The 71780-nt window shown below is 33.7% G+C and overlaps 7 protein-coding genes and 1 pseudogene across 9 annotated transcripts in view; all 8 read left to right on the top strand.

Annotated features, from left to right (window-relative positions):
- LOC129902274 (probable E3 ubiquitin-protein ligase RHG1A) overlaps positions 1-1990 on the top strand; it is a 5900-nt gene extending 3910 nt beyond the window's left edge. For 2 of the 3 annotated variants that reach the window (XM_055977426.1, XM_055977427.1), the window contains exons 4-7: positions 354-407; positions 1124-1222; positions 1300-1443; positions 1553-1990. In XM_055977426.1, coding sequence (XP_055833401.1) covers positions 354-407; positions 1124-1222; positions 1300-1443; positions 1553-1696 — 441 coding nt within the window. In that variant the 3' untranslated portion in view covers positions 1697-1990. The remainder of the gene's footprint in view (positions 1-353; positions 408-1123; positions 1223-1299; positions 1444-1552) is intronic. The other variant, XM_055977429.1, reaches the window with a different exon arrangement.
- A 2604-nt stretch (positions 1991-4594) lies between these two features.
- On the top strand, positions 4595-14493 carry LOC129902434 (probable serine/threonine-protein kinase At1g01540). The gene is made up of 13 exons (XM_055977667.1): positions 4595-5096; positions 5249-5341; positions 5430-5495; positions 5582-5647; positions 8637-8930; positions 9002-9081; positions 11310-11966; positions 12402-12506; positions 12625-12747; positions 12851-13021; positions 13118-13247; positions 13348-13557; positions 14068-14493. The coding sequence occupies exons 1-13, from the start codon at positions 4758-4760 to the stop codon at positions 14251-14253; spliced, it is 2520 nt and encodes an 839-aa protein (XP_055833642.1). The 5' UTR covers positions 4595-4757; the 3' UTR covers positions 14254-14493.
- A 9137-nt stretch (positions 14494-23630) lies between these two features.
- On the top strand, positions 23631-25964 carry LOC129903858 (subtilisin-like protease SBT3). Its single transcript, XM_055979373.1, has one exon. It carries the CDS (start codon positions 23634-23636, stop codon positions 25896-25898), a length of 2265 nt encoding a protein of 754 aa, XP_055835348.1. The 5' UTR covers positions 23631-23633; the 3' UTR covers positions 25899-25964.
- Positions 25965-30630: 4666 nt separating this feature from the next.
- LOC129903880 (subtilisin-like protease SBT3) lies at positions 30631-33277 on the top strand. Its single transcript, XM_055979392.1, has 2 exons — positions 30631-32537; positions 32633-33277. The coding sequence occupies exons 1-2, from the start codon at positions 30818-30820 to the stop codon at positions 33184-33186; spliced, it is 2274 nt and encodes a 757-aa protein (XP_055835367.1). The 5' UTR covers positions 30631-30817; the 3' UTR covers positions 33187-33277.
- Positions 33278-38162: 4885 nt separating this feature from the next.
- On the top strand, positions 38163-40198 carry LOC129903275 (uncharacterized). Its single transcript, XM_055978784.1, has 3 exons — positions 38163-38860; positions 38972-39157; positions 39606-40198. The coding sequence occupies exons 1-3, from the start codon at positions 38366-38368 to the stop codon at positions 39885-39887; spliced, it is 963 nt and encodes a 320-aa protein (XP_055834759.1). The 5' UTR covers positions 38163-38365; the 3' UTR covers positions 39888-40198.
- A 2272-nt stretch (positions 40199-42470) lies between these two features.
- Positions 42471-45089, top strand: LOC129903481 (probable BOI-related E3 ubiquitin-protein ligase 2). Its single transcript, XM_055979046.1, has 4 exons — positions 42471-42638; positions 42736-42839; positions 42951-43255; positions 44258-45089. Exons 1-4 carry the CDS (start codon positions 42559-42561, stop codon positions 44783-44785), a joined length of 1017 nt encoding a protein of 338 aa, XP_055835021.1. The 5' UTR covers positions 42471-42558; the 3' UTR covers positions 44786-45089.
- A 1595-nt stretch (positions 45090-46684) lies between these two features.
- On the top strand, positions 46685-46779 carry LOC129904819 (U6 spliceosomal RNA; annotated as a pseudogene).
- Positions 46780-69002: 22223 nt separating this feature from the next.
- LOC129903035 (heat stress transcription factor B-4) lies at positions 69003-70362 on the top strand. The gene is made up of 2 exons (XM_055978508.1): positions 69003-69317; positions 69405-70362. Exons 1-2 carry the CDS (start codon positions 69069-69071, stop codon positions 70272-70274), a joined length of 1119 nt encoding a protein of 372 aa, XP_055834483.1. The 5' UTR covers positions 69003-69068; the 3' UTR covers positions 70275-70362.
- Positions 70363-71780: the final 1418 nt, after the last annotated feature.

The raw sequence follows: 71780 nt of genomic DNA, 5'->3' as shown, positions 1-71780 counted from the left end.
TGCATAATATACCCCTGTTCTATTGCTTCTTCCATAATAAGTTACTGCACACTCGGCCTTTGTCAGCATAAAACCTTTTGTGTTCTGTCTTTATCTTCTCGTGCGTAAAGAGCCAAAGTATTCTATTGTGGTAAATGTACTTGTAAGCTAAGGGTCATTTCCCGAACAAAGTACCCTTTTTTAGTATCATTCAATTTTGGACATGCAAAATACTCTAAAAAGGGAAAGAGCAACTTAATGTCTATTTGCCTTTTGGTATGTTTTTGTTTGTGTCAGCTTGAGTTCAAAAATTTGTTGTAAATGCCCCTTCCATTCGTTCTCAATTACTCACAGTTATTTTCTTTTTCTTTCAGCAGATTCGCAATGTATTGGATGCAATGCGCAGGGGAGAGAGCTTAAGATTTGAGGTTAGAATTCTTGAAGCCATTTGGATACGTTGATTAGTTTATAAGGTGTTGAGAATAGATATCTTAAATGTTCAATTGTCTAGGTTCATGTGTCTTTAGTTATACTAGGTACATGATCTTTTATATTATCTAGGTATATGACTTTATGCTATTGTGGTTGAGTTCATAGTATGTGTATGAAACCATTTATTAGGTATGACTCGAAATATCTTTGGACATCTATAAATATCCCTTTTGTGCTCTTGGAGTGGACTTTCAATATATTAGTAGTGTGCTTAATTTCTATATCCCTCTTCCATCCTCTTTGTGCCTTGCAATAATATGAAGGAAGCCCTCCTTATATTCCTATATACGGTTCCTTGAAGTTATTTGAAATAGATTTTTGATTTTATCAGCCTCTAATTTGCCTTTGCACTGGTGGATATGTTTCTTCAGATTTCCTTAAATAACCTAGTGTGGAAGCATTGATACAAAGTCATGAGCATTGTTGCAAATTGATAGAATTTCTTTGGTTTTCCCCAATTACCTTGTGAGGCGGGGGGTGGCTAGCAATGTTGGTACAAATTTTGTATATTGGGAGTTCGGAGCATGATTGGACTAGTAATCTATTTTCCTGATGGGACATGAAGAGGATAGGAATGATAACCTACAGTATTTAAAATTGATTAGCATATAAGATCACATATTCTGAAATTAAAAGCTTCCTTGTATTCCAGGATGTTATGATCCTTGATCAGTCAGGGTTCTTTGGGATGGTGGATATTCAGGATCGCCATCGCGATATGCGTCTTGATGTTGATAACATGTCATATGAGGTTAGTACGGGGAACATAACTACATTTTCACATCTATGGAAGGACATACTAAATTGTCTGTGTGCGTTATTTTACAGGAATTACTGGCACTTGAGGAGCGCATCGGGAACGTCTGCACTGGGCTGACTGAAGAAACCATTTTGAATCATCTGAAGCAACGGAAGCATGTATGCATTAGAACAGAAGAAGCCACGGATGCTGAGCCATGCTGTATTTGTCAGGTACAAAACTTAATACTATTATACTACCAGTCAATCACCACATGCTGGAATTTTAGTTCACCTTATTCTTAAGAGTGAGGAGTCTTAATTTGCTTATTACAATTTGCAGGAAGAATACAAGGATGGTGAGGATCTTGGAAAACTGGAATGTGGCCATGATTTCCATACAGACTGCGTTAAGCAATGGCTCATGCAGAAGAATTTGTGCCCAATTTGCAAAACAACAGGGCTGAATACTTCAGGAAAGCATTGATCCTTATTCTCTTAGTATGTAAAGCAAGTTGGATGTACCCGTTGGGCCATGGAAGGTTGACACACAAAGCATGTGTACGCTTTTGGTCCATGAGTTCATTTTGAGAAAGATCTATGTATTTTTCTCATTAATTTTAATGTGATCTCCTCTTGGAGGAGTTATTTTAGAGATAGAAGAAGCACTAGTTGCAATTAGGGTCATTAGGCAAGAGTTACATTATTTGGTTATTTGGAAATTTACATTCTGACTTTCCAATTTATTGATACTTTTGAATATTTTTGGTTCATTTTCCCATCTCCTCTTCCTATTTCCTAAACGCATTAAGCGTACACCTCGACAATCGGAAACAATCTCTCTATCCCACAAAGGTAGATGTAAAGTTGTTTGCACATCCTTTATAGATCCAAATTGTGGGATTATACCGGAAAGTACATCTAATCCTTCTTAGATGTAAGGTTGTAAGGTTGTTTGCGTATATTCTATCCTTCATAGATCCAAATTGTGGGATTATATTGGAAGGTACACTTAATCCTTCTTAGATTTTACTTGTGGGATTATACTGGATATGTTGTTGTTACCTAGCACTTGTGGGATTATACCGGAAGGTACATCTAATCCTTTCTAGATTTTACTTGTGTAGATCCTTTTTAGATTTTACTTGTGGAATTGTACTGAATATGTCGTTGTTACCTAACACTTCACTATCAAAATGTAATGTCCCTTTCCAATTACTAGATCGATCTATATTTGTGTATTTTTGTCAATTGACTCTTCGAAGAAAGGATTTTTTTTGGCTAAGGGGTGTCAATTGACTCTTATCTTGATAAAAGGGTAACTCTGCCATTGTATGTGGCTTGTGCGATAAACATTACTGTGGTGTAGTAGTTATTGCTTTATTAGCTTTGACAAATACTCGAGCTCATTTCATCTTTAAGACAGATATACAGTAGTTTCACAGTATATTTTTAGATTTGCACTACTAATGACTCCCTCCTGACTAGCATGTGGCAAGAAAGAGTGGACAAAGGGAGTAGCAAATATGGATTCCTCAAAGCACTACTAAGTAGTAATTAAGTTATTTTAAAGTCACGAATCACTTAAAAGGTAAGATTGTTGGCGCAATTGCGCATCTCAGAGCAGAGTAGTTGGGCCAGTTGAGAGAAAAAAAAGATCAGAGAGACGTAATGTATTCTTTTGTTCCCATTACATAATTGATGATACTAATTTAATAAGATTTGTGAGTGGTAACAAAAGCATACAATTGGTAGCCAATTTCATTTTTAGTATAGATATTGAAATTATATAAAGGGTAGATAGATGGCTAGCAAAAACAAGCATTTAACTATATGGCCACTTGTTTGAAATCAAACCAAAAACTAAAGATAGATTAATTGGTGATAAAGAATGGTGACAACACCCCTCTTTTTTCTGCTTATTATGAACAATAACACTCAACTATATGTCAACAGCCCAAATCATAATTATACCTACATAGATCTAGACTATAGAACCATTGCACCTAGTCCCCACCAACTTCATTTAATTACCGCAATAACAATAACATATTTAATATAGTCTTACAAGTTGGAGTTTGGGGAGGGTGGACATAACCTTATTCCTACCCTGTGAAGATAGAAAACTTGTTTCCTCAAATAAAACATATCAAAATCAAATATCGAAAGAAAATACAGCAGTGAAAACAACATGGTAAAAACAAAAGGAGAGAGAACAATATGGATAACGAATAATACAGTAATCGAAATAAAACCAACCATATCTCGCGGACAAAAAAACTCAAATATTAAATATAATAAAATAAAAATAAAAGAAGATGAAGGGAAGTCTAGGAAGTCACTTATTTGAGCTTGGAAATAGTCTTTTATAGAAATATAGAATAAAATTATATACAATAAATTTTTATAGTCCGACTCTTCCTCGAATTTCACACATATCAAAAACTTAGTATCTCAAGTCATCGAAATAAAAAGAAGGAAGGCCACCGACCTCGGGAATAGAAATCGCTTGTTAAATAAATTAATTTTTTGAGTTATTATGGCATCCAAATGGATAAGGTTATCAAGAAGAAAGGCGGACTGATTCATTCACTAAAATACATATTCAATTCAATGTTGGGTTGCTGACTAAAATCCAAAGAGATCATCATTCTGCCAGAAAATCTACATGGATCTTTTGCAAGTTTTCTCCAACTACTTCCTAACACAATCTTGATAACTAAAAAAATTAATTTTATATGCACAAAGAAGAGTGGACTCACTATTTGCTAAGGCCTTAGATTCCCCCCCCCCCCCCCCCCCAAAATATTATTTAGCATATTTTCTCTATTTCAATCAACATGAGAAGTATGTGTATGAATTAGTTACGTAAGAAATGATAGGTAACGGGTGAAATTAGTCGATTTATATCAAAAGTTTTAAATTTGAGTTGTGAAAATAAAAAATGTTTTAGTAGGGATACTTTACTCCCTTAATAGACATACGTAACATGAATTCAAATTAGTTACATCGATATATTTTGAATGTTACTCTTTTTGACATTCTTTTCTTTTTAATCATGTCAGAAAGGGTTGAAAACGAATAGGATAATTTTAATAGGCATTTAATAAATTTATAAGATTTCATGCTCTTTTTTCTTTTTTTTCTCTATTTCTCATCATCTTCTTGATGGTCCAAACTCCACATTAAACATAAAAAGAAAGAAAGAAAAATAAAATAAAAGTGGACTTAAGTGGAACAAATGAAACTATTGGGTTTTGTGTTGCCCACTCTCATAGTCGAAGGAGGTGATATGTAATTCAGTAATCTATTAGGACGCTAAACGTATTATCCTTCTCAAATCAGGTGATAAATTCACATTAAGGCATTTTTCAAAACAAAACAAATCACGCAATTAAGGCGGGAGAAGATGAACTAATCACCCATCTCTACATAAAGTTACATAGTCAAACTTTTGTGCTAACTGAAAACCCCAAAACCCAAAACAACACGCATACGATTCTTAGCATTTTCTGCAGATGATCACTTTGTGATGGTGGTTACTGTCAATGGCGGATCCGTACAGAACGAACCCTCACGCTTCTTCATCTCTCGAATCCGAAGATATGTCTTCTTTTTTTCTCAATTATCTTCAAGGTACATCGGCATCCGCTTCTGCAACTGCTGCGACTGGTTTCTATAACCGATCGGTACCGGCGCCGGTGGCTGAGTCCTCTTCTAGCCTCAATTTCTCCGATCCCGGACGATTTTATACTGCCGAGTTCAAGGAAGGCGTTGAGAATGTATTTGCTTCTGCTGGACTCGGGGATTGTGTCGGCATGAATTCAGCTAATAGGAGAGAGTTTTTGGAAGATGACAAGGTTGATAACTTCGGTTTCAGTAGCGAGGTGAGATTTTTTTGTTTAATCTGTACAAATATAACTTGCTAGTTCTGAAAATTTCACTCTCCACTTCGCTGGGTTTCATTTTCCTTTTTATAGTCAAATGATTCATGTAGAATTTGCAAATTTCATTTACTCTGATTTTACAATCTGTTCAGGAATGTGATGGACTTGACATGCCATCTGATCCGACTCATCCACGTTCTTCAAAGAGGAGTAGATCTGCTGAAGTTCATAATTTGTCCGAGAAGGTTGGCTTCAATTTTGAATCTTAAATTTGCTGGTTTGCATCCTAAAAGTACATCTACCTATTATACGTGATCAATTTTTGTGTGACAGAGGAGGAGGAGTAGGATCAATGAGAAACTGAAAGCATTACAGAACCTAATTCCAAATTCTAACAAAGTATTCTTCAACATCTCAGCCTTTGAGCATTATTTTATGTATTGGTTTTACTTTGCTATCATATTTGAGCTTTATTTATTTGACAGACTGACAAGGCATCTATGCTTGATGAAGCCATTGAATATCTGAAGCAACTTCAACTGCAAGTTCAGGTTTAACTTCTAGCTATTCCTCTTTGACTATTTCTAGTTGTTCGTAGTCTACTAGATGTTATGTTAATGTTTTCAAACACTTTAAAAGAATAGGATTATGACCGTGATGCTTAACAGGAGTACGTAATAAGGTGTATCGTGTATGCATAATGTGAAGACAAATTAGTAACATATTCTAATTCTTATGACCGAGCACAAAGTCACGGAATAAATACACTTATTTTCCAGTGAACATGTTCATTGGAAATTGAAAGCAATACACCATCTTTCTCCTCTCTAAATCTGTCTATTGCATGCTCAATTTCAATAAAAGTGTTAGTTGCTTGATTTCAATCACATTTTTTGGTGTTTGTTGGTTGAAAAACGTCTTTTTTGTCAGTGATATTACTGTAAATGCATGCCATAAACCTGAAGGAAGAATGTTAATTTCAATACAGGGATTCATATGTGCTTTACTGATTTCTTTGAGAATTATTGAACCCTCGTTTGAACTATGTGAATCGTCTCATTCAAACATTTGTGTTTGTAAAAAGAGAACATTTTTCTTTATATTTTGTCTTCTATCTTCACCCCCACATGTGCACACTAGATTACTATTACCCCCTCTTTCCAACTGAATGGCACCTTTTTATATTTGAGAACTTTTAATTTTAAATTTCCGATTTCTCTTTAAGCACAAAAATATCATCATATGTTTAAGATCATAAGATCCAACTTTGATATGTAGCATTTTTTTGTTTTTTCCTTAAATTTCGTGTCCACAATGCCATATAAAGCGAAATGGAGGGAGTATTATGTTTTATAAGTCTAGCAAATGATTTTTTTTTATGAGGGATAGAAGTGAGACGAGGTCGGGACCTCTAACTGGTCCCATACGATGTAAATTTGAATGTAGCAAGTAGCAATTCATGTAAAAGTTTAAACTATTAGAGAATGAACAGCTATATTTATTTGAAGTTTGTCTTCTACATGAGTTAAAAGCAAACGGCATACATAATACTTTGATAAATTTTGTATTCTATCCACTTTTGGAGAATTTTGTGTTTTAGGTGTGATTAGTCTGTTACCATTGAAAGTCTTCCACAACGTCACGACTTTGCTCTTGCTAGTATCATTGTCCTCTCTCCGCCTGGTTAAATAAAAGAACATGGGCAGTGGAGCTTTGGAATATCAAATCAAAAATTAAGAAGGAAAATATAAAGAAAGAAAGAACAGATTAATCTCAAATTGCATTTCTCACAGCTGGATGCTATCACTGCTGCATGGGAGAGAATTCAAAATACTAGTCTCAACTCTTTAGATTAGTCAAAAACAGGTGCAGAAAGTTTATGTAGGTATCTTCCACAAAATGGAATGGAATGGAAAAGGTTGATGTGTGTATTTCTGTGGTATTGTAGCACACTGTTGAGACAAGTATGGCACACACAACTTTGACATTTGATGTTACAGGCCTCATCGTTTTCGGTTTTTATTTAACTTTTGACACCCCATAAGAAGCTAAATGAAATGAAGTGCCTTTGGTTTGGAACCTTTCTTTAAATCCTTGGAGCTCTAATTTGAGCTAGTAGGTAATTCTAAAGAGGTGCACAACTTATTGCTACTAGTCTCTACTACGTTATGGAGAATTAGTGGGGATAAGCTAAGAGAAAGTATGTATTGGTCTGGCATGAACTTTAATTATGTTTCTTACTTTTGGGAGTATCGTGACCTTTAGGTTAGTGGAAAAGGGATTGAATTGAGAAGTGTAAATGAAGAAGATAAACCTATCTTATATTCAAGAATTGTTTCGTACACAGTTTGAGGTGTGTTGAGCACCCCTCTAAGTTCACTAGTTTCTTATTGCTCCTTTAGCTTCAATAGATTCATACTTAACTGTTTTTTACTAAAGCTCATGCTATTAGTCATTTCTCTATCTTACATTGAGCATTGGTTTGGCTTCAAGCTTGACATTTTTATTATGTAACAACAAATTTTGCACTTGAAAAAATAATGAAAGGTAGAAAATATTGCGACAAGTGTAGTATTTTAATTCAACTGTAGTGAATCTCCGTGATTCCTCTGATTATTTTCTTTAGAAATAAATTCCAAGGGCTTCTTGTTATGAAACTGGTACCTCTTATGGGTTATGATGACCCCTATTTATAAAAGTGGGGATTCCATATGTAGAACATTCACAAATGAAAGTAAGATATGACATATAAAAGAAATGGAGAAGATGATGTGGATTGTGCAAAGTGATATGCTCTATCCTTGAAATCTAACCAAGGTTTTCGGTGATTGTCTGATTTGTAGAGTCATTTGGTGAATTTATTTTATAGTCTTATCTGTAATTTGGTTTCTTTCAGTTTACCCTTATAATATGTAGTACTAAAATTTTTGCTGATTAGATGATTTCAGGTAGGAAACCTCCTGAAATCTGGAGGTTCCCTGGCATACTCTTTGCTAATCTGATTAGCTGTTCCTCTTATGATTTATTTATGAAAATGGTAATCTTTTGGTATAGTCATCAAATCCCTTAACGTTTTCGATCACTCAGTAGACAAGGGCACTTGCAATGCACGTCAGTAGTTTGCATATATGAGGCGCTTGAAATTGAGAAGTGCAAAAATCTTATAATTACTTTTGATTTCATATTGGTATCATCTGTAGTTGCTGAGTATAGGAAAATAGCTCAATAGCTCACTTGATATAATGGGTCAAACAACATACCAAAATTTAATCTAGCTAATAAAAAGTACTGTAGTTCCTAAAAATAATACTCCTCACTGTGCCATCCATCTCAAAGATCTAATGTTTAATCTTTCTCTTTCTGGGGCTGTTGATGTTTGATGTCGAGGACATGTAGTCATAAGTTTTGACTAGTATCAAGTGACTTTCTGAGGTTTAAGCACATGCAGATTATGATGAAGTCACTACTATATCTGTCACTGTCTTCTTTAAAACTGCATAATAGAAACTTTCCGTTTGTCTCCTCTCTTTGGATTTTCAGATGCTTACCTTGAGGAACGGATTGAGTTTATACCCGGGATACGTTCCTGGGTCTTCGCAGTCGGTGCAACTTCCATCTGGTAATGAATTTGATGGGAGAAGTTTTATGCTGAGTGCAAATGGAGGAGCTACACTTCCTATGAATCGAGAAATGCAGCAGACTGCATTTGAAATTTCCCATCAGAATCCGTCAGGCAAACCAACAATAACCTCACATAATACAGAAAACGCTGTAGCTTTAGAAACTTCAATTCAGAATCATTATGGACTTCTTAACCATTTAGCATCATCTAAGGTAAGCTGCTTGTAGTATTTCATTGAGATCTCGTAAAGTTGAACGCTAAAGCAATTCTCTTACCTATTCAGGACATGTGCCGAGACAATACGCTATCAAGATTGCATTTAGATATGAGTTGCTCTGGAAACAATTCATCATCAGGAGTGTCGTCTTAACCAAAATTTCAAAGGATCAAATACTCAAGGAGTTGGTGTAGATGGAATTAACTGTTGATACAATGAAACTCCAATTGTTTGTACATCTCATAAGTTAAATATTTGCCTCATGGTCCTGAGATACACTGATCCTTGATTGTTATGCTCAACGAGCACGAACGGAACTGTGCTTTTGTAACTGTTGAAACTTTTACTTGACAAAATAACTAGTGTTGAAAAAATAACCGTTCGAACTTTTCAGATACTTGTAGCACCGTTTGGCCACAAGTTCTCAAATATTCTTGATAAGTTATTTTTAGAATAAATTTTGGTGAAATTGCTTAGCTCCAAGTTTTTCTAAGTTTTGGTGAAAGTTCAAAAAATATTATTTTGTATTTGTAAATTCTAAAAATTATTAAAAATACTCATAAGTTTGTGTTATCATTTTATAATGAACACGTTCTGTTAAAAAAAATTATAACATAATTGATAACAATCAACAACAATAAAATAACATTATATATAATAGATTAATCGTTTCATTTAACATTTACTTGATGATCAAGAATTAAGGGGGTCGGTGAATATTTTTATAGATAAGTTTTATTTAAGAGGGATTAATGATATTGTTTGATCACATTAATGGAGTAAATTGGTAGATAAATATTAAGTTGTAATTAATAAATGATTGGTGTTTTTATAAAATATAAAAAATTGGGTTATTTTTTAAATTTCCAAGTTCTATTTTTATTTTTTAGAACTTGGGAACTTGGGGATTTTTCCAAAAATATTTGCCAAATAATGGCAATTTGTATGGACAAACACATGTTTTCAAATTTTTTTCAAAAACTACTTGGGTCAAACGCTATCGTACTGTATGACGTTTCGAGTTCTACCATTGTTGTACTTGAAAATGAAAAATATACTTGTCTTAAATAGATGTCGTTTCTGGGTAATTTCAGAATTTCAAATGAAAAATGATTTGACGTTAAAATACACCTTCAAATCATTATTTTGAAATTATTGTAATTTGATTTAGTAATTCTGTTGGCTTAATCTGTTTTATTTATGTTACCATAAATAGTGCAAGTACTAGTGGTGATAATTATTGCAGTTGTAAAATCTAGTGGGGTTTGCTTTGGGTTAGTTTCTAAAACATATGTGAGAAAACTGTGCTATGTACTTTGCAAATTACTATGTGGTTCCATTCTCTTCTATAATTATGATAAATGTATTTTGAATCGGGCATATTTATTTGTCTTCAATATATTACTATAAACAGAGTGTATACTAAACTGTAGTGCCTGAACTAGGTATACTAAGGTCTATTTCCCTTTTTTGAACTTTTCACTTAATGGAATCCGCAACAAATTTTTTAATTTTTTCCCAATATAAGCAGTAGATGTAGCATCTTCTACTATAAATAAGGAGTAATAAGAAAAGAAATCAAAGTAAATAAAGGTCCACTAACAATAACGAATATAAAGATGAAGTCATAAGTTGAACTAGATCACCAACTCCACAACATTCTTTTTTTAATAATTTCTTAACCCTTGATTAACAAAAAAGAAACTAAAAGTGACACAACTATTATCAAAGGGGAAAATTGAGAAGAAAAAAAGTGGTATCAAGCTCAATTAAAATAAAGCTAAAGTATCCATCAACAATCTTTAAATGAAATTCTTAATATCTAACCATACAATCCAACAAAAAAAAGCATACAAAAAGAAATGAGATAAAAAATAGTCTTTTCGTCTCCAAAAATTAAAAAAAAAATCATTCTAAGATAAAAGTTATAAAATCTAATATATACTCTATCTTCTTAATGAATATAATTATTGGTAAGATAATAGTTATTTTGAAACCGGCAAAAATCAATCAATAAACAAATGCCACCAACTATACCATTTACTATATGGTTACATCCATAAATAGTTACATACATGTATTGAATACACGTTTCTTATGAATGCAACAATAAAGTAATCTAATCAATAATCCAAAGGGGGCAATTTTCTCCATTTCTACATGTCCCATCATTACAGCTCCTCCCCCTCCACCTCCACCTCCAAATGGTCCCAGAAGAAATCCCTCTCAGCTTAGCTCCAAAGATGACTCGTACTGTAACAAGCTACTGTCTCTACCATCAACAGAAGAGTCCATAGTCCCCGCCAAAGTGCCACATGCAGTATTCCATTACCATATAATACTCTTGTCTTTCTCCTACAACGGTTCTTTGTTAATCAGTTAACCCCCAAGTCTTCCCGGAGCAGGAGACTATGTCTGGGTTTCTAACCGATGAACTCTCAAAAAGAACTTCAATTTTTGGTTTACGTTTATGGGTCGTTTTGGGTATTTGTGTAGGAGCTGGAATTGTGCTTGTTCTGTTTCTTATCTCACTATGGTTCACTTCCAAACGTAACAGTAGTAAAAACACCCTTTCAGTTTCAGCTAAGAAAAACCCCAATATACCTAAAGTATCCAAGGAAATTCAGGAAATCCGAATCGATCCAATTCGGACTCTGCTGGAAAACCCGAAATTACTACCTGCTCCAGCTCCGGTTCCGGAACCTGATTCTTTCGAGGAGAAAACCCAGAATTCTGGTGATCATCAGAGAGTCCACGTTGAGATCGGAAAGGGTCATAATATTGCCTATCCGGGTCGGGTCGGGTCCAATCATGGTAGTGAGGAAGTACGTTCTAGTGAGCAGGCTATCATTGCTGTGCCTGAGGTTTCGCATTTGGGTTGGGGTCATTGGTATACACTGAGAGAGCTTGAAATTTCCACAAATTATTTTGCTGAGGAAAATGTGATTGGTGAAGGTGGATATGGAATTGTTTACCGTGGAGTTATGGAAGATAACAGTAGAGTTGCTGTTAAGAATTTGCTCAATAACAGGTGCACTATTCAAAGTTCTTTCCTTTTCTGTGAATTGGTTATAAATAGATAACATAATGTTTCAATTATGTTTATAATTATTGCATGTGTCTTGAAATGTAATTAATGTAAAATATGCTTTTTAAAGTTATATGACCTAGTTCATGTGTTAAATGAGGTACCTTTGGGGTTTCTGGGGCTTAATTACTTGCATAATAGCTGGAGTTTACAACAACATACCTAATGTAATTGCACAAGTGGGGTCTGGGTTTAACTCTTACCTGACCTTGTAGAGGTAAAGAGGTTGTTTCTGATAGACGTTTGGCTTGAAAAACATAGCAAAGCAGTTCGAAAAAGGGAATACAGAAATGAAAGTAGTAATTATAGGATTAGTTTATGGTAAAAGCTGTAATTTTTGTTCTGTCTTCAGGCTTTTATATGTAGTTTTCTTTTCAGGGGACAAGCAGAGAGGGAGTTTAAGGTTGAAGTTGAAGCAATTGGTCGGGTTCGGCACAAGAATTTGGTGAGATTACTCGGTTATTGTGCTGAGGGAGCTCACAGGTAATTCAATTTCAGTTGTCTGCAGCTTAATTTAGTCAGTTAAAGCATTATTCTGGTGATTCTGCTTTTGAGCTTGAGTTGGGATGAATTACTCAGTACGGTCGATATGCTATTTCAGGATGCTTGTGTATGAGTATGTGGACAATGGGAACTTGGAACAGTGGCTCCATGGAGATGTAGGGCCTTGCAGCCCTCTTACATGGGAAATTAGAATGGATATCATTCTCGGAACAGCTAAAGGGTATACAACAGCTAATTCTTTTTGTTAACCTTTTTGTTTTGAGCGGTAATTGTTTTTGTACTTTGTGTTAAAGGGAGTAACTAAAGCTTGATGAATCTTACAGGTTAACCTATCTTCATGAGGGCCTTGAACCCAAGGTTGTTCATCGTGACATCAAATCAAGCAATATTTTGCTTGATAAGCAGTGGAATCCAAAAGTGTCAGACTTTGGCTTGGCAAAGCTTTTGGGTGCTGAGAAGAGCTACATTACTACTCGGGTTATGGGAACATTTGGGTTAGTGCTTGACATTTCAAACCCACTATCGTTGTTTTGTTGCTAATATTGAGTTGCTCTTGGAAAATAAATTGCTGATGACCCCTTTTTTATCAGTTACGTTGCTCCGGAATATGCTAGCACTGGCATGTTGAATGAGAGAAGTGATGTGTATAGTTTTGGAATTCTTATTATGGAAATCATTACCGGAAGGAATCCGGTCGATTACAGCCGTCCTCCTGGAGAGGTTTGTCTCATATTATCAATGTTAGTTCCGTGTTTCAGGAAAGCTCTTTAATATTTGTTCCAGTTTTGTTCTGACTCTGCTTGGTCGATCCAACTCACAGGTAACTCTGGTTGATTGGCTTAAATTAATGGTTTCAAATCGGAATGCCGAGGGCGTTTTGGATCCCAAGATACCTGAGAAGCCTTCTTCAAGAGCCCTGAAACGTGTTCTTTTGGTAGCATTGCGCTGTGTTGACCCCAATGCTCAGAAGAGGCCAAAGATGGGACAAGTAATACACATGCTTGAAGCTGATGACTTTCCCTTTCGTGATGTAAGCTCTAGTTTTCCTTCAGGCCCTTAAATTTAACGTCACATCATTAGTCACGAGATTCAACAGCTATGAATGCATTTGGGGTAATCGAATGATTTGAACTGAATCTAAGACTTAATTTGGATGTAATTGCGCTGTTAAATAAGATGTAGTCATTACAAGTATCTACTTTTCTAAATGATCACTCAATGCATGATACAACATGACGATATTTTCTGTTGGAATTATGTTTGTTACACCAGAAATTAAATCACATTAATGAACCTCCTTATGTACCCTAGTACCAACTACCAAGCACATGTACTTCTTTGAATATGTTTTAATATGCCGGAGATCTGATCAAAGTTGTGATGTCTATTTTATTACATCATGGACAAACATTGTTATATTTTTGCATAGTGCTTGTGTTTAATAGTACGCGGATCATCTCATCAGTTTCCGATCAATACCCAATACCCTTACTTGATATATCATTTTCACTTCATCTGAATAACTGTGGAATTGATACAGGAGCGACGTGCTTCAAGGGAACATGGTGGTCGTTTATATCGCGATGGCGCGAAAGAGAGGGTAATGGAAAAGCGTATAATTGAATCGGGTGACAGCAGTGGATATGAAAGTAGTGTGCAAACCAATTGGTCTTTGGTCAAGAAACAAGATACCGATGATGAGCATTACCAGCACCAAGGTAGTTAAAAGGTCAATTCCATCCCCGTTGTTTCGTCTGTCATTCATTTTGGAGATAGCACATGTAAATATCATTCACTTTAACTTCTGCCTTTTCAGTTAATTCAGCAGTCATGCTAGGTTTTGTAGCATAGCCCTTGTTATTACTATATGTAATTGCCTTCAGTTTTGCTTTGAACATAGCTGTTTTTACGAGTGAATCGACATGATTGTACTGCATTTACCATACTCGAGTTTAACTTTTGTGCACTGACAATGTCCTTTTATTACTACTTCAGATTAAAATTACCTACTAACTGTTACCGTAATCCTAATGTGGTAACATAAAAAGTGCAGTAAATAACCTGCCTTGTATGATTTTACCGGGAGTAGAAAAGAAAAAGGTAAATTTTCTTCGGGACAGATACAAGATGGAGTCATTTTCTTGGGAACAGATAATGTCACCGACAAAAAGCTACATTCAATAATAAGAGGATTATTGAACAATTAACAACTAAAATTAGTCGTACATAAAATGTACGATCAAAACAATCTATGAAGTTGTTTTTTCCTTAATTAGACAGGTTAACACAAATGTTCTTTTTGGTGATTTGGGTTCTGGTCTGTCGTGGCGGAATTAGTATTTTTTTAGGAAATATTAAACATATAAGAGTATATATATATATATATATATATATATATATATATATATATATATATATATATATATATATAATTAATTAATTTATGTATGCAATATAATTTTTCGACTATGAGTATTAATTGATTTCCCTTTGAACAAATGGTGGCTCTCCGACAAGTAGTGTCGTTATGGTGTCCTTTGTATTTGGCAGCTACTAGAGATTATGATCTTTTTGACGGCTGGAAATTTATGATTTTAGACCCACCAATTTAATTATGTTTTCTGGTTTTGTCATAATGTAGAAAATAGTCGTTATGGGTTTTTAGGTTATTTAAGGTGGTAATTTGTTTTCAACAACTTTAATTTGGTGCAACACATGGCCAACATTAACGCCTCCAACCAAACAGTGTTGTCTTGACTTTCTCGACAGTTGTGTGTGTAAAAATGTGAAAAGAAAAATTCTCCTCTTCTGTTTGGTTTTGTCAAAGAGAAAAGAAAATGGAGTAAAATGATTTCTACATGTTTCACAATATTATAAAGAATAAATTAACAATATTATAAAGAATAAATTAAGTGTGGTAGGATACTTTCACTGAGAAAGTAATACATTCAAACTATGCTATTTCATAAAAACTGATATTTGAAGAGAAATTGTACTTCTTCATTTGCCTAAAAAAAGAACAAACAAAATGTGTTTTTGAGTATGAAATTCAAACTATATGAAAAATAAATTTGTTAATTGTAGGTGTATAAATTTACATATTTGAAACTAAATTAACATTAATATAGGTAATAACTTTTTGAAAAATAAAAAGAATGTTAAAAGTTTTTTTTTTTTTTTTGAGATGAGATAAAGGAGAACATTTTTTTTTTGTTCCATCTCTCTTTCTTGATGAAACAACCACATGCAAACTGAATCATTTTCTGCTTTGTTCCTTCTTTTCAGTTTTGCTTCTTTCCTAAAGAAAGGTCCAAATTGTTACACGGAAGAGAAGCTATCTAGAGTTGGTGCCTAGTCGTATCATGGATTGCCAGAGTATGAATTAAGGAGCTTACCAAAGGCCATAAACAAAAATAATTTTTTGCTGAGGGATTTTTAGACTACTAATTTAGTGGTCTTCCGGTATATGATTAAGTGCATTTAACCTTCAATTAAATGAAACGTGTGTTGTTATAATTAGACTATTTTGAGAATAATATTACCCTTAAATTGTTATATTCCGTACTTTTGTACATTGGAACGTTTTTAAGCTCTTCTAAAGCGGCTGCGTGATTCATGTTATCCATGACGTTATCAAATGATCCTATGGAAGGGAGGATGTAACGCCTCATATTTTGCATAGACTAGTTCTATGTGAGTGGTGATGGTTTGAAATAGGTTTGGAAGGATTTGAAAAGGGTTTGAGGCCAAATAATTTGTCATAGTAATCGACCTACTTGCTTAAGCTACTGGTTTGGATGTCTTACATAATTAAGCTACTTAATTACACGTCTAGCTTAAGTAGCAAGGATCACACAGGTTCTTAAGGTAAGACTAATTGCTAACCTACTAAAAGAACAAGTAGGTGATGCACCTACTTGGAATATGTGGGCTGCATTTTAAATGAAAAGGGCAAGTAGTTGATGCAACTACTTACAAACTTGCAGCAGGAACTAAGTGGGGATTAGTGATTAATTATGATTAATTAACTTCATTAGATCACTAAGTGGGCCCCACCAAGACATTGTTGTGTGGATGATAATGGGACACATGTCAACAATGGACACATGTCATAAGGGTGGACATGTGTCCAACCCCTAGGCAGCCTATATATACCCAATTTGATGACTTAGAAGCTCATTTCTTTCATCTTCAACCATTGAAAATATAGAGAAAAAGAAAGAGAGTCCAAGTCATGGCAACTCACGGCCATGGCTGAGAAAATCAAGCTCCCAAATTTCGATTCCCACATTAATTTTCTAAGGTATTTTTCGATCAATTGGAGGTGATTAACAACGTGAAATCATTGGAGCAGCAAGAAGGCCTAACGTGTAATCCACAAGTTTCAGCCAACTTAAGAAGCCAATTTGTTACGGTAAGAGTTAATCGTTTTCTATATGTTTTAGGATAAATTTGGATGTATTGTGAATATATAAAAGTGAATTAGATGTATGAGATTATGTATGTTGACGTTGGAATGTTGTTGAAATCGTAGGGGCTGTTTTAATTGAAGTTAACGAGCTGATTTTATTTAATATTTTAGTTGTTGTTGTCATGGATTATATGGTGAGGATGAAGGGATTAAATTGGTAAAGTTGAAGTTGTAATTGTTTATGGGCTGTTGTAGAACTTGGTGTAATGTTAACAAAGTTTTCTTGTATTTGAATGAGTGATGTTGTTGCCGTGTGGTTGCTATTATATGTCATTAAATTAGATGAAAAGATTGTATGAAATAACGTGTAAGAATCGAAGGTGGTTTGCTTGGCATGTTCATAAGTGTTCATGAGAGTATCGGGCATCTCCTTACGTCGTTAGTTGAAGGTTGTTTTGATATGTTGTTGTTGTTCTTGTTGACTTTGGAAGATTAATGATAGTTAAAGTTATGCGTTATATTGTATGTTGGTTGGGCTGTTGTAGGATTGTCTCGATGAAACGTTAAGACTATGGATCATTAAAGATAACTTGAATATGTGGTAGTCGTATGTGAATTGTTATCGAATGTTGTGAATGTGGGGCTGTTTAGAATGTTGTGCGGGTTGTTCGAAATATTCTCAAGTCTTGTCTTGAATAGCCTCGCTATAGTACTTCAACATGCAGTTATTGATGTTGGTTTAATTATTATATAGTTGTTTGAATATAAGGAAAACGTCGTCTAATTATCTAGAAAGGAATTGCTAACGTTGGAACACATTTGAATCTCTCTGTAGTTTAACCATAGTTCTTGATATTTTAATATAGGTTAGGACGTATTCGGGCAGCGTATACGTGTTGTGTTGCAAATAAACGTTAAAGGTATGTAAAGCTATCCCTTCTTTGTTTTGGCATGTCTTAAATATAAGTGATATATGACATGAGCTTTGGGGTAATTCCATTCATAGGTTCCGAGTATAATTCATGATTCTTATTCACTTCTTGATGTTAAAACTCTTAAAGTAGCTGAGCTACTACCCTTGAATCTTCTATACGTTGGACAGTCGTTGGTATGTGAAAGTCCCTATTCTTAAAAACTCTATAATGATTAGTCTCCTAAACTTTCATAAGCTATTTCACATTATCTTGATGCGTGTCTATGATCCCTGAGGCTTTATTTGATATAGTTCATATTGACATTCAAAAAGTATGAAAGATGATTATCGCACTGATACTCGAGTATTAATTAGCCTACTTGTCTATTGAGTCTTAAATGATGATTTAAATGCATATGGTTACTCACTACTCTGCTCGTGCATACTGTTATTACCTCTTTCATCGAGTCTTGGGCCGGGTATGTTATCATGCATAGTTTTACTATATCATTCACCGAGTCCCATAATGGGTCGGGTACGGTATACATGTACACAACTTTATTCATCGAGTCCCTTATTAGAGGGTCGGATATGGTATATGTATATGATAATGGCACCGAATCCTTTACTAGATGGCCGGGTATGGTATATGTATATGATGATATGATTATGGCACAGAGTTTCATAATGGGTCGGATACGGTATATGATAATGATATGCATGACTTTGTTTTGTAAGGCACAAGTACAGTGATTTCTTGATTAGTATACTTGCCTCCTGGAATCTCTACTTCAGTTATGATCTTTCTTATTGTATTTTATACTTTACATACCCCGTACATATCTCGTACTGACCCCCTTCTTTCGAGGGGGTTGCGTTTCATGCCCGCAGGTACAGATACTCGTTTTGGGGATCCGCCAGCTTAGGATTTCCATTCAGCTATTTTGGAATGCTCCATTGTATCGGAGACTAGACTTTTGATACAGATCTTTTTGATGTACATATTGGTTTATCCAGGGATACGGCGGGGCCCTGTCCCGTTATATGCTACTGTTAATACTTTTAGAGATTTGTAGACATATGTGTGGATTGTGTATATGTGTTCAGTTGTGTCTATATGACTTATATTTTGGGACGTTCCCATTCGTAGTGTCAGCCTTATCGGCTTGCATACGTACCTATTTTGGGATGTTGTATACGTTGGACAGTCGTTGGTATGTGAAAGTCCCTATTCTTAAAAACTCTATAATGATTAGTCTCCTGAACTTTCATAAGCTATTTCACATTATCTTGATGCGTGTCTATGATCCCTGAGGCTTTATTTGATATAGTTCATATTGACATTCATATTGACATTCATATTTTGGGATGTTGTATGTAGTGACAGCCTTGACGGCTTGTGTACTATGATGTTTTAATTTGATTGTGATTCCTCAGGAGACAGGTTACCCTAATACATGTACATAATGCTTGAGATAACGTCCTGTTTTTACAAAGCCTTCATATTGTGTTTGGTTTTAATTTGACGATGTCTAACAGATATGTTACATTCCGTATTTTTGCATTTTGGATTATTCGTAAGCTAACGATTATAAATTCAAGGACTTTTAATTTTGAATTTTAAAATGACATGATTCGTTGTAGATGCCAAGTTATATGAATAATTTATGTGTAGTAAAATACATCTCAAGAAGGACCCTTAAGCCAAATCAAAATAGAAGCCATCAAATATGTTTTTCTTAAAGTCACGTTTCGGGTAAGCTGACTTCGGGAGGCCATAACCTCTTTATAATTTGAGAATTTGGGAAAACTCTCAACATGAAAGTTGTAGATAATTGAAATATCTTTCCAACCATAGGTCTTGGGACGAAATGTGATATCGGAGTAATAAGATATAGATATTTTAAGTCTGATAGGCCAAACTAAATAGTGAATTCGGCCCAACCCAATTCTAATTCGGGTCAGGCCCAATACCTACGAAATTAGATCTGATTTTTTATAACTATTCCTTCAAACTTTAGACCAACATAATTCTGGAAATTTCCAGAGAGAGAGAGAAAGGGAGTTCTTGAGAGAAATCCCAAATCTGACCAAAATTCAAGTCCCGAAATCCGAAGCTCATGAAGAGAAAATTATTGTACGTCGTGTTGGCTTCAATTTGAGCTAGAAATCAGCCAATAAGGAGAAGATTTTATGTGGTGCTACAAATTTAAGGTAATATTAAAGTCTCCTTTTCATTGTTAACAAGTTTAGTTAGAGTTTTAACGGATTAGAACGGAGAAAATAGTGTTATAAACTAGTTTGGTGATTTGTTGAGAGTTATGGGTTAAAGGGTTGTTTTAGGTAGATTAAATAGATGGAATTATCTTAGTGATGATGTATAATAATGGTTGATATTGTTTTGATGTTGTTGATGAGTTGTTGTTCTTGAATTTGGAGGAAAAAGGTGTATGAAGATTGTGAATGTTCAAACCCGTTTTTGGAATTGAGTAGCTGGTAGTAATTTTGGAATATCTCATTGTGTAGACCTTCTATGTTAGATATTAAACATGTTTTGGAAAGCTAATACACGTACCTACAACTCTTATGTTTATGTCTTAGTCTATATCTGCTGTTATTATGTCGAAAACTGAGCATGAATCATAAGACAAATTCTGTCCAGATTCTGGATTGAAAATTCCTTCATGTATAGCTGTTTGTATTTTGATGATATCTCTTTGTAGAAAATGAATTTTGAGTTGATTTCTTTTGCATTGGAAACTTAAGACAGAGATATAAATGTTTCATGAAGGTTATAAAGTCCAATTTTGCCATTTTCATTTTCAAAATTTAGATACAACGTGAGGTACTTGACTTTCCGAATTTACTGCTTTGGTAACATGAATAATAAATCTTATTTTGTGTCAATATTTTGGATTGTTGATGTTGGTTGATGATTATATGGCTGGTTTAAAAGTGGGAAAAGTGAGCGGTATAGGGGAGGTGCTGTCCAATTTTTTTTAGAAATAACCTACTAACGATAGACTACGTTTTATTCTTGTCCATAGCTTAATCATAGTGCTTAACGTTTTAATATAGGTTGAGACAATATTAGACAACATATACGTATAAACGCTAAAGGTATGTAAAGTTAATATTTTCTTCTTTTGGCATGATCCATATGAAACGAACGAATGACGTATGCTTAAATTCCAAAGAAACTCGTATTCGTAGATATACTCGGATGGCTACTGTTCTTGATTTTCAAAATTTATATTGTTATGTCTTGACTCATGTGTATAATTCCAGCCATCCTAGTTGGTATAACTCATGTTGTGGTATAATTCATATTTTAGTATAATCCATAATTGATGTGATTCATAATGACTATTGTCTTGGTTTTCAAATGATGGACTATTTTGCTTATTCTATTAAGTCTCCGATAATGATCAAATTTTGCAAGGTTGCTAATGATACCTTATTCGTGCATATTGTTATGGTATTATTCACCGAGTCCTACGATAGGCCGGGTATGTTATCATGTATGGATTCCACTACATTATTCACCGAGTCCCTTACTAGAGGGCCGGGTACGTGATATGATAATATGATATTATGATGATATGACGATATGATTATGGCACCGAGTCCCATAATGGGCCGGGTACGGTATCAGTGTACACTACTCTATTCACCGAGTTCCTTGCTAGAGGGCCGGGTATGGTATATATATACATATGACGATATATTAATATAATTGTGACACCGAGTCCCATAACGGGCTAGGTACGATATATGATGATATGCATGTCTTCATTTTATAAGACACAGGTACAGTGATTTATTGATTATGATACTTGACTCCTGAATCTTTATTTCAGATGTGATCTCCTTTACAGTATTTTATGCTTTATATACTCAGTACATAGTTCGTACTGACCCCCTTTTGTTCGGGGGGCTGCATTTCATGCCTGCAGGTACAAATACTCATTTTGGAGAGCCGCCAACTTAGGATTCTACTCAACGAGTTTGAAGTGCTCCATTGTCTCGGAGCCCAAACTTTGGGTACTAATCCTTATAATGTATATATTTGTGTATTTTGGGGTACGACGGGGCCCTGTCCCGTCATATGCTACTGTTAATTTTCTTAGAGGTCTGTAGACATATGAGTGGGTTGTATATAGATGTTGTCCGGTGTACTAGTATGACTTATGTTTTTGGACGTTTACATTCAGAATGGAAGCCTTGTCGGCTTACATATTATGTTATCTTATTTTTGACAATTAAGACTCCCCAAGAAATAGGTGATTTTAGTATATATATAAGTAACAGTTTGAGACAACGTGCTACCCATATAAATCCTTTATCATGCTTAATTGCCGATTGACTATAGATAATATGTGTGTATACGAGGGTCCAATTTGGACACTAGTCACGGGGCTAGGTCGTGACAAGATATGTACACGAGTGTCCATCTCGGGCACTAGTCACGGCCTACGGGGTTGGATCGTGACATGAATTCGTAGAAAATAACTCTGGTATGAAATAGCATGACTAATTAAATAATGTCATGGTTAATAATTCTTTAAATTTGAAAATTTTAGAAACAGAAGGATTAAAAGTGTACATTCAATTAGTCAAAATCTAAATGTTAGACATATAGAGCCCGTTTGGATAGGCTTAAAAAAAGTAACTTTTATGTATAAAGTGCTTTTAGAACTTTAAAGTGCTGAAAGTTATTTTTATAAATAAGCAGTTGAGTGTTTGGATAAAAGTGCTTAAATGAGGAAAATTATGTGAATTTTAGGATTAAAAGAATAAAATGGATAGTTTGGGAATTTAGTTAAAATATAAGGGATATAAAAGTAATTTCTATGGTCAAAGAAAATGACTTTAAGCATTTATAAAAAAAAAAGTTAGGAATCCTAACTTTTCATTTTTGACTGACTTTAAGAACTTTCTGGCTTAAAGTTAGCATTAGGCAAACACGTCCAAAAGCTGAAAAGAGGCTTTAAGTTGGTTTTGACCAACTTAAAGCCAATCCAAACGGGCTCATAATTTTAAGGACCAAAATCAGGATTTGGTGATATTTGAGAGACTCAAAGTACAATTTTCTCTATTTTTTTTTAAACTTTGCTCTACATTAGAAATTTGATTCATCCATATTCTCCGGGTTACAATTTTAGCTAGAAATTTCCCTTGGTCAATTTTTGTATTATACATCCCAACATTCAACAAAGTCTTCTGATGTTGACCTTCTACCTGATTGCCAAAATAGTGAATTACAAAGGAATGTGACATTCTGGACGCTCCATTTTTACTAGCCTAATGTGCCTAAGGTACAAGATCTCTTCCAATGTTTCCAGACAAAAGAATAAGCATTTAAATAGCAATAAGTACAGATGGAATGAGTTCTCAATTAGCAAGGAAAAAAGACTAAAAGAGACTACCCATTACTCCATATGCTTGAAGTTTTATGGGGACATTTCAAGAACTTGTAAAGATATCTTGGAAATAACAAAATAGACCGGCCAAGAAAGTTAACAATGATTAGGTGTAGGTTCTTTTAATATAGTATATATTGATGGAGGATTATACCAATAAGATATATACCTATGCAAATATATTAAAACAAAATGGTCTAATCCTACTTAAGAATAAACCCCAAAAGTTTAAGGCCGTCCGTGGTAGTTGATTCTTTATCAAATTGGTTCTCAAAGCAGAACAATGCTCCATGGCATTAGTATAAATATGTGCACATTGGAGCAAATGAAGAAGGTAGCACAAGAAAGTAAATCCAAAAATGGGATTAGTTAAAGTGGTGCCTTTTCTTCTTATATTGTTCTTCTTAGCTAATTCAGCCTCAGCAAAAAGAACCACTTACATTATCCATATGGACAAGTCATTCATGCGCAAGGCTTTTACTAGTCATGAGCAATGGCACTCTTCAATTCTTGAAACTGTCAAGTTGAAAGACCCAACAAGTGAAAGTTCTACAAATCCGACAAGGTTTCTTTATTCATACGACAATGCATTTCATGGATTCAGTGCTGTTATGTCTGAGGATGAATTGCAAGTTCTTGAAAAGTTGCCTGGTTTTGTCTCGGCTTATGCTGATAAAATGGTCACTCTTGACACAACTCACACGTTTGAGTTTCTCGGACTGAATCCCGAGTCAGGACTGTGGCCAGCTTCTGATTATGGCGAAGACGTGATTGTTGGTGTCATTGATACTGGAGTATGGCCAGAGAGTCGAAGTTTCAAGGACGATGGAATGACTGAAATTCCTTCAAGATGGAAAGGTATATGTGAGCCTGGACAAGAATTTTATGCTTCAATGTGTAACAAGAAGTTAATTGGTGTTCGATACTTCAACAAAGGAGTTAAAGCTGCAATTCCTAATATCACAATTAGTATGAATTCAGGCAGGGATACACAAGGTCATGGCACGCATACTTCATCAACCGTTGGTGGAAATTATGTCAAGGGTGCTTCATTTTTTGGCTATGCAACTGGCACTGCAAGAGGTGTCGCGCCACGTGCTAGGCTTGCTATGTATAAGGTCATATGGGATGAAGGACGCTTCGCTTCTGATGTGCTTGCTGGTATGGATCAAGCTGTTGCTGATGGCGTTGATGTAATATCCATTTCTATGGGATTTAATAATGTTCCATTGTATGAAGACCCTATTGCCATAGCTTCATTTGGTGCCATGGAAAAAGGTGTTCTTGTTTCCGCTTCAGCAGGAAATGCAGGTGTCACTCCTGGAACACTCCACAATGGAATCCCCTGGCTCTTGACTACTGCTGCTGGCTCTGTTGATCGCGTCCTTTCTGGGAAATTGACTCTTGGAAATGGACAAGTGATCACTGGATGGTCAATGTATCCTGCTAGCGCCCTTGTCAACGAGTACCCACTAATCTACAACGAATCATTATCGAGTTGCAATTCAACTTCCATATCCAGCTTCAATTATGGAATCTTCATATGCGAAAATGGAGATTTCTTCGATCAAATAAATACCATTGCTAAATCCTCTGCCCCAGCTGCTATATATATCTCTGACAATCCGAACATTTTCGAAAGTGAACAGTTTGAATATCCTGGTGTTGTTATCAGCCCTGAAGATGGTGCAGCTGTAATCAGTTATGCTAAATCTGGTGCAAATCCTGTTGCCAGCATTAGCTTCCAACAGACATTTGTGAGATCAACACCAGCACCCGTCGTTGCATCTTACACATCACGAGGCCCTTCACCGAGCTATCAAGGAATCTTGAAGCCAGACATAATGGCACCAGGGTCATTAGTCTTAGCATCCTGGATTCCCAATGTTTATGCAGCTTCAATATATCCGGATATCAGATTGAGCAATGAATTCGCGATGATTTCAGGAACATCCATGGCTTGTCCACATTCCTCTGGCATTGCTGCACTTCTTAAAGGCGCACATCCTGAATGGAGTCCAGCAGCAATCCGATCTGCAATGATCACTGGTGCCATCAACATTGACAACACAAATTCTCCTATCAAAGATTCAGGCCTAAACTACAGTATTGCGACTCCTCTGGCTATGGGAGCAGGGCTAGTTAATCCAAACTTCGCCCTGAATCCAGGCCTTATCTATGATGCCACACCACAAGACTACGTAAACCTTTTATGCGCCATGAAATTCACTCGCAAGCAAATATTGACGATCACAAGATCATCAACCTACACTTGTCAAAATGCATCTTCTGATCTTAACTACCCATCATTCATCGCGCTATACACAAATGAAACTACACCAACACTGAGCCAGAAGTTCGTAAGGACAGTGACAAACGTTGGCGATGGTCCTGGTAACTATTCTTTAAATATGGTCGTGCCATCGAACACAAACATTAGTGTTTATCCTCCAAGATTGTCCTTCAGCAGCAAATATGAGAAGCTAAGTTATACATTGACAGTTGAATATAGCGGTAACAAAACTGGAGAAGTTGTATTCGGATCGCTAACTTGGGTGGATGTAATTGGTCTCCATGCTGTAACAAGTCCAATTGTGGTTGCACCAATGATCCATACTTGGTAATCACCAAAAAAATAGGTACATAAATAACTAGATTGAAATAACAAAATGTGAGGAATTTAAAGTTATATTTCTGAATTCATAAGTCTACTGACACGAATCTTAATTAGTAGGATTAGTAGATTTCGAATACCAGATTATAATACCAAAAAAGAAAATCCTCAATCGAAAGTTTACTTTCATTGTTCTTTGTTTCAATTTTTTGTGTTTTTTTTTAATTTACTGTTTCCATACTTGATTATATTAGCATTACTATAGTCTAGATGTATCAAAAACACTCTAGAACTTCACGAGGTAGTCCGTTGATGCCACATACACTTCTTTTTTATTTGTTAACCCATTCATATAATTGAGTTAGGTTCACATGATTCCCTATACAAGTTAGTGCCTCATTTTTTTTATTAAACATACTGCTGCCTTATATTTCCAATAATTAAATAATTCTCAGTTACGTGCTGGAAACCTTTACCTTTTCCTTTGGATTTTTTTTTTTGGGGGGGTAATGACAGTTACAACTTACAACTCCAACGGTACATCCTCCCCCCTCTCCCCCCCTCCCCCCCAAGCTATGGAAACAAAAAATAAATAACGTGTCAATTTATGTTGTCTTTAGTGATTACATAATTTCAGGTTGAAGGATTTTCTTTTAACTAATTAAAGGTTACTTATTGTTTTGGTTTTCTTTCAAATTTAGTATCTCAGTTAGTAGGAGATTCTTTCAAGTAACAGATAACTTATATTTTGGTTTATTCTATTGAATAAGAGAATTTTTACAATTTAATTTGTTTCAAATTAAGTACAACAGTAACTATTTGTCTAGTTAAACATGTGATAACATATGAATTAACATTTTTACAAGGGTATCGAAATTTCTTATATACGTGTCCTAATCGTGTAGATATTTTTTTTTTCTTCTTTCCAAAATCACAGATTGAAACGACTCGTGACTAAACAATATACCACCCTTCGTCATGCTGAAGAACCTTTTTCTTCTAAAAGTCACTTAAGAAACCAACAAAAACAAAATGAAGATCTTCTTGTTATGCTGCATTCATGAAGACTCTTGACTTTTAAGATCTTCTTTATTATCAAAAACTTTCATATTACTAGTGGGAAGAACTTTCCACAACTTTTAAGTCTTGTTGTATCAAATGGTTTTGGCATTTTGAATAGTGACTCCCGTCTTCAGTGTCAGGATTTTCACTATGGGGATGCAAAATATGAAGAAATAAACACATAAAGATGTAAAAAACGATTCAACATCTATTATATATACATAAAAAAATAATTTTAACCATGTATAACAATGTAATTTTCTGTTGAACGAGGTTCAGATGAACCCCTTCGGCCCTACTTGACTCCGCCCGTAATGACTCCTATCTTCTATTTAGTTAAAACACATGGGTGGCTCCCCACACACTTTAAAACAATTTTGTTTGGATCATAGGTAAGCAATGTTCATCATGATTAATGGAACAATATTGTTATACCCCGCACTTTTGTACATGGGAACATTTGTTTAGCTTTTCTAAAAGTTGTCATGTGATCCATGTTATCCATGACGTTACTAAATGATCCGAAAGAGGGGAGGATGTAATGCCCCATATTTTGTATAGACTAGTTCTATGTGAGTAGTAATGGTTGGAAATAGGTTTGGAAGGATTTGAAAGGAGTTGGAGGCCAAATAATGAGTCGTGGTAATCGACCTACTTGCTTAAGCTACCGGTTTGGATGTTTTACAAAATTAAGCTACTTGAGTACATGTCGAGCTTAAGTAGCAATGATCACATAGGTTCTTAAGGTGAGACTAGATTATGAACCTACCAAAAAGAGTAAGTAGGTGATACACCTACTTGGAATGAGTAGGTGATGCACCTATTGAAGTGGACCCCACCAAGACACGTGGCAACAGCTGATTGGAGCATGGAGGGGATGGACGTGTAGGAGCTGGACACATGTCACCCTTGGGGCTGGACACGTGTAGGGGCTGAAAACGTGTCACCCTTAGGAGCTGACACGTGTCTCTCTCAAGGGTGGTGTATATAGGCCTAAACTAATGACTAAGAGCTCATTTTTAGCTCATTAGTCTTCTTCCTAACTTAGAGAAAAATAGAGAGATAGAGAGACTTAGAACTTCAGCCATGGCTAGCTAAACTTGCAACCCTAATTAGTGATCCAAAACTAATCTTTACAAAGAAATCCTACCCTTAGAAAGTCTACAACAACGTGGGGTGATCTTAGGAGCAGCAACATCGAGTTAATCGAAGCCATCAACTTTCAGCCAGGTTGAGAAACCAAGTTGCTAAGGTAGGGTTTTTTCTTTTCAAATTGGAGTTAATGATGTTGTAATGCAGAGATTAATTTGTATTAAGTGGAGTTGAAGGTAAGAAAATTAGATGGTTATTATTGACGTTGTAAATAGTCAGAATTGAAGTTGTTCTAGTTGGATTAAAGTTTGATTAGTGTTGTCATTATTATGGTATTGTATTTGAAGGTAATTTTTATATGTTGAAGGGCTGGAAATATAGTTATAAATGAGTATAGGTGTTGCTGTTCACAGCAACATTGTGCTCATTTCCGTGTGGTTGTGATTTTATGAAGTAAAGATCAAAAATCGTATTTTGATGTCGTGGTTTTGGGTGGGCTATTTAGAACTTGTATTGAATAATATTGAAGTATTTTTATTGTATGTGGATGGTGGTCGTTGTTGTTGGTGTTGCTGTGCTAATTAGAGATTAATTGGAAGTTCGGATTAGGCGAGTTATATAGGAGAAATGCTGCCCAATTTTCGTCAAATTCTTAACTAATCAAAAAGTGTGAACAAAGAAATGATTCCTATAAGTGATTGGTTTTAGATTTATAAGCTGGAAAGTCAAAGTTTATTCATAATAGTGTTACTTTCATATTAAATAGGCTAAAGGGGTAACGAAGCAAGCTTGGATATGGTGGATCTGTAACAGGTATGTAAAGTTATCCCTCTTTTCTTTTGGCATGTCTTAGATATAAGTGATATATGATATAAGCATTGAGGGTAATTCCATTCATAAGCTCTGAGTATGATTCATGACTCTTATTCACTTCTTGACGGTAAAACTCTTAAAGTAGTTGAACTATTGCCCTCGAGCCTTCTATATGTTGAATAGTAAATGGATGTATAAGCTCCTATTCCTAAGGACTCTACAATGAAAAATGTCTCTGATTCCATAAGTTGTTTAGCATTATCTTGATACATGTCTATGATTCTTGAGGCTCCATTTGATATGGTCCCTAATGGCATTCAGAGGGTACCTGAGACGATTACTATCCTGATCTTCAAATGATAGTTCATTATGATTGTTCTAGTGAGTCTTAGATGATGATTTAATTTGTATATGGTTACTCACCACACTGCTCGTGCATGTTGTTATTACTTCTTTCACCGAGTCTCGAGCCGAATATGCTATCGTGCACAGCTTCACTACATCTTCATTGAGTCCCTTACTAGAGGGCTGGGGTACGGTATAATATATGTATATGATGATATGATGATGCAATGATATGGTTATGGCACCGAGTCCCATAATAAGCCGGGTACGGTATAAGTGTACACTACTATATTTACCGTGTCTCTTGCTAGAGGGCCGGGTACGGTATATATATATATATATATATATATATGATGATATAATGATATTATTGTAACACCGAGTCCCAAAACGGGTCGGGTACGGTTTATAATGATGATATGCATGCCTTCATTTCATAAGATGCATGTACAGTGATTTATTAATTATTATACTTATCTCCTGACCTCTTATTTCAGATGTAATCTCCTTTGTGGTATTTTATGCTTTATATACTTAGTACGTATTTTGTGCTGACCCCCTCTCTTTGGGGGGCTGCGTTTTATGTCCGCAGGTACAAACACACATTTCGAGGATCCGCCAACTTAGGATTTCCACTCAACTATTTTGGAGTGCTCCATTGTACCGTAGCCTAGATTTTTGGGTATTGATCTTTTTGATGTATATATTCATTTATTCAGAGGTACGGCGGGGGCCTGTCTCGCCATATGATATTGTTGACACTCTTAGAGGTCTGTAGACATATGTGTGTGGGTTGTGTGTAAGTTTTGTTCAGCTGCGTCTATACGATGTGTTGTGAATATTAATATGAAATGACAGCCTTGTCGGCTTGCGTGTCCTTTCATGATATGATTAGTGGCGACTCCTCAGGAGACAAATGATAGGGATATATTTATATGAAAACGTTATGACCCATTAGAGTTCTTATTTAAGTTATCATATTGTTCGCAATTCAACTTGACTATATCTGATAGGTATGTATATGGGTGTCCAGGTCGGACCCCAATCACGGCCTACGGGGTTGGATCGTGACAAATATCAAGGCAATTAAAGCCATATCTTGGTTCCTTTCCTTTAGTCTTTTTGCCCATGGCTATAAGATATTGGTTGTCACTATCAATATGAGAAAAGATTGATAAAAAAAGGAACGGAGAAGAGTCTAAGAGAAAAATAAGTAGATTGTAAGTTTGGTGGCTCCTCTCCCATCACTGTGCATTATGACTACTTAAAAGCATCGGCATCGATCGACATATTTAACGGTTGATTAATCAGGCCAGAAATATCTTGTTCCTATATTTAAAGATGAAAAATACAAGTCTTGAACTAAAGCAATTTTGAAAATGATAGATGGAGAATTATCAATAGACAGCTAGTATTGTATGATTGAAGAAGGGTGCAGAATTGAAATTGTAGCAAGCTTCCAATAATATATGGCAATTTGGTACATAGTGAAATTATGGACAAAGTGATGGACAATTTGGAATTAAGAGAATACGTTGGCTTCCCATACCTCTCACTCCTCTATATAAGTAAATTAGCTTATGTTCAAGAAAATATCCTTCAGTAATATTACTCAACATGGCAAATCATATTGCCTTGTGTATTTGGTTGCTTTCTATAATTCAATTGGCAAAGTCAGAAACTTATATCATTCATATGGATTTGTCAGCCATGCCAAAAGTTTTTTCTAGCCATCATAGTTGGTACTTGACAACACTTTCTTCTGTATCAGATAGCAGGACAAGTAGCAAAGACTTCTTGTCCTCTAAACTAGTTTATACTTATAGTAATGCCATCAATGGTTTCAGTGCAAGTCTTTCTCCTTCTGAAATAGAAGCTATTAAGAATTCTCCGGGCTATGTTTCTTCGATTAAGGATATGTCGGTTAAAATTGACACAACTCACACATCCCAATTCCTTGGCCTCAACTCTGAGTCTGGTGTATGGCCTACACCAGAGTCCGATTATGGAAAAGATGTCATAGTTGGATTAGTTGACACCGGGATATGGCCTGAGAGTAGAAGTTATAGTGATGTTGGGATGAATGAAGTACCATCAAGATGGAAAGGAGAATGTGAAAGTGGAACTCAGTTCAATTCCTCTTTGTGCAATAAGAAACTCATTGGCGCTCGTTACTTCAATAAAGGCCTACTTGCCAACAATCCGAATCTTACCATTTCTATGGATTCTGCTCGTGATACAGATGGACATGGGACTCACACTTCTTCCACGGCCGCTGGAAGTCGTGTAGAGGGTGCATCTTTTTTTGGCTATGCCACTGGAACAGCTACAGGCATAGCACCAAAGGCTCATGTGGCCATGTACAAGGCTCTATGGAAAGAAGGTGTATTCTTGTCTGATATTCTTGCAGCAATTGATCAAGCAATAGCAGATGGTGTAGATGTATTGTCCTTGTCATTAGGCATAGACTCGCTTCCACTACACGAAGACCCTGTTGCAATTGCCGCATTTGCTGCATTGGAGAAAGGTATATTTGTTTCCACCTCTGCAGGAAATGAAGGGCCTTATTATGAAACTTTGCACAATGGAACACCTTGGGTGCTCACTGTTGCTGCTGGCACAGTTGACCGCGAGTTTATTGGCACACTAACACTTGGAAATGGAATTTCGGTCACTGGCTTATCACTCTACCCGGGGAATTCTAGTTCAAGTGAAAGTTCAATTAGCTATGTTGATTGCCAAGATGATAAGGAACTGCAGAAAAATGCACACAAAATAGTGGTCTGTATTGACAGGAATGATTCAGTTAGCGAGGACGTCTACAATGTAAGAAATTCAAAAGTTGCTGGTGCAGTCTTCATAACTAATTCAACTGACTTGGAATTCTACCTCCAAAGTGAATTCCCAGCTGTGTTTTTGAACTTTCAAGAGGGTGATAAAGTTCTCAAGTACGTTAGGAGCGACTCTACACCTAACGCAAAGATTGAATTCCAAGTGACACGTATTGGTGCTAAACCAGCACCAAAAGTAGCTAGTTATAGCTCAAGAGGACCATCACCAAGCTGTCCTATAATTCTCAAGCCTGATCTCATGGCTCCTGGTGCCTTAATACTTGCTTCATGGCCACAACAAACACCGGTTACTGAAGTTACATCAGGAAAACTTTTTAGTAATTTCAACATTATATCAGGTACATCAATGTCATGTCCACATGCTTCTGGTGTAGCAGCACTTCTAAAAGGAGCACACCCTGAATGGAGCCCTGCAGCTATCCGATCCGCCATGATGACCACAGCCTACGTATTGGACAACACACAAAGCCCCATCCAAGACATAGGTAATGTTGAACTGTGTGACCATCTCATCTAAAAGCTCGACTCTTTTTCATAGGACAAACACATGGAAATATTGAACCATATTATGTCTCAACAGGTTTGAAGAATGCTGCTGCTTCTCCTCTAGCTATGGGAGCTGGACATATCGATCCAAACAAGGCGCTAAATCCCGGACTCATCTATGATGCAACACCACAAGATTATGTTGATCTCCTCTGTGCTTTGAACTTCACATCCAAACAAATGCAAACCATCACAAGATCCTCCTCTTCTACTTGTTCCAACCCATCATTGGACTTAAACTATCCATCTTTCATTGGCTATTTCAACCGAAACAGCAGCTATTCGGATCCTAAAAGGATTCAAGAATTCAAAAGAACAGTAACTAACTTACAAGATGGTACATCAGTATACACAGCAAAGCTCACTCCAATGGATAAATTTAAAGTTAGTGTTGTACCAAATAAGTTGGTTTTCAAAGAGAAGTATGAAAAGCAAAGCTACAAGCTAAGAATAGAAGGTCCAACAATTATGGATGATATTGTGGTTGATGGTTCATTGAGTTGGGTGGAAACTGGAGGAAAATACATAGTCATAAGTCCAATTGTTGCAACAAGTATAAGAGTGGATCCTTTGTCAGGACATAACTGATATAGTGAAATGATCTCTTAACTAATTGTCTTTTAAATGTGATATTGTAACACATAATTAATGTGAAATAAACTTATATATTCTTCACATTTGTTTTTGTGCAGTCAGTAAAAGTGACAACTTGCAGATTACTTGAGCTTCTCAATTACTCTAACTTATCAAACACCTAAGTGAATATTTGGTTAAAAGATTTGGAATTATTAATAAACATATTATGATAAGACCTCTTACTGATTAAGACTTTTTTCAAGTATATTATATAGAGTTGTCAAAACGGGCTGGTCTGATTTAGTCTTAGCCGTTTATATAATTTAACAATGTCCAACCCGGATAATGAATAATGGAATTTTTTTACGAGAAATTATATCATATTTTAATTTCTCTACGTGAATTTTAGGGAATAAAGTGCGTCCTATAAAAATTCCTATTTTCCAAACGGAAATTCTAAGACCATCTAGCTAAGCATGAGGAAATCTTAAATCATTCTATCATGCCCGTCAGTGAATTAAATATATTTGTATCTTCTGTTCGAAAAATTGTTCAAGGATATGGGCCAGCTGTGTTGACAAATTGATAGTGAACACTAGTGATCACGAGCTAGAGGATATATATAATCATGGTCCAAATTTTTTTTATGATTGTAGAAAAAATTGTACACGTTTATGGGCAGGGGACGAACATCTGGACCCACTTTAGCAAAAATTCCATTCTATATATAAGATATTTTTTAAAATTTTAATGTGTGTTTATATATATATATTTTGAATACATACAATACGAGAATTTTTTTTTAAGATTTCAAGTTAAAATTACAAGCACTATATTGTTATTTTTCATACTAATTAATGAAAATTTTAAATTCGTGACTGTTTGTGGGTCCACGGGGCCGGAAGATGAGCCAAAAATCGGTGCCCTCCCGTGACTGCATGCTCTAAAATAAGCCCATTTCTTGGATGAAGCTTCCAATATCGCCATTTGAGTAGTGTACTCTTTCTGCCAGCGTCAGTTGAGAATCTCAAGATGATAACTCACACTTCTCTTCTAAAAAATTAAACTTCTTTATATGTTCACTTCTGTTGAGGACTCAAGCCTAATCCAGATGCAGATGTCGGATTTTAACTTTATAAATTTTGGATTTTCGGATAATTTTGGTTGGATGTTGCCTTGATTTTTTTTTAGTGTAATTGGATTTTTCTTTTTCTAAAAAAAACACAAAATTTTCATATTTGGCTAGTTCTTTTTCTTGAATAAAATGAAATTATTCAGGTGGTAAGCATTCTCCAGCTTCAACTTGTGGGTTCGAGCCACTTGTGATCTAAGATAAGTTATGAAATTCTTGTGGCTATAAATTATATCATTAAGAGTAAACTGAGAACAATGAAATTAGATACGAAATTATATCAAAAATGTCTTTCTGAAATTGATTAAAAATAAAAAAATGTCTTAAAAAATTGAGACAGAAAGAGTATATATTTAGGGGCTTTTTTTTTTTAATTAGAGAGTATATATTTAGGTTTTTTTTATTATAATAAGATCGAAGTCAAAGTTATTGAACTTTATCGAACCCATTTATAAATATCAAGCCAACATCTTTGATCTCCCGCCTCAACGGAATGATGCAAATAGTATCTCTTCAGATTCGGACAATATTATATATATATTTCATTGTTTACTCTTACTAGTCAATTTCAATTTGACACATCCATAAAAAAAAAAAAAAATTGACACATTATTTCTATTAATAAATATTTAGTATTATAATTTGAAAAATAAATAAGGGCAGTTCGGTGCACTTAAGCTCCCGCTATGCGCAGGGTCCGGGGAAGGGCCCGACCACAAGGGTCTGTTGTACGCAGCCTTACCTTGCATTTCTGCCAGAGGCTGTTTCCAAGGCTTGAACCCGTGACCTCCTGATCACATGGCAGCAACTTTACCAGTTATCTCTTATTGATATATTAAAAATTATAAAATAAAAATAAAAATTTATTTTTAGAATACTGAACGATATCTCAAGTAGTGTTAGTTGAATTAAAATTCACAAACCTGTAAACTGGAACTGAAAGGGGCAGCTCTTGTCTTGTTATCTTTTCCTTAATGTAAGGGAAAAGTATTGACGAACGTTCCATTAGTGAAAGCCATCTGTATTTTGTCTATTTTGCTATTTTGGTTTCATATAGTCCGTGAGGATCTCCACACTAATATTGTGTGTCCATATACATAATCAGTGTTATGACGGAAGGATTCAAATTCAAAAATAGAAAAAATAAATAACATCAAATTTAACGTGAAAAAAATCCTTCAAATCGAAATGACAATTATGAGATTTTCGAAATCTGAATTGCTCCACTATAACAATAAGAGGGTTACAAATATTCTCTTAAATGGCTAGACAATAATTGTCAAGGAAGGAGAAGCAATAATTATACCAACAAAAGTAATAGAAAGAAAATTATCCAAAATAGAGCTACAGTTCAGGACCTAAACTGAGATGTTGTTGACCATTAAATCCTATCTTCACCGTTCAAATCAAACACTAAGACGTTAGGAACACTTAGTAAAAATTTCAAGCCGATCCAACAGTTAATTAATCAAAAACGCAATTTGAACTTTTCTAATCGGTGAGACAAAACTGTTGCGGAAAACACCCTTTTCTTCTCTCTTGTTTAAAACTCTCTCAAAAACCTCTCTTATGTGCCTAATTTCTCTCAAAGACACTACTAATAAGCAATTACATAATTCTCTCAAATCATTCTATTTATAGAGTGATACTTTTTCCTAAAGCTAAAACCAACTCCAAATATGATTATAATTTCAATCCTTTTCCAAATAGAATTAAAAACCAAATAAGGATAATTATTCCAATTTTTTTATAAATAGAATTAGGCCATGGGCCTTTGACTGAAACTTGGGCCATATCCTAACAATTAAGTGTAATGTCCCAAGTCCAATTCTCCAAGCATGTTTGGTATCACATATAAGCATTGTGTTCAATAAATTAAAAAGAAGTTATCCAATTAAAAAATGTTCAGCTCAATGGTATATGGTTGTAGAAGATGGTCACATTGACGAGGTATATGCAATATTGGTGTATAATGATCATTTAAAATTATATATATTTGAATTATGAAAGCGTAATTAATGAGTAATTGTCTTGAAGACAATACTTATCTATTGATCCAAACTTCTATACAAATTTCATGGATCAATTTGTTTACGCTGCCCAACATTGTAAGTTTATAGAGAAAACGTCCAAAATAAGACTCATAGGAAGATTTGCCACAAACAGGATTATTTCAGATAACTATTTAATTTTTTATCTTGTTTAAAGTTTTGCAAAAGTAGTTTGATGCGACATAATTTGCTCAAAATTACGGTAATGGTTTGTCCAACATAACTTTTAACAAGCACGGGGCATAACTTTGTGCAAGCTATGTCCGTTCGAATATATTTTTGAAAAAAATTATGTCACTGAAAACCAAGACAAAAATTAAGTACTAACCTTCAAAAGGGACACCTGCTGCAAGTTAATCGACTTCATAAAATGTGTACCTAGGAATTACACAAATTTTATAGTGTTAAAAGTTAATTACATAATATCTTTACTCTTTTTCAAATTATCAAAATTCCTTAAATTTGGTGAAATTCGGATACATCTCAAAAATACCCCGATACATAGCGTCTCGGTTCCGGATACATCACTCACCATCCCGATACATAACATACGTCCCGATAAAGTGATGTATCCGATCGATACATCGTGTAAAGTGATGAATTTGAGAATAGAAGGCAGTAGAGATTTTTGTATTTTTTTAAAATGATAAATATTTTTAGAAAATATGATAAAATAAGTTGTGTATTTAAATAATATTTTCAATATTTATAATGACCTTTCTAAGCCCAAATAAAAAAGGCCACGTTAAATGGATGGGCTTCTTTCTTGGATTCTAGGAGGCGGTCCAACAAGACTAGATAGGCCTTTGTTGGTTGAATCTACTGTGCCAAGTATTCGGGAAAATTTCAAAAATAGCAATAGTTTGTGGCCTAGTTACAAACATAGCAAAAAGTTTCTGAAATTCACTCTATATCAGTGATACAATAATTCCTTTTTGTATTCGTGATACAATAACCTATACAAAGCAAATTGTTGTATCACTAATCCGATTCGTTCATTCTAGTACTAGTGCCCTTTTTCATGATGATATTCCAGCAAACAAAGACCTGAAACAGACCAAGGATCATTTGGCATTGTTGCTTCATCTTCCGACACCAAATTAGAAAAAATCTATCTCTTCTCTTATACATACAGCAGATAAATTTTATCTTTGAATTCCTATCTAAAACTGGGCCACAAAAATAAAATAAAGAATGTTTTTTTCCTTTGCATCATTCCACACTTTATATAACCTGGATAATATGATCTGACTTTCATATGTTCACTAGATTGTTACTTTCCGCTAGCACATTATTTTGCCTCAATAAACTGTATGACCAGAAGCATCTTGGGTTGCCTTAGACGAGAGAAAAGTAGATAGTACAATGCATCATTCCACATGCTTTATTTCTTAATTATTACTTGTAAAAGAAAGTATACAAAAGAAATGGGTTGCCTTTTTCTCAACTCACATGGTATGAATGTTAAAATGTGGATCCCATTCCACCGAACCCCACCCACATTTTTCTTTATTAGTTTTTCCACTTGGACATTATTTCAACATTCAAAGAAAAATGTAAACACAACAAAAAGGAAAAAAAGAAAAAGATATTTCGGCATATAACAAATGTAATTTAATTATTTTAATTCAATTTAATTTCAAATATTAACTCTCAAAAAGAGTTAAAAGGTTTGTAAATTTTAATCTCCGAAGTAGAAATCTTGAATACGCGTGGTATTGCTAGAGACTAGAGTTGCCAACTCTATGGCAGCTGTATTTGATCAATGAGACTAAAAGACCTTCTAACATTTTCCATCCTCAATAATGTTTATTAGGCCTATTATTATTATCCACTTTTGTCCCGTCGGTGAGTAATAAAACATAAACAGTTTTGGTTGCGTCAATTAAACTATGTACTTGCATTTTGCATATTAAATTCTAGACACCAATTTCACTGTCTACCCTATACCAATTCTTCTTCTTTTTCTTCTTTCATCAATTCTTGGCTCAAGCAAAATAAAAAAAAAATGCACACAAAAACTGATTCAGAAGATACGAGCTTGGCTCCTTCATCGCCGGATAATAGTCGCCGGCCGGTGTATTACGTTCAGAGTCCGTCACGTGATTCTCACGATGGCGAGAAGACAACGACGTCGTTTCACTCTACTCCTGTGATCAGTCCAATGGGTTCTCCTCCTCACTCTCACTCCTCCGTCGGCCGTCACTCCCGTGATTCCTCCTCCACTCGATTCTCTGGCTCCCTCAAGCCTGGATCCCGGAAGATTTTACCCAACGACGCCGCCGCAGCCGGCAGTCGCCACCATCGCAAAGGGCAGAAGCCCTGGAAGGAATGTGATGTTATTGAAGAAGAAGGGCTTCTTGAAGATGATAGATCGAGTAAATCTCTACCCCGCCGGTGCTATGTCCTTGCTTTTGTTGTTGGTTTCTTCATCCTTTTCTCCTTCTTTGCTCTCATTCTATGGGGTGCTAGTAGACCTCAGAAACCCAAAATTACCATGAGGGTAAGTACTTTTTTATGTTTTTTTTTTTTTATCATTTTGATTCTACAAATAAGAAAATTTGTTGATTTGATGGGAGATCTGAAATGGGTATTTGTTGAATTGTGATTTCAGAGTATTAAATTTGATCGATTTGGGATTCAAGCTGGTTCTGATGCTACAGGAGTAGCAACTGATATGATCTCCATGAATGCTACTGTGAAATTCCTTTACCGTAACACTGCATCTTTTTTTGGTGTACATGTCACATCATCCCCTCTTGATCTCTCATTTTCAGAACTCACAATTGGATCCGGAGCAGTAAGCATTTTTAACTAGCTTTTATTCTAAATTTGTAACTCGATTATCGTATTGTTTTGTCACAGATTCTGTTACTATCTGAACTGTTATTTTCTTGAGCTGAGTTTCTATTATAAACCGTCTTTCTACCAGGAGTAGCCATCAGCATACGCTCTATGCTCCTCAGATACACTGGGCAGGGGTCGAGCCCGTTAGGGCCGAGGGTTCATTTGAATTCTCTTCCCATAAAATTACAATATTTATACATGGTTAAAATTGATGTTAGAACCCCTTTGGCTTCTTTGTGTGCTTTATTTCTTCATATTTTGACCCCTTTAGTGAAATGTTGGTGTCGCCACAGACAATCGGTATGTTATTGTTGTATCCTAAATCTGAGCTCTTGTGGCACCAATATGGATGATTATTTTTTTCAATTTTTATTGATATGTGAAATGGGTTGATGAAACAGATGAAGAAATTCTACCAATCAAGAAAGAGCCAAAGAGTTGTATCTGTATCAGTGATAGGAAACAAGATCCCATTATATGGAGGTGGAGCAAGTTTGAGCACCCCAGCAGGGGCAACTCCATTGCCAGTGCCACTGAAATTGAACTTCAAGCTTAGATCAAGAGCTTATGTTTTAGGCAAAGTGGTGAAGCCCAAGTTCTACAAGACAATTGATTGTTTACTTACTCTTCATCCCCAGAAGATGAACGTTGCAATTCCACTAAAGAATTGTACCTACAGTTGATGATTATTGAGCTATCTGAGTTGGTAAAGTTTTGATCTTTTTTTCTCAATCTTGATTGTCAACAAAGTGAATTGATAGCTATTGGGGCAGTTTGTGGTCTCTATCTTTTGCCTCACTACTTACCAACTCTCTCTGGAGTGGAATGTGGACAGGCTGTTACACTGGAAAATGGACAGCACAAGGATGTGACAAATATTCATTTCTCGTGTTAATTTACCTTGTTATTATAATCTGTAATAATCTATACGATATAGATTGATTTGTTTATTTATTTGGAAGTTGAATAGTACTACTTATTTTCAATATTAGTATATTAGTGTGTGATACAAGTTATGAATGAATAATGGTTTCTTGAGTTTCTGAGTTTCCACCATCAGAGTTTTTGTAAAAAAAATTGGGGTAGGGGAAGGAGATCGAATCATTACCAACTTCCAACAAGATGTAACTTGAGATAGTAAACCAACCAAGCGACTAAGTTTTCACTTGAGATAGTAAACCAACCAAGCGACTAAGTTTTCACACCATTGGAGTACTAAGTTTAGCTTGAAATCAATTTTGTAGCCACACTTTGATAGAGACAACAGTATTGACATTCAATAGTTCACTTATTTTAATTGGCATGTCACTTAATAAGGCCACAAAATCTGCAAAATGCAGATATTATCATTTATTTATGATGCTTTGTATATTCACACCATTGGAGTATAAGTTTTGCCTGAAATCAATTTTGTAGCCAAAATTTTGATAGTGACAGAGGTATTGACATTCAATAGTTCCCATCTTTAATAATGACAACACTTAAAAAGTCCATAAAATCTGCAAAATGCAGATATTATCATTTTATTTATGATGATGCTTTGTGTATATCCTCTATTTCTTTCTATCAGAAGATCTCGCAAGAAAGAAGTAAAACTGTTACATACTGATGCAAGAAAAATAGAAAAATAGAAAAATAAGGAAGAAATCTAAATTGTTCAATACTTTTGACATTCCTCTATTATCAAAATGAGTTTAATAATGTAAAACTTTTTTCACGATCAGATCATATACTTAAATCGAAACGGATAATACTAAGTGAAGAAATTTATTGTAGTAGAATTTTAAACTCGTCTGAATCATCATAAGGAATGAGACACAGTAGGAGTTGTTATATGTCTGCGCATTTAACTTCAAAAAACTTCGAAGGGTCACATGGAGAATGAAGTCCAGTGTCTGTAACGGATGAAACAGTCACGAGTATTCTTCTTCTATCTTTAAGTAGTATTACTTACTCTGTCATATTTCTCTTTTACACGTATTTTTGAGAAATTATAAATCTAAAATATACCTAAGTAAAAGAGAAAAAAGGTTGTCAACTCCATTCATTTTGCAATTCACATTTTACAAATTGGAAAAATCTCCCCTTAAATCAAGGCTTCTATTTAGCTTCAATAGAAAATGACATGTGTCTGTCAAAACAGTCGGGAAAATACATAAAATTATCTTTCAACTGGTTTCCAAAAATATCTTAAACATCTAAATTTGCAGATGACTTTGAGCGGATAAATTATTTTTACAGTTCAAATTTTAGGATACACTGTAAATGGAATTTGAGTCCGAAAAATGAACTTCAAGTCTATCCTAAAATTTGAACTGTAAAAATAAACTTCAAGAGCAATATCAATATCATGAATTTTTGAATTGTGGAACTCGAACTTTTGGATAGTGTCCTGCAATTTCAACTGCTCTTGATTGAGCTGTTTTAAAGTTAAAGTTACTTAAAAGTTAAATTTGAGAGTGAACCATCAACATTGATTGTGGTTAAACTGCTCCGTCCTTCATTAGAGCTCTCTTGAGTATGAAAAAAATACACCACCCCAAAATAAGCCTTATTGTGCGCGATCCAATACAAACATTGTACACCCAATGAAAAACCAAAACCAAAATAACATTGAGATTGAACCATTATATGTGCACTTCTTTTTTGCATGTGCAGAGAAGTAGAAGAATAAAGAGTATACCAGGTAGCCACTTGTGATGGCATTATTTAATATATAGCCGATTTTGGAAAAAACTATTTAAAGTTTAGCTACGCTATAATAAAGTAATATTTTGACAGTGTTCTTAAACTTAACTAGGATAAATTCAATCAACCGAGTCTGAGTATGCTCCGTTAGAGATCAACTTCAGATCCCAAACTTTGAATTTGAGCTGCATTCAAACCTTAGGGCAAAAGTTGAAATTAAAGATCTACGATATCGATCAACTCTAACTATTTAAAGTATTCAAAGTTTTTACATTAATTATATATGATCAAAAATATATTATACATAAATTGTACATATATAATATATTATATATTCATTGGCTATTTTTAGTGTAATCAATTGAGTATACTATTTAGGTTAATTCACCTTCATTCTTAGCTTTATGGGCCTTTCAAATCAGTCATGGCCCAGGTAATCGGGATTAGCCCAATCCACGACCCAAATCCACATAAACTCCTCCCGTGCACCCAATTTGATAATTCCTTAAATTATAGGGACGAAACAGCAAATACAGGAGAATCTTTTTTTTTCTTCTCGAACCACCTTCACATTCGCACAGTATTTAATATTGAAAACAACACCATCCACTTTTTCTCTCTCTTCTTCTTTCCCCCCTATTCCTTTCTCTCTCTAAAAACCTAGCTATGGCGCTTCCTCATCACCATCTCCAACTACACATTCAACAACAACCACATCAACAACAGCAACAGTCCAAATCTTACAGGTAAAATTTTAGGAATTTCAAGAAAATTTTCCCTTTTATTGTCTAAAAATCCTATCTTTTTTTTTTTGCTCTTCTGATGAAATTTCTGTTTTTTCAGAGGTATGTATAACAGTATGGATGGTCAGATTTCAACCCCAGTTGCTTATTTTAACGGTTCAAATCTTCCTGAACAATCTCAACACCCTCCTTATATACCTCCCTGTATTTCTTCTCTTCCTAATTTAAGCTTTTTTTTTCTTCCATTAACTTTCTAGGGTTTCTCTTTTTTATCTAATTTGTTTTATTTTCCCTGTTTCTCACTTATTTGTGCAGTTCAAGTAGTGGGGTTAGCCCCTGGTACAGCTGATGATGGAGAGTTGGATTTGCAGTGGAATTATGGGTTGGAACCAAAGAAAAAGAGGCCTAAAGAGCAAGATTTTCTAGAGAATAATAACTCTCAAATATCTTCTGTTGATCTGTTGCAGCGGCGATCGGTGTCCACTGGCTTGGGGTTGTCTCTGGATAATGGACGTCTGGCTTCGTCTGGTGACTCAGCCTTTCTTGGGCTTGTGGGTGATGATATTGAGCGAGAATTGCAGAGACAAGATGCTGAGATTGATAGATACATCAAAGTTCAGGTTTTTCCCCCATCAATCGATTAATTAATAGCTACTCAAATTAGTTAGGGTTGAATATACGATTTCGGTGTATCCATTATCAAAAAGTAGGTTCTTTTCACTACGTGAATGTGTGCGCGCGCGAGCTTCAAGCTTAATCCTTGGTTCACAGTAGATGGGCAGTTTAAGCTTCAAAAAGTAAGTTGTGTGCTTTCATAAAATGGTTCAGCTAGCATACATATGTGCCTTGGTCCTTACAGAAATTTCCCTTTTAAACCCCGAGTTTGAACTAGGCTAGTTGAGAGGAACTCTTGAAACAAGTCTAGGACAACGATATTACTTAATTGTACAGACTAATTGTTATCCAGTCAGATAACTTCCCATCTGTTCAAGCCTTGGTGGACAGACTTACCAGATATAACCTTGTACTGTTGCTGGTGGGAGGTAACATGTATCCCATGGAGTTAGTTGAGGTGCGTTAAAGCTGGTTTAGACACCATGGTTATCAAAAATAAAATGTATACCATGTTTGAGCTTGCATGGAACTATATGAGAATTAACTTCTTTGAGAGAGAGAAAACCCAATGGATTGTGTTTATTTGGGCTTTTTGCTGTGTCAATTTAATGTACTCATTTATCTTGAGATATTTAAGAAGTAACTGAAATTCATAATTGGAGCTTTTTCCCACCAAATATATACAAGTCTTGTATTCAAGTGTGTATAGTGTTTGGGTTCATTGCGATAAGTTAAATTCGAGTTTGGCAGTCATGCTCGTTTTAGGTTTAGAATTTGTGAATAATTGGTTATAAGAATGGAAGTCCTTTCATCTAATATTGTTATTTTTTGGATATTGGCATCTTAAACTCCTGCTTTAGATATTCTAACTACTAGTTAAGATCTCTTAGGAAAGAATCTATCCATATAGTTGACATAGTGGCATTTATAGTAGTTATGAGTGTTAATATTAACTTCATTATATGTGTTCTGCTTAAAGCTCTTTATGTTCTATTTCTTCTCAAAAGGGTGACCGTTTAAGGCAAGCTATTTTGGAGAAGGTTCAAGCTAATCAGATTCAGGCTATCACCTATGTTGAAGAGAAGGTTCTTCAGAAACTTCGAGAAAGAGACGCAGAGGTTGATGATATCAACAAGAAAAACATGGAGCTTGAATTGCAGATGGAACAATTGGCTTTGGAAGCCAATGCTTGGCAACAACGTGCCAAATACAATGAAAACTTGATTAACACACTTAAGGTAAATCTACAACATGTTTATGCACAGAGCAGAGATAGTAAAGAAGGTTGTGGTGACAGTGAGGTAGATGACACAGCATCATGCTGTAATGGACGGGCCACAGATCTCCACCTGCTTTGCCGGGATAGCAAGGAAATGAAGGAGTTGATGACGTGTAGGGTCTGTAGAACCAATGAAGTTTGCATGCTATTGTTACCATGTAAGCATCTCTGCCTGTGTAAAGAGTGTGAAAGTAAGCTTAGTCTTTGTCCCTTGTGTCAGTCCACTAAGTATATAGGTATGGAAGTTTACATGTAGTTGGATATTGTGTATCTAATGTACATGTCTTGGCCAACATTTATGCCCTCTGTCCTGGTCAACTGACTTGTTGTATAAACTTTTACCCCACCTAAATATTTTGGAAGACTGACTTAGAACTTCTTGGCAGTCTAATTGCCATTTAGGGTTCTTCCTTGGATGGAATGACAATTATTGTCTTGTCTGATGTTACATTTCCTTCTGAACCAGTATGTACTGATGTCTATATCATGGTAACCATTGTGTAATGACATATATTCTCTATAAGCAACATTTTGTAATGGAATATTCTCTATATAAGCAACATGGTGTGTACATTGTAGTATCTAGTTGCTGACTAGATTGCCATTCTGACATATAGCGAACAACTTCCAGTAGTGAAGACAGGCCAAAGATTATGCAGTACTTAAGAATTTAAGGGTCAGATAACCTATTTTCTTTTGTCTTGGTCATGGACTGTTAAGAAGTCCCACATCAGTAGAGGGATGGGAAATTGGTCTCCTTGTATGGATTTAGACAAACTTTCCCTCATGAGCTAGCTGTTGGGGTTGAATTAGGCTCAGATGTCATATCTTTGCATGGTATCAGGGCAAAGGCACATCTTAGTTTGTTGTTCATTGATGTTGGGCCCTATTTATTAGTGTTCACCCTCTAGTTGAGGTCAGGGCGTGCGGGGGAGTGTTAAGAAGTCCCACATCAGTAGAGGGATGGGAAATTGATCTCCTTATATGGACTTGGACAAACCTTTCTTCATGAGCTAGCTTTTGGGGTTGAGTTAAGCCCAGGTGCCATATTTTAACATGGACAATACTTAATTTAGCTCAAAGAGTTCATCAAAGGCGTCCTTGTTTAGAAGTATTGCAAACATGTGTGTGTGTATGGATTGGGTATAGAATCTGTGTTACCATCACTTCTTAGATTTTCTTACACCTTTTGAGATTAAAATGTTTGATGTGTTTGATTAATTCTTTTATGTTATGTAATCTTTATTCAACAAAGTAAGATACAGATTCATTGGTGTTCTTACACCAATGTCAATGTTTTGGATCAACTAAGGGAGTGCCTTAACAAGGATGATTAGTTACAGTTACTTAGGTAAAAGGGATGTGCTTTTATTTTTGTACTAGACTTTCATTGCATGTGGCAAAACAACTCGACTCTGCTAGATGCTTAGTTAATTGGTTGTTATATAAAAATATTTCCTGTTTCTTTTTGCAATATGTGCTAAATGAAATGATTGGTTGAAGTGGCAGCTAAGTTGTGCTTAAAGGGGAATGACCTTATCTATCAACTGTGTCATGTTTCAGAATTTAACCTTTAAGAAGGAAGCTGTGTTAGAGTAATCTGTTTGGAATACAATACTGATCGACTGATCGTGATGTTGAGTCTCTGTGAGGGCAATTTCATAACTGATTTAGCAGGTTACTGTGCATAGTAAATGGATACTACTATCTAGCAGGGCTAAATACTGCTTAAAATTTGGTCTCATCTTAGTTAATTTTGTCAACCTATCCTGAAGAAAATAACTGGTCTGACTGCCCCCAATGATTTGGTCTAATTGTAGACAGGAGAAGGTGTAGAGGGTGGGCCCATTATCAATCGAGTTTTGAGCTATGTTATTGGCCCTTGGGATTTCTTGGTTAATTATATGAAAGAAAAAAACTGGTTTAATTGCTTCCACACTTCCTGGAAGATTGTTTACTTGTTTCTTCTCTTCTATTATAGTTGCCAACCCTCTCAATTTTTTTAACATGGTCGATGGAAGGGGTAGAGCTGGAAGGTTATCTATGGTTCAGATGAACCTAGCAGTTTAGTTCAAACCCTGTACTATATTGTCGTTATTCTAGAATTTGGAACCCATAAAATTCAAATTTTGGCTTCGCCTCTGGTTGGTAGGTAGTTCCTTCGGGGACATACAATAAAATAGGAACGATATAGGGAAGATTAGCATGACCCCTGCTACAGTCACAAATTGGGAATTCATCCAAATTTACTTATTTGTGTGGGACATGCATAGTAGCAGTTGTATGCTTTGTTGATGTTACTCCATATAGTTGTTTTGGATGTGTGTTATTGGCGAAGGCAAAGCCAATTAGTACATCACCATTATCTTAGTTCACACAGATGATGTGGTTTAGCCAACATCTTAAGGACAGTAGGAGGTCAGATGGAATGAGTATCTTATTGCAGGATTAAGAATGATTTTTTCCATCTATTGAATTATGAATAGTTATAAGCAGATCTGCTTAGGGAATTAACTATGTGCAAGAGATTGACCAGTGAGTTTAACAGCTTAAACACTTCATATTGTTCGCAAAGATGTCAGGTCCTAGTCTTGAACTAAAAAAGGGAGTTGAGCTGCAGCAAGTGCTTGGCAGAATTCGCAGGAATACGCGTGCTTCTCACTCAAGAAGCCCTTCACATTATGTATGATTTTTCTTTGTAGTGCTTAAAAAGCTGAGTGTCACTGTGGTGATATATGGAAGTTCTTGAAGTAGTTGTACATTTTATGAAGTAAACACTCTGTAGAAGTTAGATTTTGAAGATGGTTTGTGGATCTGTATATGCTCTTTGACATGATAGCTTAAATTTGTTCCTCCAAGGGTAGCCTGCTGCTATAGTTTATGGAAGGAATAGTTTGGCCTTTAAAACAAATTACACATGACAATGCCAGCTCCAGCCAATAACTTTTGTAGGATTTTCAATTAGATGTGCATATTCAGAGTTGGCTGACTGGGTTGACCCTGGCAGCCAGATGTGATGGAACTTCTACCGATAGAACCTTTGAACTAAGATATTCAGAAAGGGGATTGATGCGACTACAATGTTTGATCAATTACCAGTCTATAATCTATATGTTGGTTTTAAGAAATCTGCTTGTGTAGGAATACTGACAGACGATATAGGTTTTGAAACTTCTGCTGTGACACTGATTCTGAGTCAGGTAGGTATATTTTTAATCTCTAATCCATTTGCAGTAAAAGTTACTATGTTAGGTTCCCTCTTTTTTAGCCATGAAGATTTTGGTGAAGGCGAGTTCTATCATGGGGTGACCTAGTTTTACTGCATAAATAGTAGAGTTTGTCTAGGCTGAATTTTATGCTCTCTCTGTGAATAGTTCGCTGGCTATGGGGCCAGGAGTTTATGGGCTATATCCCAAAAGGAGTCACAGTTGCTATTGCTTCCAGAAGTTGAAACTATGGAACAAGAGTAGAGTTTTGGGGCAAGTAAAGGAAAGCATAATTTGTATTGCAAGTTTACCATCCATCAAAAGAATGGATCTGTAGTGAGATAGATGGCTATGGTACATAAACACAAATTATCTAGCTATTTAAGTTCAGTCTTTAGGAGAATGGCATGATAAATGAAAAGGAATATATATAATTACAATATGTATGGTTAAAACAGAATGTTGTAGGAATATTTTGAGATTAAAAGATACCTAACAAAGTGTAAGGCAAAAATTTTATAGGTGGGTGTGGTACTGCGGATACATATGTGAATACAGTCTATCTATCTTCGAGAGTAGTGTCATAGAAATGTTAGAGGTAGGATATATGTGTGGCTTATGGCCCAGGTCAACTAGTTGGGGTTAAGGCTGAGCTATTTTATGTTTACATTATGTCTGGATATGAATATGTGAGGAGATAGCAAACCACTTATATTGGACAAATCTTAGTTTTTAGTAAAAGACAAATTTTTTGCCAGTCAGAACAAAATATATATGGAGTATTCATATCTTGGTTAGAATTAGTTTGAGATTGATTTGTAGGTTATTTGATTGATTGATTTATCGGAGTGAATAAAAATGTTTCTGTTGTAACTGGTGGATTAAAAATTAAAGGTACCTTATCCTCTTTTAGGTGCATTGATTTTTTGTCATCGGTGTCTTATGAGATAAAGATGGTTTGGGCATGTGAAGAGGAGATGTACAAATGTCCCGGGGAGGAGGTGTGAGAGCTAGGTTGGTTATGGTGGGTACGAGGAGAGGCAGTGGCAGGCCGAATAAGTAATAGAGAGAGGTGATTAGTTAAGGATATTGTGCACATTCAACTTATTGAGGACATGATCCTAGATAAGAAGGTAGGTTGAGAGGTCGAGGATTAGGATAGAAAGTTAGTAGGTATTTGAGTGTTGTCTAATTTCTTTACCATTATTATTATTATTATTACACTCTCACAATCTTATTATTTGATTTTGTTATCATCTTATATGTATGCACATATCATCCTCCCTAGCCACCACTTATATGATTACGCTAGGTATGCTGTTGTATCTTCAAGTGAGATTGCACTGGATGTTTTGTTGGTGTATCTTATGAACTATGTATATTTCATTTCCCTGTTGATTTTTTGGTGCTTCCTGATTTTATATGCTTCACTTGTTTGCCATAAACTTAGTAGGCGGGGAAGCATGTTAACTGTAGACCTGCTTAGTATATCTTAGATGCCCCTATTGGTACCTCTTGACTGCACTATGCAATTTCTAGAAGGATTTGTTTTGTTCTTCAAGTCCAGAATAAAATGACTGGACATTCGTGTTATCATTGCTGCTCCTGCATGTATTTGAGGGTAAGTCATACTAAAGACATCTTTCCTTGGATGATTGTGGATTGACTAGTTTTACGTTGGCTGCCCACATATTGCAGCTCTCCTCTTTAATTCGGGCTTGAGATCAGCAAGCCCATTTTTGAATTTTCTGGTATGATGTTAGGTTGAGATAAATTTAGATGGGGAATATGTGAAGATTGATCAAGTTGATTCCAACTTGTTACTGATTGAGTCATGAAAAATAAAACAGGAGCAGTACACGAGAGGCGGATTCATAAATAATGAGTTAAACCTTTAAAGTTCTTAAACATTCAACTCTCTGTACTTCTGAAAATATGTTCATAATCTTGATACGTGGTATAGACTTGGTGATGATCTTTCACATAACTCAATTGAATTGATTGAATGAAGGCTGCATCTGTCCCTGGCTACTTGTTTAAGTTTGGAATCATATGTGGGTATTCCCAATATCATAAACCGCAGAGGAGTAACAACAACTACATACCAGTGTGATCTCACGAGTGGGGGTTTGGTAAAGGTAAGAGTGTACTTAGCCTTTTGTAAGGTAGATAGGACTTTCTAATAGACCTTTGGCTAAGAAAAGATTTCAAAATAGGTTTGAGAATACAAAAAGATTTACTTCTAAGGTTGATAAGACTTTCTAATAGACTTTTGGCTAAGAAAAGATTTCAAAATAGGTTTGAGAATACAAAAAGATTTACTTCTAAGGTAGATAAGACTTTCTAATAGACCTTTGGCTAAGAAAAGATTTCAAAATAGGTTTGAGAATACAAAAAGAAACTAAATCGCAGAGTTCATAACTATATTTTGTTTAAGTTAGTAACATTCACTTGCTAGTGTTTACACTCTTTTTTTTTTATTATGTGAAGTATCTTAATCTTCTAACAGAAGGTTACGGATTTGAACTGTAAAAATCTATTGCAGAAATGCAGGATAAAAATTGTTGCATACAATAGATTTTTATGAATCTCACATATAGCGAAAAATTAGTGATCCGATAAGAATGTTTACCGTGAGTGATATTTTTCAAAGGTAAGAAATCGGTGGGTTTCACTGAGGAATGACAGCAAAGTAAGCTGTGAACCTTTATATTTCACTAATAATAAGTGGAGCAGACGTCAGAGAGTATGAAGTGATTAGACAGTGAAATAAATAAATGCTCTTTGGATTGCCAATTTTATAGTCCCTTTTTCTTTTTCTGCCGATTTAATCAGAGAAAAAGTTATCTTCTCTCACTGACAAGCTTATTATTACTCATTTCAGTGGCTTAGTCAAGCTTTTAATGAAATATTCCTTCCTTTATTTCATGAGGTTAAAACTTGGAGTGAAAGTAAGTGGACAGTGGATATTGTGTCATATGTTAAACAGTTGGTAAACAGAGAGAGAAATGAATAAAGGATGACATATCAATGGATATTGTGTCATATGTTAAACAGTTGGTAAACAAAGAGAGAAATGAATAAAGGATGACATATCAATAAGCGTAGAAAAAGAAACTTAGCCTAAGAATTGGGTGACTATTGTTTGAATTGTAATTTGGAGAAGCGTCATCAAAGGTGAATCAGGTGCAGGTGTCATTGCAGTTTGGTGAGCCTCACTTCCATTATACCTGAACATTGTCACGCTACGAGGCGTTATCTACGAATCGTGTTGTTTGAAAATGTGACCTAAATCAAATACTAATTTTTGGTTCAAGGTTAAATAAACACGTGAGATTGATAGTGTATAAATATCAAGAGAAAAATCATAAAAAAGTTGGGCGCGGTAGTATTATTATGTTGCATGTGATATATATGAGAGCTTTTGTAGCTTATCACTATCTCAAAAGGCGTTGGGGCGTAACGTATTATGTAAATGCATCTCGTTTCATTATAGTTATCATGCATTTGCCCAAGGGTAAGTTTCGTTTGTTCAAGCCTTCAAGGATAGTTAATTAAATCCCCTTTGTCAAAAAATTATAGAAAGTAAAGGTTCAAAAAGTCTTTTGTTTATATTTGTCGTTGAATTCCATTAAGATTAAAAAAATCAAAATTATTAGCATATTGACAATAAAATAACAACAATAACATATCCAACGTAATTCTATAATAAAGTCTGGGAAAGACAACATAGTAGAAGAGTAATAATAACAATATAAATAAAAAAAATTAGAAACTAAACAACACTCGAATATATCCTGTCCTGGGTGGGGCAGGTAAGTAGGTATGTAGTATGAGTGGTATATTAGTTGCAATAGGAAGAAAACAAGTTGCAAAAAAGAGTGAAGTAATAGAGATGATCGAACATTAGATTCTTTGTTAATGATGCTGTGGAAAGTGATGACAAAGAGGAAAGTCATGAATAATGCATCGCATCTTCCATCATAATTATGATCACAACTATATATATTACAATCTATTCTTATTATTATTGTTTCCACCTTCACCCAGCAACCGACCTCTGTCCTATCAATGTCTTTATTTCTCCTGTTCATTTTATTTAAGATTTAAATTATATATATAGTCAGTATTAAAAAAAAATATACTATCATATTATTACGTATGAATAAGATTTGATTACTCAGAGTAGATAAGTAGGACATAATTTCAGTAGTTAAATTCCCTCAATTTTTTTTCACGTATATTTATTTTTTATATTTTTAATTTCTCGATGAAAATTCTAACTTTATTGCGAAATTTATCGTGATGAAATTAAAAGCGGCCAGCTCCTTATTTTGATAAAGCTGTTTTTCTTCTTATCTTTTTTCTCCCTTTCACTTGGCATGGGGTGGGGTCTTGAGAGCCTCTTCTAATAAACTTCCACTTTGTATATCTTTTTGGCCTGGTGGCAGAGGGATGTTGATGTTGTACCTATTTTATGTGGATTTTTGTTCTGGAACCCAAATATATATGTTGTGTAATTCCATTCCTTTATACTCTGATCTGCCAAAGTTTCATGATCCTTTTGCAATCTTTGTGTGTGTTGGTCCACTCAGTTCGACTTGTTACACACACATATATATATATATGGGGACTACTAAATTAAAAGGCTGAGCCCCACTCTATGGTTAAAGTAAAATCATATTTTAAGATATATAATTAGAAATTTAAGTTCACCTTTTTTAAATTTTTTAAAAGTATTTTATCCAAAGTCATTTTATCTCGTAAAGGTAGAAATAAGATTCTGACACAAAATTAATTATGTTTTGGTATGGGAAAATGTTTTTCTTGATAATTATCCATTTTGCTTTTAATTTCTTGGATTGTTTAAAAAGTTCTCCTTTAAGAGATAAATTTGATATACCAACAACGATGGGAATAAAGTATACTCAAACCTTATTTTTACTTTAGATATTGTTTTCAATAGACTCCATTTTGTAGTCCCACATAGTAGGTTGTGAGATTTTTGCTAAATTGACGCTTATTTTGAGACAGAGGGAGGGAGTGTAAGAATTAGAATAATTTTTGATAGTTTTCACAACTTGTGGGATTTTTATGTTCACGAGAAAAAATAATACAATTATATGTTTAACCAAAACTTTAATTTCATATTATGATTTCATACCGCATGTCCAAGCGACCTCAAGAGTAAGTGAGAGAGAGCACGTGACTTTCTTGGACACAAATAATAAATTTCCGTTTGGGAAACAACAGTTCTTTATATAAATAAAATAAATCACTACACAAAAAGTTGCAATTCAATTCGTAGTTCCATAGCTTGTCCTTATCTTCTGCAAACGCCATAGTGATAGTGCTAAGGTAGTGAGTGTATCTACTTTGACAGAATCTATGTATCTCTTTTCCTTTCTTTTGCATGTATAGAGAACATAATTATGGCTGTATTACCCCACTGGCTACACCAAAAAACAAAAACAAAAACAAAAAAAGCACCAAAAAAATATATGGAGTTCATACTTAATTATTATAATACTCAAAAAGGAATTAAAAACAAAAGTAGAAAGTGCTAGCTTTAAATTTCTACAACATAAGCTAAAACTAGGCCTTAATTCCATTTATGTAACACTATTGCTATAGTATACTTTTTGTTTATAATTCATCTGAACAAATATACATTTATTTCAAAACAAAAGTTCAAAAATTTTATGCCCGAATTATAAAATAAAAAAGGCCCTTTTCTTGCGCTCTTATAAGCACTTCATTGTAGCCAAGCTTATTAATAGCCACCCTTGTACTCTAATCCACGTATCATAAATAGGAAGGGATCTGGGGAGTGATAAGTGATTGATTTATTTTTCTTCACGTGAGATGGTTCGGATATGTGAAGAGAAGATACGAGGATGCACCAATAAGAAGGTGTGAGACAGTGAGAGGTGGGTTGTAGAAGGAGTAGGGAGAAGTACGTAGAGATAGGCTGAAAAACAACCGGGGGGTGGGGTATTAGATAGGACATGACGCAAGTTAGCTGACTGTGGACATTACCTTAGATAGGATAGTATGAAGGTCGAGAATTAGAGTAGAAGATTACTAGTTAGCTGAGTGTTGCCTCACTATGTGTGGGAGAGTATAGCCTCCTTCCTCTCCTATTCTCCGTTTTAGTAGTCTTGTTTAGTTATCACATAATTTCTTATTCTGTAATGTGTATTACTATATGTTGTTTAACTTATTTTGTATCTTGCTAGTTTGTTGTCTTATTTTTATTACAATTTCGAGTTGCATAACTTTTCTTTTGAGTCGAGAATCTATCGAAAATAACTTTTCTGCCTTAAGTAGGGAGACTATTGTTGTTGTAACGGAAAATATGATGTTCTAAGCCATAATCTTGGTAACAATTATTCAAACATATTATATCTATTGATGTAATCATATTAGTTTGTAGTTCATTTTGCAAGTTTATCATTTCTATTTTATCGATACGCTAGCTATAGTATCTTCATCAAGATCAAAAAACATGAAATAATAAAGCCTAAAATCCGGTTAGTTGTGGGAATCTAATGATGTGAAAAAAAGAAAAGAAAAGAAGAGGTAATGTTTGAACTTTGAAGAAGTAAAGTCAGATTTTAACCACTATATAGACTTCGACTTTGCGGTGATATGACAATGATTTTCATTCTTTGGGATTATCTAGTCTAGGAGAATTCAATTTAATTTGGACATAGAGTCCAAGGCTAGTAAAAAGCCACCACTTTTGCCTTTTGGATTTTGAATGTGCTTCAAAAAATTTAACTTTTAAGCATGCAATAGTTTATACTCAATCATGGATTAATTTACTTAAGTCTATTTTAGAGGCGGCTTTAAGATTTCTAGAACATGAATACATCATTAAAGAAAAAAGAAAAAAAAATATTAAATGAAAATCGATTCATAATTCTTTGGGTAATTCAAGATCTGCTTGCTGCTTTTCATTTTAATAGGAGCAGGTGCTTGCAACTCGTTCGTTGTCTACTAAATAAGCCTAATACCAATCAAGTGCACCATTCGGTCATTTGATAGCTAGCATATTAGTCATTAGATAATATTAAATCAAATATTTTTTACACCATCAAATTATATATATTTAGAGTGTAACAATTCTTTCCTAAATTTAGAACTTCGAGCTATAATATGTAAATGAAAAAAAAAATATTACGTATAGTAAAATAAAGTGAAAAATATATAGGGAATCTTGAAAGAGACCAAATGATTCAAAATTTAGTTACATAATTACATTTAACCCTTTTACTTCCTATCACCGAACCCCAAGAAGAAAAGGCAAAAAATAAATACTAAAATGATTCAGTGATGATATATTATTCTCTTTCTCCAAGATCGATATTGCATATGGTGTGATGAATAAATAATAACCTCATCAAACGGCTCATAATTAATTCCTTCGAATATTTTGTTTTCCCATATAGTATATGATGATGACATATTCATTACTCCAATCAAAATTACAATTCATACCTTCTTGCATTATTGGTAGTTGCCATAGAGAGAGGGAAAAAAAAAACTAAAACAAAAAATTTAAATGTATATATTCGACTTTAAGCATGCTTTGTGAGTAAATGGAAGAGAGGGTCTTTCATCTGCAAGAAATGATGGCAAAGATGATGGAGGGACCCTAATGTGGGGTTTCTTTTTTCAAGTTCTTTTATTTAACATTATAAAAGAGTTCAAATTTTTATAGGTACTGGTGGTTTAAAAATATTTATGTTATTAAATTATTTATAAATAAAATTGAATTTACTAACTAATATATATATAAATTTCTTATGACATATACAATTATACAATATTTAGATGAAGATTATTGAATTCGGCGAAACTTGTATCTTGATCTCTAGCTCCGCACGTCTTATAAGGTAATTATAGTAATAAATATTTCTTTAATAATTTGGTAAAATTTGCAAATGTTATATGTCAAATTAGGTCTTTGATCTAATTTACACTCAAAAAACTTAGATCAAAGAAGGAGAATTGCTTAAACCTTATAAAAAGTCTACCACTGCGTGCACATTCATGGATCGGGATATTTCCACCCCTACAGCTATTCATTTTCTTGGAGGCCACATTAGATCCAACTCTAATATAATGTTAAATTGGGTCTTGTACCTACCTTACGTACACTCAAAAGGTAGCTAGCTAGGAAGAAGAACTATCCAAAGACTTATAAAAAATTCAAAATTTTGTTCATTCATGCATGTGAGGCATTCCATTCATCATTCTACCTTGCTATCACACATCAAAGTACATAGTAGTTTAAACAATTTTTACGTTAACAACAAAGACAGACCTTTCGTTAAAAATTATAAAAATATAACATTATTTTTACTTCTCTATATATAATCTATAGTCAGAAGGATTAACTCAATAGAGTTCATGGATTTACCTAGATCAGTTTATGGGCTAATCAATAAAAAATTATATATATATAATAAATGATGAATCTTTCTGTGATCGTTTTAGTTATAGTGTGTATATATTATAGAAATCCTAAATAGTTATAGGAATCCCTTGGATTGAGGAGGTGGAAGAGGCAGCCTGGGCAAGTGTGGGACATGTTATTTGTTAATGACAAACTTTTTATCTTTAACGTTGGTTGATGAGGTGCGCACACACATTCACACACACAGAGAGTGAGAGAGTATATAAAAAGAAGAGCAAACAGAAGAAGAAGAAAAAGAGGTGATATGCATGTGATCCAACAGCCTTTATGTTCCCCTCTTCTAACCTATTTTAACACTTCTATTCATCTCTTTTTTGACATTCCCTCACTAATTCTACTTTTCTGTTTAATTATACTAACTTCTATCTTCCTTTCATCCATCATCCCCCTTTATTTTGTGGGTCCATTTCTCATATCATGTCAATTACCTAAGTCCAATCATCTTTTTATTAAATGTTTGTCCTTTATTTTTTTACCTATAATATAAAAAGTTATTCGTTACACTCACGCTTATGAGCGTGTACACAGTATATGGTACGAGTTGGGTAAAATACAGTGGATGTGAAGTCAATTAACCGACATAAATAAGTTATAACATGTTCGATGACAAGGGAGGAGTCACTAGAATTCATAAATTTAGTATATACATGTCCAATGCCGCGTCCTAAGGAGGAAATAATTCAATATAACCTTTTATTATTTGAATAAAAAAAAATCCTAAAAAATTCAATTAGTTAGGAGCCTTTTCTGTTAGAGACAGATTAGTTAGAGATTACTAACAAATTTCGTACTAATTCCATGTTTTCTTTGTAGTGTAATGAGCTACAAAATCAATCAACATTCCTTTTTCCCTATTCTCTATAGGTAGTTCATTCTTTTTTAAAATGTTACCCGGAATATACACACAACATTTTGTTCTTTACTCAGAGGGGTCATCAATAAAGAAAGGAAATAAAAGTAGAATAAAAGAGGAAAAAAAGAAGAAGAAAAGAAAATGGAGGAAAGACGACCTTTGTTTTCTCTCCTTTTAATGTAACACCAATAAAGTGTATTAAAATGTGCTTTCTTTAGTGTTCAATTTTATTTTAAAGAAATAAACAACCAAGCCATGCATGCAAGTCTACACATTCAAAATTCCTTTTGGACCTATGCTTGTATACAATATTGAGGGGGAAATGTTTTTTCTTGGAGGAAGCTACCACTTTTTATTAGTGATTTACACTTAAAGGAGCTTTTTCATGGAGGCCAAAGTCCTAACCAAAACCCTTTTGTAATTCTAATCCATCTTCTACTTATAGATACTTTTCTATCTAATCAATTAGATGATTTATTGTTTAGTCTGATCAAGGAAAAAAATTAAAAAGGAACACTATTGAAACAAAGTTCCCCCTTGATGTATCTTTTCTTTCTTTACTACAACTTTTTATTTTTGTGCTCCTTTATTATAAAAATAAATAAATTGATACTATAGAGGATTAGAGGTAACCTTGACCGATTGACCATATGGTTTACAAAAGGGCTCTTTTCTCCCTCTAAGAAAAATAAATGGAAGAAACTTTTGAAATCAATTCATTTTCAACATATAGCCTTTAATAATATTTCGAATTAAGGAGACATGTTTGTAAAGCAAATGTTATAACAGTACTACTTGGGGTTATCTTTTGTAGTTGTAATTATTCTTCTATTGTAGTAGTGTGGATTTACAATTATAGGTTCCTCAATATTTTTTGCTCAAATTCTTTCAATATCTAAAAATATTTGATGATAAATGTAAATTATTATAAAAATTCAAAGCTCGAATCCATGTATGATTTGTAATATATATTAGTTCTATTATTTTTTCATTTATCTATTTCACTTAACAAAATGAATATAGCAATATGGGTGTCATTGGATTCGTATTCTTATGAAGATTGTGTATTTGAACAGATTTTGATCGTTCGGAAGCGTGATGAAAGACTCAAGTTTTAAAGTGATTATTCAATTTAATTGAGGCAAGTGAATTTCTAAACCTCAGTTTAAGTTTATAGATACTTGTATTTCCGTGTTATGTGTAATGTGGAGTAATGAGAATTGGACCGGGTTATTAACTGTGTGATTGGCCTTAAAAATGGAGATGAAGAGTATAAAATGGTAATCTAGTGACATGTATTGGTGGGATTGATATGTTATGGTTATGGATTTATTTTGGACATGTGACATGACTATTTTGATGTGAGATAAGAAAAATTATTGTTGTTGTCATGTTATTATAGTGAATCATATGAACATGAATTGATTGCATTGGTTCTAACATGTTGTTCTAAGACTGAAAATGATATGAAACAAAAGGGTCGGGCAACATGCTCCGTGGCAGGTATTATGAAACAAGGGGTCGGGCCACATGCTCTGTGGCAGAATATGTATATTGAGGGGACGGGTCAAACGCTCCGTGGTAGATAACATGGACAGAAATATTCCTCATGGATTTTGGACTATAATTTAGCGGATGTGTACCGATATGACAGACATGCATCATCTCATTGCATTGCATCGCACTTTGTTGATATTTGTGAATTCGTATTTACCACTTACTGCTCTGTATATGTTGAACTTGACTTGATGTGATTCACTTGATGAGACTACTGATGAGTATTCGTGGACTGTATTATTATTATTGTGTAGAGTGTAGATTTGGGCTGGTTTTATGCATGTTGTAGTTAAGGAAGTTCGGTTGGGATGACATGAGTACTTGTATCTATTAAGCTTTGCTTAGTTTTAGTTATCCACTTATTGAGTACCGTGTTGTTTGGTACTCATCCCTTGTTTCTACACTTGTGTAGGTTGTAAGCTCGGACCTGCTTGATCTCCTACTGTTTTCCACCATATTCGAGGCTATCATTTCGAATGTTGAGGAAGCTGATACATCCATCTAGCGGACACCTCCTACTCTTTTATTATGTTTTAGTCCTATTCTAGAGACAAAAACATTGCGACTGTATTTTCTTTCGTACTTCGGTAATGTATTAGTGGTTTATACACGTGACAATCAGTCTTGGGGGATTTTGAGATTATTTATTTATTTTTGACTAAATTAAACCTTGCTTATCTCAATTACTTCCGCACTTATGTTCCGTTGAGTTTTGGAATGACTTGTCTCGGTGGATTGAGATGAGTGTCATCACACCGAAATTCGGATCGTGACAGTAAGGCTTTATAAGAATTTATAAAATTTTGATATCTTTCACTATTTGTAGGATTTTCATGTTTATGAGAAAAATATACACCTTAAAAAAAATCCAAACTACATATTTAAATAAAACTTAAACTGCAAAGTCAATCTAATTTCAAATTATGTACACGTACAGCCTTCACATTATACTTTAAAATCAATGTGATTTCAAATTAAATAAGTTGCATGCATTAATGGAGCGGACATGGACAGAAAAATAGGTAGAGATAGAAGTGGAGAAAAATTGTTAGGACACTGTACAAGGATTTTGTTATATTATTGGAAAGTAATAAAAGGACAAAACAAATAAAGAAGACAGTCAGCAGTGTCTGTATGTGTATATATTTGTGTACAAAGAAAATGGTACCTTCTTCTCCTGCCCTGCCCATTTATTTCAGATGGCCACTTCCTCGTGTGTACTCTTTAATTTTTCTTAATTATATTCATTCATATATGTATGTTAAAAAATTATTATTTTAGTATCATTTACTATTCTCACAATTATAACCCCCCACCCCCCTCGTGAACAATTTATCTTCTTCTTACCCACCCCCACCCCCACCCACCCAATTCAGAGTACCCAGACAGTCCCATGCATCTTGCAGGAGACCAACTTTGACTCAACCTTATTTGATCCATGTTATAGAAAGAGATTAAAGCATATCTTTTTTTAAAAAAAAGAAAATTTAATTTATATATATGGACAATATAAAATTTATATATTCGATGTTTTTTACTTTGTCGTAATGAGGTGTTTGATGAATTTACGTTATATACAACTGATGGCATAAAATAATTCACTAATGTAACATGTAAAATATTTTAATTTTCAGGTTAACCAATTTATTATGAACAATTATTTGTAATTTATGTTAGAGACCTGACACAAATTATTAGCACGTAGAGTTAATGTCTTCTTAAAAAAATTATTTACTATGTGTAAATTATTAAATATTTAACCTAATAATTCAAAACTCAAAATTTTCAAATCTTAAAATTCTTTGCATAAGAAAACTACGCATTTCTTAGTAAAATATGTTTTTATTAACTTATCCTTAATAAATACTTTGAAAAAGATATAGCTCTTTAGTAGAGTAATTTCTTAATTATGTAAAAATATTTTATTTAAATAAGGATAAAATTGGAAGAATATCAGTGATGTCTTTTTGATCATCGAAACAAAATGAAAAATTTAAAACACTGCTTATTTTAAAATGGAGAGAGTAACACCCTTTCTTCACAAATGCAATACACTACCAAAAAAAGGAATTGAGTTATGAACTTCTTCACTAATTTGCTCGTAATTAACAAAATAAAAATTTCTAATTTATCGCTAAATAATATTAACAATAAATTTTATTGTTTAACTACAAAATTTATCTATCGCTAAATTATGTCTTTTTAGTAGTGATATATTAAGACATGTGTCTTAAAGAAAGCGTAAAATTGTTGTCGAAATCATCATTTTAGGTAAATGGTTGGGAATCTTAATAGGCTAGCCTGAATTTTGTAGAACAAAATACTAGTAGTAAATGGCAGGTTACCAAGTGCTTGCTTTGGAAACAGCTGATTAATCTTGAATGTGCAAGAAACAAGTATAATTTTTTTTAATATTATGGTTATATTTTATTTATTTATTTATTGATTTTTTAAAGGAAAAAATTGTGGAGTTTCTCACCCCCTGCAGAAAAGTTCCAATAAATAGGACAAAAGAGAGTGTGGGAAGAGACAGAGGGAAGAACCTTGTAGCTTGTCCTACCTTCAACTCTTTTTGATTCTTTCTTCTCTCTAATTTCTATTTCTAAGTCTTTATCAAAAAGGTGTGCATTACTGTCATTATTCACATTATAGTACATTAATTAACTTAATAACTAATTAATAAGCGTATCTAGGTTTAAGAGAGTAGGTGTCTTTATCCTTATTCGGTCTGTGTTTTAAGCTGTCTCTCCTTGGAATTCTCACTTTAACATTTAGTACTGTAATAATAATAGTAATTCATGATATATATATATATATATAGACACTTAAATTTATTTAAAATTAAATAGTATACACATGTTTTATGTGATATATAAAATTAATTTGAGTGTACGTATCTCATGCGAATTATCATGTAGGATATCACATAAAATGTGTGTATCTATTTATTCAATTTTTCATAAGTTTAAATATCTATTTATACATATTAATAGTTTAAAAATATAGATATTTGTTGAAGTAATGTTAAAAGATACGTTTATATATTATGAGTAATGATTTTGAGAATTCTTTGTTTAGTTTAAGTTTTGTAATTTTATTATATAATGAGTGGTCATGTGAGAGAGAGGGTACTGACCAAGTGGGGGGTTCACTTTACACTGCAAAAAATATATGAGATATAATAGAATAGAATCTTCTTGGTTCCTATCACTATCCCTTCCTTCTCCCAAGATTTTACATATATACCCAAAACAAAAATCAATGTGTTTGCATGTTCTTTCCTGATACTATCAATTAAATAGGACTATACATTATCTTATAATTAGTGGGCTCCCTCCATATGTTCTCTTAGATTTTCCACTTCCCTTTTTTATTTTATTCTTAAATTATAGTTTTTTTTTCTTTCTATTTTCTTGTCTACAATTTCTTGCAAGGTTCCATATTCATGAAAAAATAGATTTAAAATGCTACATGGTGAAATCGAAATTTTCTCTGAGAGTATGCAGAATATAGAGAAGTAAGCATATGAAGAGATCAATAAAATTCGTCATTTATTCTATATATAAAAAATAATTTAACGTAATATATAAAATATTATTTTTTTTATATAAAGATTTTGATGAACCCTTAGTGCATGCTCCTAATTCGCCCCAATCTTGACTTCAACTAACCCCTAAAAATGATTTTCTCGTGAAATTCTTAAAAGGGAGAAAATCCTAATCCAATCATAGATCTAGTGTATTATCTTCCCTTATGAATTATCCTTGAGAAATATTATGGATCAATATGAAATATACTTAAGCAGTGAGGGCCATTTTAAAATGAACATTTATTTACCCTTAAAAATGGATTTTAAAAATGTACTTTGGAAAAATGAAATTGGAGCCAAATCATGGAGAATTAGCGGCTTCTTTTATTTGCACAAAGGAAATTATTTACGTACATATGGAGAAGATAAATTTTTTATATGCCAACGTTATTATTTATCTGTAACTACTTCATAATTATCCAATCTAAACTTGAAAACATTCATTTCTATCATTCTACAATGATATCACAAACACAATGACTTAATTATTTGATTTTTTTTAAACTTCCCTACATAATAACTGAAAATACTAATTGCTCATTATAGTGCACCTTTTGTTTTTGATTGTTCAACAAACCCCTCTACTTCATAATAATGAAATAATTCACATAACTAATCATAAACTCATATTATAACTTGCTAGTTATCATAACATTCATTTAGCTTCCTACCCACTTTCTAGAAACTTGAAAATAAAATATAATATAAAAATAAACAAGGAAGTTATCATAAGCAATAATATTGTTTCTAGAGCTTATTAGCTGTGCGGAAGTAGAGTTCTAATTACGAATTCAGATAATATATTTATATTTATATTAATTTTTTTACTTAATATATATAAATAATTTATTTAAAAATTAGTAAATTTCCTTTTTAAAAATTTACCCGTCAACACAAATCTTTATCTAATTACTCCCTCTGTCTCCATTCTGGACATTTTTCTCACTTAGTATTAAATTAATTTATTTTCCTATTTTAATTTGAAATGATTTAATACAAAAGTTTCTTTGATTTATCATAAATAACAAATTTCTTTTACTATATATATTTAATCTTTGTATCCGGTCAAACAAGTATATTGAAACAACCTCTCTATTCCTCACAAGATAGAGATAAAATTGTATATAAATTATTTCTTCAGATCCTACTTACGAAACTCTAGTAAATATATTATTATTGTATTCAGTTAAATACCTCTATGTAAATTGGGACGAAGAAAATATAATTAGTTAGGAGATGAGCTTTTAAAAAGGTGAAAAATAGAAGGTACATTTGAGATGGTACATCTAGATTGATGCAAAGAGAAGAGAGGTGCATGTGAAATATTCCCACATATAAGCATGTAACATGAATAGAGGAATAGAGTGGTGGGAATAAATATCGGAGGATGTGGAAAATTCCAAAAAGCAAGAATCACGAGAATAGCATAATAAAACAAGTTTTTTTTTTTAAAAAATATTATTATACAACAAAAGTGAAAAAATAAAAACATTAAATAATAATTTTTTTTAAAAAGAAGGACCCTGTCTCCATGTCAGCCGCTGAAACAGTGTACAGTGTGCAGTGGCTATGGAGTGTGAACTGTAAAAATTTGAACTACTGGCTCAGAAACAAAATAGTATAAACTATGTAAGGGTGGTTTGGGTGGATGTTCAGATTAATTATGTTGAGATTAGTTATTTTAATTTATTTATTATTAATTTGAATTGTTATATTATAAATTATATTCATCACATAATTTCTATCTTAATATAACCTATCTCAAGATTAAATAATTTATAATAAAGAATAAATTAAAAATTTATTTCAAAACTATATATATATCAAGCACACCAAATCATTCATAAAAAAAACTCCCGCTATACATGGAGTCGAAAGAAGAGCTAAATTATAAAGATTTATTGTATCAAACTACTCTCAAAGAGTAAGAAAAAAAAAGTGAGGAAGAGAAGGTTTAGGGGTCTTCTTCTCAGAATTAGAATTAATAAAAAAAATATTGTCACTTGATTATTTTTTTTAAAAGCTGACTAATAATATTTTAATGTGTTTTAATGTATTTTTCCTGAAATATATAAACAAATGTACCGATATTCGGAGGTTCTTTAACTTAACGTCCTATTCAATATCCATATTATATATATATATATATGGTCAAAATTAGCTCTACCCTCATATTTTTGACGTGTTCAATATACGGTCGTATTTGATGTGCATGGCATATATAATTCAGAAATAAAAATATTTATTTGGATAAAAGAGTTAACATTGAGGGCAATTAGGGTCTCTTTTTTTTTAAAAAAAAACACGAGGCAATTAGGGTCCAATAGACGAAAAGATGACAAATTAATTTAAGCCATTTTCACTATGTTAAATTTTTGAATTTATGGGTTTTGAATACTAAGAAAACAACTTATTGATTTTAGATAACTTGTTTATACATATCAAGTAAATTGCTTAAAACTAATACAAAGTCCTATCGAAGCTATATTGCCGTCCCTAAAGATGCACTACGACTAATTTCACGGGCAAAATGAAAATTATGTCTATTCTGAAATTTAAACTTAGATACCTAATAGACACAGTCACACAGCCCACTTCACTTAATATTAGGTCACTCACCCTTGGTTTCGGATAATTTTGTCACTAATATGCTATAACTTCGGAAGCAAAAGAAAGAGATTAACCGAAATTAAAGGGTTATTATGAGAGATCACCATGAAATTAAGGAATGCTCGAATTGATTAAGGTATGTCTACAAAATTAATGATGTGATTCATGAAAAAAGTAACCCATAAGATACTATATATTATGTTGTCTTCATGATAATAATGTTGTAAAATAAAAAAGCAAAACACTTTTGGATAATTTAGTTTAGCTTCTTAAGGAAGATTAATACTATTATGATTTTTGAGGAAGTTTTGGATAATTTTAGGACAGAAGTTTGTGTGGAGAACAGCCAAAAAGAAATCAAAAAAAGTTATAAGTGATGATTGGCGTGGTGAAATAGAGAAATTTTACTTTCTTTTAACAATAATAATTAATGAGTATCATAGATAGCCATGATCAAAATAATCAGTTGTGGTATCTTATTGAAATAATTACTCATCATTTTCCTATGGTTTCACTTTGGGCCATGTTATATATGTCCCTACTCTTTACTGTCAACTATATAAAAAATGAATCAGTGTCATCGAATCAAACCGGAAAAAAAACCCGACTAGTGGTTTGGTTTGACTTGGTTTGGGGTTTGAAAAAAAAACCCGACCATTATAGGGTTGGTTTGGTTTTAACTAAAAAAAGTCAAAACGAACCCAAACCGACCCGATTATAGATATACTACATTTAAATTATGTTATACATAAAAATATTTATTAAAGTGTAATTTATAAATATTTTTAAATTTTTTTTCATAATTTTTATTTTCTTTCTTACATTTAGATTTGGATTTGAGTAGCCCATCTAAATAATATACAAAAAAAATTTATCTTATAAAGTTATATTATAAAGTTAAAACTTCAAACAGTGTTGTGCCTCCATCTTATATGTTGATATTTTATACTAGAACTCTTTTTAAGAAGCACTGCTCTGTGCTTTTTATTAGATACTATGAGAAACCCAAAAAAATCCAAAAAAATCCAAAAAACCCGAGAAACCCGAAAAACCCGAAAAAACCCGAAAAACCCGAGAAAAATTGATATCGAAAAACCCGACTTTTATTGATTTGGTTTGGTTTATAGATTTAATAACCCGACACAAATGGTTTAGTTTGGTTTGTAAAAAATCTGAACCAACCCGGTCCATGTACACCCCTAATGTCAACAAATGGAACTTGAAAATTCGAATTAATCAGTGTCTTATTTTTATTGTCAATCCCTCCCCCTTCCCCCCCATAAATGATATATAATGCATGCATTTTATGAACCATGTTCGTATTCTGACACAAAGTTAAGGTAGAAGGAAATGACTTGAAGTATAAAAAAAAAGTTCATATTTTAAATACTACTATAGGACTTAGCTTTGGTTTTTAAAAAAACCGAAAAAGAAATTCTTGGGCCATTACAAGGAAAGAAAAAGCTATAATGATTTTTTTTCGCAGCTATTCATGAAAAACTTTTTAGGCCAATAATTCAAAATACACCACCTGAGGCACGTCAAAAAGTGAACCAAAAAAAATGGTTAGTTGGGGCAAATGGCTCAAAGCTCAAAGAAGCCTAGAAAACGGTCTAAAAAGTGAAAGAAAAAATATATTTTTCCATCCAATAATAAAGTGAGAAATTTCAAAAATAAAAATAATTGTACGAGTTAATGTTATATTGAAGTTTGGAATATTTTCAAGAAGAAGAGAAGCAAATAGAAGAAGAAGAAAGAAGTGAAATGTTGTCACTTAGGAACAGGCTTTTTTTGAATAATGTCACGTAGTTCGATGGATGCTTTTTATTTATTTATTTATTTTTGTAATTTTTTTTACCATATTATACGTTTATGCCTGCAAAGAAACAGCAAGATGAGAAGTAGAAAAATTAAAAAAATGATTAGATTCTAAATTGGGAAGAGAGTAACAGTGTGGTATTGTTTTGTTGGGTTGGTGCCATAACACAACAAATAGATACATACAAAATGAAGTCACTCGTTAGACGTGAAGTTAAAATAGACCACTCTTCTTCTTCTACTTCTATTTCTTCTAGTTTTCACATGGTTCTACTTGGTTTCTAAAGGATAGAGTATCTAGAAGGAAGACCAAATTACCCTTCTTTGTTATTTATACAAGAAATAACAACATTCGCACAAGTGAAGTTTGAAAAAAGTAGAGTATATGCACACTTAATTTGTAACTCTTACTTTATCATAAGAAGTAGAGCAGTTATTTCCGATAGACTCAATAAAATTCTTCTTAGTTTATATATACTCAATTTAAGAACCAAATAACTCCCACGATAAAATTCACTACTAAGAAATTAAGATTCAATAATTGACAAATTTTATAACTAATTAAATAGCAAAATCGTTGCTTCTCCAATATAGCTATCGATTATCGATGAATTTTATAAGACATAGTTAGCGACGAACTTCGTAACTAGTTTGATGATATAAAACTTGCTTATGCTAACGGTGTTTGTTAAGTAACGTTTACAAGTTTTCGTACAAAATATTAAAACATCAACATTCCTAATTTCCTACCAAAACATAACATGATGTGGGAGATAGCAAAAAAAAAAAACATATCAGTACCAAATATTATCCAATCCTAGTTTTAGAAAGTTAGTCAAAACTTCTAAAAGAAGAGTAGGAATATATTTCAACATTTTTAGTTAGTCGATTGCAAAGAATTCATACTCATTAATATTTGTAGTAGTACCTACAAATATATATATTATTAATACTCAGATTTCTTACTCCCAATTAATAATACTTCTGACCAAACTTACTGAATTGACCAAAAAAAAACCTTTCCTGAAGTCGTTTCTTTTTAGAACTTTTAGCCATGTTATTTCTTTGATATACTTCCTAAAATATGTCACACGTCAAAAAAGTAAGTCCTAGCTAGTCAAAGGTTGGTAAAAATAGAGAAACTGATGGAACTTAATTAGCTTAGTTTGGAACTGTAGTAACACTAGTATTATTATATTTTACAGAAGTAGCAGTTCCAAGAGATATATTATTTTACCCTAAAAAAGACAGTAAAAACACCCGGGGATAGAAGGTGTATAGAAAGAACCAATATTGGTGGCACCGTCAAATTCATCATTAATTTATGGCGAAATCAAAATTTTCACTAAAAAATTTATTTGTATAAATAAACAAATAGACGACGGAGTTCAGCATCTATACTTTGTATATAAATATTAATTTCAATTATGTCTATGTAATATAAACTTTTTGTCCAATAAGGTTCGGATGAGCCCTGCATTACCCAGCTTGGCCCCTAATTACGCATCTTTTTATGCGTGATTATGAATTTTGTACAATTTGGTCTTTGTTACGAGTAAATATTTATGATAAATATTACTAGAGAATTTAAAATCTAATAAAAAATAATTAATATTTATATGTAGAGTATGTGAATAAATGGTGTTTCAGAGTTTCAAGAAGGAGTTGATTTTATTCTTTCAAAATTATTCTTGTTTATATAACTAAGAACTACTATTAATTAAATTTTCTTTGATTAAGGATAAATTAGTAAAAACACTTTTATATTCTAGAAATGAATTGTTTTTTCATAAACAGTGTATTCAAATTAAAAATACTATTTATTTTAGAACGGAGGAAAGTAGTAGATTTTGTTTTGATTTCTCATTCGCCGTCCGATATCCACATTGAAGCTCGATTAAATCTAGATTAGCATCGAAAAGTCTTATATTAAAAGGTAAAACGATCCCTAACGAAAACAACTCTGTATCAAGGGACTCAAACCTAATATTTCTAATTAAGGATCAAGAAATATTAACAATTCCATCACAATTCTGGCTGGTGGTGAAGTAGTAGATTAAACTCATGTGAGAAGTTAAATCCAATTTTAATTTATATAGTTGTAGTAGTGTGCGTGAGAGGATGAAAGTCAGTAGAAAGAGAAGAAAAAGAAATGTCACGGGTTTGTCTTGAAAGGCCCTTATTTCACAGTCCTAGACATACAGACACTTATTCTCTCTCACTACATAACCGAGGTCTCTTTTCCCTTCACTAAAATATTCCTAAAAAAAATAAATCTTTTTTACCCCCCCTACCCCACCCCCACCTCAAAATAACCTCCTTATTATTACCTCCCTCATTCTCACATTTTCCTAACATTTTTTTCTTGTTTTCTCTCAAAAGAAGATTGAAGAATTTGCACCTTTTTTTCATTCTTGTTCAATGGCTTTGATGCTTGATAATTGTGAAGGCATATTACTATCATTAGACTCACACAAATCAGTTCCAGCTCCATTCTTAACAAAAACATATCAACTTGTTGATGATCCATCTACCGACCATATTGTTTCTTGGGGTGAAGATGACTCTACTTTTGTTGTTTGGCGTCCACCTGAATTTGCTCGAGACTTACTCCCTAATTACTTCAAACACAACAATTTCTCTAGCTTCGTCCGTCAACTCAATACCTATGTAAGTATATTACAAACAAACAAATAAAAAAATGTACAGTTTTTTTTTTGTTATATATACTGATTAAATTTCTTGATTTATGATTAGGGTTTTAGAAAAATCGTACCGGATAGATGGGAGTTTGCTAATGAGTTCTTCAAAAGAGGAGAAAAACATTTGTTGTGTGAAATCCATCGGAGAAAAACCGCTCAGCCACAAAGTGTACCAATGAATCATCACCATTCATATCATCAAATGAATATGAGTACCGGTCCGGGTTATTTTCCGAATTACCCGAGTAATTATAACCGGTTGAGTGTTTCTCCGCCCGATTCGGACGAACAATTATTTCAACAACAACCACAACAAAGTATCAATTGGTGCGATTCGCCCTCTTCCAACAATAATGCGAGCAACAACACCAACACCAACACCAACACCTTAACCGTGTTGTCTGAGGACAACGATCGGTTGCGTAGGAGCAACAATATGTTAATGTCCGAACTTGCACACATGAGAAAACTTTACAACGACATTATTTATTTCGTCCAAAATCATGTCAAACCTGTTACACCTAGCAGTTCGTACAATGTTTGTTCACTTTTACCTGCTTCTGCTACGCCTATATTCCAAAAACATATGAATATTCATCATCAGTTTGGATATCAACAAATTACAAACCCTAAAAATGTTCTTATCTCCAACAACAACAACGTCGTGTCACCAAGTAAGACATCACAAAGTAGCAGTGTGACAATTCTTGATGAAGCAGCAGCTGCAGGAGCTAATGGAAATGGAGGTGATATAAGAAGCACAAAATTATTTGGTGTTCCACTTATGTCCAAGAAAAGAGTGCACCCTGAATATTCTTCTTCTTATAATTCTACGACGAATATGGTGGAGACGAATAAGGCTAGATTAATGGTCTTGGAAAAAAATGATTTAGGATTAAATCTCATGCCTCCTTCTTCATCTTAGGCTTTATTATTATTGTTGTTATTATTATTATTATTCATCCACACTACCTTATTATTATTCAAGAAAGTTCCAAGTTTTTGTTTCTCTAGCTTTTACATTATTCTCAAAATGTTAGAGGATCATGAGATGGTGTACTACTTGTGAGTTTTTTTTGTCTGTGTGTAAATATAACTTATTTAACCCTGAATGCTTGATTTTTGTTAGAGTTGGAAAAAAAAAGTAAGTATAATTAGTTCTTTTTTATTTTTATTTTCTCTTGGAAGTGTTCTAATTCTTCTTCTCCTCCTTTATTTCTGGCTTTGATATATCTGAAGAAAATTTCAGTTGCATTTATTAATGCACACGAGAGAAAGTAGGGTTAGCTGGTTAGGTTTGAAATATGCTTTCTTCTTTTTCAGTTTCAACTTATGTAGAAAGCTTAACAACGTTCAGTCCATTGACAATTTTTTTGCTCTAGGGGTTTCTCTCTGATCAATACATTAATGAGTTGTACGTACAAATATGGAAGTATGACTTCTTCTATTTGTTTTTACTTGATTTTGAATATGTTTTAGTTAAGTTGAGAGTCTATAAAAAATAAGTTGTCCAGCTTTGTTCGTACACAATTAATTAATTTCATATTTTAATTTGTTCGGTGAATATTAATTAGCACTAGGGATTGTGTCATTATTAATGTAATTATGACAATCATAATAAGTACGAAAGTTTAAACTATGATTTAGGAAAAGATAAGGCATTATCGTCATTATGATTTATGGCTTCTCTGATTATTAAGATTGTGTTTGTGTAGCATCTCAATTTCTACTGAACTTGCACGGTCAGACACAAAAAAGTGAGTAAAAAAACACAGAGATGAGAACAAAATCATGTACAGAAGCTAGCAAAGATAAAATAAATATATATTAAAAAATGGTTGGTTATTCGATGATGGTGAATTCTTTTTAAAAAAAAAAGAAGAAAAAACTGACTGAAAAAAATGTGTTTTTTTTTGATACGTTTCTATCAAGGCTTCTATACTTCTTCTGAAAGACCAGAGAAGAAAAAAAAACATATGTCTATTCCTACTTTAAGCATCTAATTTTGTTGTCTTTGAAACTCTGTGTGTGTCCACTTCTTCTTCCAACTTCTTTTTATCATTAGTCACTCTTTGGATTTTTGCCCAAGGGAAAGGGAAAGGGAAAGGGAAGATAGATTTTTGACTGGTGGTTAAGAAAACCAAATATTTCTTTTCTTTTCTTTTCTACTCCTATTTTGCTAGTTACTTTGTGCTACAATCACACCAAGTAAAGTTTGCTTTTGCTTTTGCTTTTCTACACTACTCTCTAATTTTTCCCTTTTTCACTATTCTTTTTCTCTTAACTACATAATGCAAGTTCAAAGATTTAAATTACAACGTGTTCAGAATAAGTGTAATTTTATTAGTATATGTGTTTAGAATACATAGGTACAGGTCGAAGCAAAGTCAAGATTTGAGTTCAAACTTGCCACCAATTTGATAGCTCGTTT

The sequence above is a fragment of the Solanum dulcamara genome, chromosome 9, assembly GCF_947179165.1.
Source record: "Solanum dulcamara chromosome 9, daSolDulc1.2, whole genome shotgun sequence".
Lineage (NCBI taxonomy): Eukaryota > Viridiplantae > Streptophyta > Magnoliopsida > Solanales > Solanaceae > Solanum > Solanum dulcamara.
Note: the sequence above shows the minus strand (reverse complement) of the source record. Positions and strands in the feature narration are given on the sequence as shown.

What these genes read in the sequence shown, in the direction of transcription:
- LOC129903880 (XM_055979392.1), top strand. Translation starts at nt 30,818, where the DNA reads ATGGCAAATCATATTGCCTTGTGTATTTGGTTGCTTTCTATAATTCAA. An exon ending in AAGCCCCATCCAAGACATAG is followed by an intron (nt 32,538 to 32,632) that starts GTAATGTTGAAC and finishes ATGTCTCAACAG; the next exon opens with GTTTGAAGAATGCTGCTGCT.
- LOC129903858 (XM_055979373.1), top strand. Translation starts at nt 23,634, where the DNA reads ATGGGATTAGTTAAAGTGGTGCCTTTTCTTCTTATATTGTTCTTCTTA.
- LOC129903035 (XM_055978508.1), top strand. Translation starts at nt 69,069, where the DNA reads ATGGCTTTGATGCTTGATAATTGTGAAGGCATATTACTATCATTAGAC. An exon ending in TCCGTCAACTCAATACCTAT is followed by an intron (nt 69,318 to 69,404) that starts GTAAGTATATTA and finishes ATTTATGATTAG; the next exon opens with GGTTTTAGAAAAATCGTACC.
- LOC129903481 (XM_055979046.1), top strand. Translation starts at nt 42,559, where the DNA reads ATGGCGCTTCCTCATCACCATCTCCAACTACACATTCAACAACAACCA. An exon ending in CAACAGTCCAAATCTTACAG is followed by an intron (nt 42,639 to 42,735) that starts GTAAAATTTTAG and finishes CTGTTTTTTCAG; the next exon opens with AGGTATGTATAACAGTATGG. An exon ending in CCCTCCTTATATACCTCCCT is followed by an intron (nt 42,840 to 42,950) that starts GTATTTCTTCTC and finishes TTATTTGTGCAG; the next exon opens with TTCAAGTAGTGGGGTTAGCC.
- LOC129902434 (XM_055977667.1), top strand. Translation starts at nt 4,758, where the DNA reads ATGGCGGATCCGTACAGAACGAACCCTCACGCTTCTTCATCTCTCGAA. An exon ending in TTCATAATTTGTCCGAGAAG is followed by an intron (nt 5,342 to 5,429) that starts GTTGGCTTCAAT and finishes TTTGTGTGACAG; the next exon opens with AGGAGGAGGAGTAGGATCAA. An exon ending in CGGGTTATGGGAACATTTGG is followed by an intron (nt 13,022 to 13,117) that starts GTTAGTGCTTGA and finishes CTTTTTTATCAG; the next exon opens with TTACGTTGCTCCGGAATATG.
- LOC129903275 (XM_055978784.1), top strand. Translation starts at nt 38,366, where the DNA reads ATGCACACAAAAACTGATTCAGAAGATACGAGCTTGGCTCCTTCATCG. An exon ending in AACCCAAAATTACCATGAGG is followed by an intron (nt 38,861 to 38,971) that starts GTAAGTACTTTT and finishes TTGTGATTTCAG; the next exon opens with AGTATTAAATTTGATCGATT. An exon ending in TCACAATTGGATCCGGAGCA is followed by an intron (nt 39,158 to 39,605) that starts GTAAGCATTTTT and finishes TTGATGAAACAG; the next exon opens with ATGAAGAAATTCTACCAATC.